This window comes from Pyrus communis, chromosome 1 (assembly GCF_963583255.1).
Source record: "Pyrus communis chromosome 1, drPyrComm1.1, whole genome shotgun sequence".
Classification (NCBI taxonomy): Eukaryota; Viridiplantae; Streptophyta; class Magnoliopsida; order Rosales; family Rosaceae; genus Pyrus; species Pyrus communis.
The window spans coordinates 13,761,905-13,832,578 of NC_084803.1; the positions used below are offsets into that span (position 1 = coordinate 13,761,905).

The following is a 70,674-nucleotide window of genomic DNA, read 5'->3' on the forward strand; positions in this document are numbered from 1 at the left end:
TCTGAAATATCATATACTTTGGAGTACCATTGAGATTTTGTTAGGCAATAGTACCACTACACTTATTTTTTGAAAAAGCAAACGCTGAGTATTAATAGTAGTAAGGGTTGTTCAATATTTGGTCATTAAATAGAAAATTCATGTGAAGGAGAACTAACCTTCATCAGCATTGTTAAAAATGATCGATAACATATTAATAGGTTTTGTTATTGGAAATGATATTTGAAGTTCACAGCAATAATGCTTTCTTCAATAGAAAATGAATGCGCATTCCATAGTTAGACCCTCATATTCAAAGCAGACATTGTTGGAGCTACTGTTTGTTTCAGAATGACTAAAAGTGTTTTGTGGATTAACAATCATTTTGGACATGATTTTAATCGAAAACTTTAAATGATCATTTTGTATACATTTCGATTTCAGTTTTATACTTTAAAAAAAAAAAAAAAAAGGAAAAAAAAGCTAAATTGAAAACATATTTTGGTAATATAATTAGTTTTCAGTTTAAAAAAGAAAAAAACAAAAAGATATTTGTTTAACAAATGATATTATTTATATTAAGATCTACTCTAATCTTTGGAAAAAAAAAACTCAAATTTTAGGTTTTAAACTTACCCCAACTTCCTCCAACCCTTGGGGAAAATATGAATTTTAACCAAAACTCATTTCTGGGGCAAAATTAGCCCAAGATTCCCCTAGGTTAGTGGGGCTGATCCACTATATATATGTATTTTTTTTAGTTATATGTTTATAAATTCGTTGAATCCAATAGCTAAGATATAATATGATCAAATCCAACGGTAAAAAACAGATCTAATGGTTCAAATTTAAATCTAATGGCTAAAGTAATTATAAAAAAAAAATTTATTTTATGTGTTTCATAATCTTTCGTAGTGTTCCATGAGTTTCATGGTGTGTGTTTAGTGATTTTTCAATATTTATCGAAATCTAAACATTTTTAGGTTAAAATGTTCGTAAAATTAAATTAGGATAGTCTACATAAACTTTTTTTTTTTTTAAAAAGTTACTTTAAGAAAAAAAATTATCCTAAATTCATTTTTTAATAATCTCGTGCTACAAATTTAACTCAGAAGGGTTGGAGGAAAAAAACGGTTACTGGGTTAAAACCTAAATTGTTTGGTCTAAGGGGGTGGGGGAATAAGCCAAACCTCACAATAGGCTGTCGATAATGTGATTCAAATTCACCTTTGACTAGAATTGAACCTAAGACCTCTCATTTACAAGTGAAGAAGAATAACACTAGACCGTCGTATTAAGTGTGACACGCCCTGATCCCGATGTCCAGGGGACATCGGGATGGCCACGTGTTGGCTGACACCCTCGGGTGACACAAGCCATTTAATGAATGCATTTGCTGAGAACATGTGAAACATGCATGTAAATTTCGTGCGAACTACGCAATGTTATATCCAACATAAACCTTATAAAATAATATAATAATATTCAACTGTCAACAATGATAATGATAGTGATAATGCATGACCTGTTCAGAGCATACATCTAATTCAGAATACAAGCGGAAGATGCTATTACAATGATGTCAAAGCAGAAAGGATGGCACGATGTCACTGGTATGGGAATGCCTCATAGCTCAGATCGTAAGCCTCGTTCCTATGTCTTGAGGGGGCGCAAAACAAACATGAGTGGACCAAGTTGATATATAAGTAGTACAAACATAGTTATTCAATAACGTACTATCCCCCAAAGTTTATGAAAACTAATAGCATAATATGTGATAGGATTTCCGAAAACCCAAGCATGCTATAAAACCTTTCATAAAACATATATCATATATTGTGTGCTAACTAGTGGTATGATAATCGCCCGAAGGTTCTCCATCACGCACCCGTATGCAGAACATACGCCACGTGCCCGTAGGTAGAACAATCGCCCATAGGTAGGACATACGCCTGTAGGTAAGACAATCGCCCGTGGGCAAGACATACGCTCGTCGTCGATGAACCATGTGAAATAAGAAGGATGAAATCACCGGAAATAGTCGCATCTAAGCACATAAAGGGTTCAATTAATAAAACTCTATCATAACAATTGAATTTTAGGAAACGGACGTCATAAACGGATTCAGGACATCGAAAAACATAAGGAGGACCTCAAGTACCCCCACATGTCGCCGCACATGCCCTCACCTGCCGCCATGGGTTGCCGGAAAGTTGGCTTGAAAAGTCGCCGGAGCCATCGTTGGTGCTTGTGCTCCACGCGCTGGCATCAGCTCGGCCTCACGCGTGCCCACGCACAGGGTCACGCGTGGCTGGGCTCAGGGTTTGGGCCTGAGGGTTTTGGGCTTGACTTAGTGGGCTGGGCTTGACATATTGGGCTTCTGGGCTTCTCAAATGGGTTGGTTCCATGGCCCAATGGTCGGGGTTCCCTTGGGTTTCAGGTTAAGGGTTGAGCTGGGTTTCAAAGGGTTTTAGGCTTGGGTTCTAAGGGTTTGGGCCGGGGGTTTAATGGGCCAAAGGCCCGAGTCATTACGGCCCAAAGGCTTTGTTTCAATTAGGTTTTGGGCCTGAAAGCCCGTCCCAAGGCTTGGGTTTGGGTCTTGACCTAGTTTTGTGAGGAAGAGGGCCAGAGATTTGGGCGGGAATCTCCTTGACTCCGTTTTGGGGTCAAATTTCAACCAAATTTCATCATACAAAAGCCAAAATGAAGATAAAATAGTAGGGATTCGAGTTGTACCAAGATAGGTTGGAGTTGACGTCGGAGACGACAGGAAAAAGGCCTAAAACCTACGGTCTTTCACCATAAAATTGAAAAATGCTTCCCCAAGTTGTTTTTGTGCTTAAACCTTCACCAAATTCATTTTCCATTCAATAACCAAGTAGTCTAGACTATGAAGGAAGGAGATCAAAAGGTGATTTCGACTTACCTTCGTCGGAAAATGCTTGTACTGTGACTGTAACGGTGTCGGGAAAGAGAGAGGAAAAGTTGGGTGTTTGGTCGAGGGCGAGGGTTGTTGTCACTACCAACAGGTGGTGATGATGGTGTGTGTGTGGATCGGGGAAAGGGAGAAAGTGTGTGAGAGAGATAAGAGTGAGGGTTGAGAGATAGAGAGATTCGAGAGTGAGAGTGGGCTCGGGGAGAAGGAGAGAATGAGAGAGAAAAGAGATGGGGATGGGGGTGGTGCCACGTGGCAAGCAAAGAGAGGGGAAGAATTTGGAGAAAGTCCAAAAAGGAAATCGGATTGGGTAAGTGATAAGGGGCAAACTGGTCATTTCATAACTCTGTTAATATGACAAAATACATAATTCGGGATCGGATTTCACAAAGTGGTACTAAAAGACATGTTTTAAAAACTCAAGAAAATAGTTTTTGTTTAGGTTTAAACTTTTTTGTTCACTGAGCTTATACCTAAAGTCTATTTTGGTCATTATGTTTTTAATTTAACCAATTTGATTGGTATGTTTTACCAAGTTTACAGTGTGAATCACTTTCGATTCTTCAAGAAACGCTCAAATGTTTATGAAACTTATGATAAGCTTTCACTGAAAGCAATTTTTTGAAAAAATTACGAGATAAGTGCTTTCTATAAAAGCACTCGCATACAAACCGTGGGTTCTAAACGTGCTTGCTATAAGAATAGTATAGAATGCTCTCACGTACGGCGTGTTGGGACAATCCCGCACGTGAACCTGTCTGCGTCTTCCGAGTCCCTTTAAAAGCAATGCTCCCCACGTGTACCTCTGTGCTCTCTTACCGTCAGCTCCAAATGTGCAGCTTTCACTCGGCCGTTAAAACAAACAAACAAACAAACCGAAGGCAAAAACACCAGACGCCTTTTCCCGCGTGCCGGTAAAACCAACCAATTTCTGACAAAAATATCCGACCCAGAATTGGGCCTCGGTTTAAAGCCCACGAATCCCTCAAGGCCCAAAAGTGCAATTACAGAAAACCCATTGGGCCTTGGAAAAACTTAGATTTACAATAAGCGTGCCAAAATAACGATCGTGCGGGGCCCACCACTCGAGAGTTGCCGCGTGCAAGGTGTCGTCGACGCTGCTGATTGCATTCCTTAACCACTACACCAAAACACCGCGTGAGGGGAAAACTCGACGAATCGGAAGCTTTCAAAAGCCGACGAATTCAATCCTTTTTTGGAAAAATCTAATCGAAAGCGCAGCGCGCAGAGACGATCCGATCCGATCCAGGCCAAACCTGAGAAGTTTCAGATCGATTTTCGACCGTTCGATCCGTCGCCATGAGTTTCCTCTTCGGCAAGCGGAAGACGCCCGCAGGTTCGTAGATTGATCAATTTGGTTGAGTTTTATGTTGTTTTAGGGTTTTGGTTTGTTGAATTTCTATGATTTTTTATTTTCCTGATGTAAAATTTTGTATTGTGTTTCAGTAGATTTTGAAATTGTAGAGAGACTAATTGGAGCAATACCGAGAAATTTAAACAATTTATTTGTTAATCAGATAATCAAATAAATGAGGTTTTTGTTTCCCCAATTTTTTATGGCTGTGTAGTTACTTGTGAATAGGAAGCTGAATTGGAGGGGATATAAGATTTAATCCATTAGAAGTCAATCTAGTTTGTCAATGCTTTTCGCCAGTTCTTTGTTTTGCAATCTATGTGTATGCGTATGCGTATGGGACATCGTTAGGGTTTGGACCAGAAATTCCACCCAATATCCGGAATTGAACCCGTAGCGGTGTGATGTGTAATTTTCAGTTGGATTATGTGAATACAAAATGAAAAAAATCTAACTACTTGAAGTAGAAGGATATCTATACAATTGCGAACCTTTCATTTGTACACTATACGCTGCTATTTGCATATTGATATCTAAGTTTCATTGCTCAATTGGTAATTCGGTTGTTTGCTTCTTAAAGTTTGTGTACATTTTTGTGTTCTATCTGACGGTAGACTTGATTTATGTCTTGATTCTTGTCTTGGGGCATGTAACACTAATTTGTATTCGTATCATTGTTTTGTGAGAATTACTGTTTTATAAGCTGAAATTGTATATTTGGGTCTGAATTTGTGATTTTAGAACTTTTGCGGGAAAACAAGAGGATGCTGGACAAATCTATTCGAGAGATAGAGAGGGAGAGAGGAGCTCTCCAAGGACAAGAGAAGAAACTAATTCTAGAGATTAAGAAAAGTGCCAAGCAAGGGCAGATGGTGTGTTATTTTCTCTCTGCTATTTGCTGTTTTGCTTTATTTTTCGTGAGGCTCGATTTCAGTATCTTCCTCTGTTTGTGCTTTGTGGCTGAGCTACTCTTGACCGCAGACCTAAACTCCCTTGGCTCATTGTTGCCTAATTATCTGTCTCTGAGTTTTAGTTATGAAGTTGGTGTTATACATACATAGAACATTTTCCGCTTTTACCTTGTAGCGTATAGACTTTGGTTTGATGGTCGCATAGCCTAACTGTGCTTTTTATCTGTCCAACTTTGTTTCAGGGAGCTGTTAAAGTTATGGCGAAAGACCTTGTTCGAACACGACATCAGATTGAAAAGTTCTACAAGCTCAAATCTCAACTCCAGGGTGTATCTCTTAGAATTCAGGTATATCTACATTCTGTGATTTATGCCTTTTAATCCATGTGAACGAAAGGTAGCTCTGTCATTATTTGGGTATCCTATTGGATGAGTTGTATTCTTAGAATTACTTTTTTCTTTCAGACGTTGAAATCCACACAAGCTATGGGAGAGGCAATGAAAGGAGTGACGAAGGCAATGGGCCAGATGAACAGGCAGATGAACTTGCCATCACTGCAGAAAATTATGCAAGAATTTGAGAGGCAGAATGAGAAGATGGAATTGACAACTGAGGTGATGGGTGATGCTATTGATGATGCGCTGGAAGGAGATGAGGAAGAGGAGGAAACCGACGAACTAGTGAGCCAAGTTCTTGATGAAATTGGAATTAACGTCAACCAAGAGGTACTTACATCAGTCGAGAACTCGTACATTTTTCCTCTCCGCTGTGGTTGACGAATTTAAAGTTTCTGAGCAGCGATAACATTTCTATTGTTTTCTTATTCTCTGCAGCTTGTTAATGCACCATCGGCTGCTGTTGCTGCACCAGCTGCGAAGAACAAAGTTCCGCAAGTGGAAACAGCAGCAGCTGGAGCTGATGACGGTGGGATAGATAGTGATTTACAGGCGAGGCTAGACAATTTAAGAAGGATGTAGATTTCAATTTCTTGTATATTATTGGCAGTGTGAGAGGTGAGAGGTCTTTTGTGCATTGTAATATATGTGAAAAATTTATGCCGGAATTTATCGAATCAAGATTTGACACGCGGATATTTTAATAAAATTACATTCGGTAAATTTGTACACAACAAACATGCTATGAATATGAGGAGATGCACATGCTTTGTAATGGTGAGATCGAGCTAGAGAACCCAACTTTCAAAAGGGTAAGCCTAAACTACGGGAGAGATTTAAACTTGGGTGCAGAAAGCAAGTTGTAAACTCGAAACACATTGACGGTCTGAGAGTTGTGAACACGGTGACGGGATTCAAAATTTTATCTCGTGGAGGCGAACCTAATAACGCTACAATACTAGAATCTTTTCTACAAGAAAAAACCCTCAAAATTTTGAAAATGGAGTTATGATGTTTTCATTGAATACAGTTGCAAGCGTATGATACATTGTCTTTGCAGAAATCACATGAACTCACTGCAAACTGTTCAAGTTGTTGATTTTTTTTGGCATTTTCGAATATTTTGATGACGGAAGGAAATCGTGATCACAAGTTGCAAGCGTAAGAACCAACAAAAATTTCAGTATCATATACAATACAGTGCCAGTTTAAATTTGGATCCAACTGTGGCGAAATATTTTTACAATGTTTATCTAATCGGGCAATTTTCATTGTACTTGAATACGACAAAGTAACGTTACTATTTTACTTAAATTACAATAAGTAAATTTGTTTTGTATTAATATACTCTAAAAAAATGTATTAAAACTATTGTTTAGCTTATTATAACATGTAAAATTATACATTAGAGTAACTTGTATTCCTGATAATTTGGTAAAAAATTCTCCACCTAATCCTTGTTTTCTACCATGCACTCCTTGATACCATCGTCCCACTTTACAAACCAACAAACTCCCAAAAAAAAAAAAAAAAAAAAAAAAAAGCCTTAAAAAAAAAAGGGAAATTTCAAGTTTTTCTTTCTTTCTGTAAATGGAAAAAAAAAAAAAAATGAAGGAAAAAAAAGAAATTAAAAAAAAAAAAAAAAAACCCTAGAAAGCTCAGACTAGCAGGCCTTCTCTGGAATTGTCCTCCGGCGTGGTCGTCAACTGCGGATGACACCATGAGCTGACGGGCACGGGCGTGCGACAGAGCGGGCACTCAGAGTGAGAGTAGAGCCACATGTCTATGCAAGGAGCATGAAAAGAGTGCTTGCAAGTAGGCAGCTTTCTTATATCTTCTCCATCCTCAAAAACTGACAAACAAACAGCACATTCAACAGAATTTTCATCTTTTGCGTTTGATCCCTCTTTCTTCTGGTACCTGAAGCTGCCCAAGTTCTCAAAGCTCCTACTCCTCCTTGTTCTTGAGAGATCAACCAAACTGTTTGATGGTCTTGACGCCGGAGACTGGCCATGGCGCCTCGAAGTCCATTTGATGAAGATAAGGTTGTACATGGCTAGGATTATGCCGGCTGTTCCGAAGACTATGAGGCCATAATACAGCATGGGTAAGTTGGTTTTCGGTGACGGAGGAGGCGGTGGCGGCTGTGAAATGGGGCTTTGTATTGCGTAGAGCTTGTAACCCATTGTTTTGGGTTTTTGGTGAAAGTGGCAAGAGGATTTGGAGAGGAGGAGGAGGGGCCTTAAATTAGTACTAGCTAGTTGTTTTAATTTCACAAAGAAGATTCTCCACTCTAGGCCATGTTATTATTAAATAGGTTTAAATTAAAATAAATTAACAATAATACTATTTAGACACACAAATTGAACACGCTTGATAATACATATTCTTCAGCACAATTAAGCGATTTTATCTGTATCGAGACAATCAACTTTAAAATAAGAAGTCGTTAGTCGAAAAGCCGTGGTCGTTATGTAGTTGTGGAAATAATGAACTTTGTTTATGATCTTTGGGGGTAAAGAATGATTGAAAGAAGACAAAGGAATGCACAATCACAGGACACTAAGCAAGGGTGGAGGAGAGTGACTTCAACTTGTAGATAAGAATTATTTCTCTCTCTCTCAGTCTGCCTTATTCTTGGCTAAGAGAACAATTAAATAGATATATTATTGTTCGATATGGTCGTATGAACGACCTGCAATCAACAAAATAAATTAAAATATTATCCGGCAGTTGTTTTATTCACTAATCTTGTGTAACTATTTATCCTTTAATTGGTAAACCGTGGCTTTACAATTAAAAATTGTTAGGTATGAGCAAATCAAATTGAGTTGAAATTTACTTGAGGTTTAGAAATTTACACACATAATGATACTTTAGGAGTCAAAGTAACGGCAACCCCATATTTTATAGGAGAATATAATTACGGGATGTGTAAATGTGAAGACTCTAAGCCTTATAAATATTAGTTTTTTAGTGTTAAAACTTAAAAGAGAATTGAAACATTAAAAGAATTAACTGTTAAATACGGGATGTGTAAATGTCTAGACTCGGATGCTTTCCTTAACCATATAGCGCAATAATCGGTTTCAATAGCAGATATGTCCACACTTTTTTCCTTCAATGGTTGTGACTAAAATAGATTTTTGGAGGACTTAATCATGAAGAAACCAAAAGAACCAAAACCATGTCGACTCTTGGAACCTAATTTTTATGGACCTTGCCTCTGGTCATGCATCCCTTCTCAGATACGTGCAAGTATTAGTAAGGGGCGTTTTGATACAGATGCCTAGCTCTTGAAATTTTAAGATTAAACATCCATGTCTTTTAGAATTTTGATTAAACATATTCCTACAATTTAGGCGCCACATAATACAAGATTATATGATTTCTCATTATATGTAGTGTACCAAATTAACTATAAAATCTCTAGTGGTTATGATTCAGTATTCAATTTCAACATAATTCTATTACAATTTTAAGGAACAACTTGATATTTGCTTCTATTTCTTACGTACCTTTTTCTTCCAACTCCACACCGTATTGGAGCACACACCAACTCTTCCAATCGATGTGTATATCGTACCACCGTTTAAGTTAATTTAATGACTGTTCTCCACCAACTTTGATGGTGGTATGATATATCACACCTTCAAATTTGAATATTGATACCATAGGGTAAGTGTCACATCCTGGCCCGGGCCCCCACCACAACCCGGGCTCGACTCCACCGTAGTACGATATTGTTCGCTTTGGGCCCTACCATACCCTCACGGTTTTGTTTCTGGGAACTCACACGAGAACTTCTCAGTGGGTCACCCATCCTGGGATTGCTCTCGTGCAAACTTGCTTAACTTCAGAGTTCCGATGAACTCCAAAGCTAGTGAGCTCCCAAAAAGCCTCGTGCTAGGTAGAGATGAGAATATACACATAAGGCTTACATGATCCACTCCCCTGGGCGATGTGGGATGTTACAATAAGCCTTTTGTTTTACCGCACTTTGTATCCATGTTTTCATAATTTTCACGTACCATGGTACATTTGGAAAGTTAACTTCGATTGGCACAATGCCTTCTAGATATTATAGTGGGTACATGTCACTTTAACATGAGGTACGTTTCAAGTTGCATGGTACATTTGGAAATTTAACTTCGATTGGCGCATTGCCTTCTAGATATTATAGTGGATACGTTTCACTTTAACATGAGGTACGTTTCAAGTTGCTTGGTACGTTTTAATTCAACATTGGTACGTTTTAATTCGATACTGGTATGTTTTAATTTGACTTTGGTACGTTTCAATTTGACATTGGTACGTTTCTATTTGAAAAATAAATTGTAATCATCCATGTCAAGAGATATAAGATACAATGTGTGTATACTCAATAATGGTGGATATAAAGATCGCAGAACATTCGTAAGCCAATAAAATAGATCATTGTTTATGAACGCCTAATTTCTCTATCTCCCCTAACAAATTTCAGCTTATTTTCAATAGCTATTTTATCTCTCCCTCTTTCTCTTTCTCTCTCCCTTGCAAAATTTCTCACGACCGTATCTCTCTTTTGATGAACTGGGTGAGAGACACAAAAAAGTAGAAAACTGTTCTCTGATTTTTAGGGAGATAATTAAAAATTAGTAATAGATATTAAAGGATAAACTGGAAATGAGTATATATCATTTTACATTAATAATAGATAATGAATTAAATAAGAAAATGCTGATGTGGACATACATTAATTTTAATTTCTAGGAAGAGGACATGCGATTAACTTCTTCTAACTCTCATAAATTCAACTGCTAAACACATTCTCCCTTTGTTATAAATTATCTGTCTACCTCGGGAGTATTTCAAGCAATTGCTTTGGCCCCAAGTCTCCAGCATCATATCAAACGAATCGTCAATAAATTGCAGGGATCCAAGATCTTGTCCACTGCATTGTACTAACTAACAACACATCACACACAATGGATAAGATGGACGCCAAAAAGATCAGTGGAGAACCCGAATCCGAATCCAAATCCCATTCAGTCGCTTTAATGGCCTCGTCATCACTACCATCCCTTCCTTCAGAAATATGGTTTGATCAGATTCTAACACGAACATCGCTCGAAAGTCTAGGCCGGTGTAGGCTGGTTTCAAAGGAGTGGAATCACATCACGTATGACTCAAGGTTCTGGCAACTTCTTTGCGAGAGAAGTGGCACAGTTTCGGGGTTTCTAGTCGAGAATCGGGTCAAATATGGGAAAACTTTACAAACGTTCGTGTCTGTTGATAATAAGGCAAACAAGAATTTGACACACTCAGTTATGGACTTCATGCCTGTCCCAGTGCGCATTGAAGCTGTGAGTCGTCAAGGTCTAGTGTTTTGTATGAGCGAAAATAATTACCAACTTTTTGTCTGCAAACCTACCACTAGGCAATGGGAAAAGTTACCGAATCCAAGGAACAGGTATTTCACTTCGACGACTGCCATAGTTGTGTTAAGTTCAAAGCCTCTAAGGTACAAGATTATTCAGATTTCAAGAGCCCGGTATCCCTTCTTCAAGGTCAAGTCAACACAGTACTTAAAGTGGAGATTTGAGGTGTTTGATTCAAACACTTGGGCGTGGAGGCAGTTGAAGGATGTAAGCTTACCTTATTCTATTTGCTTATACGGCTTTAACCGGCGCTACATATCAGTATGTGGTGGATTCTATTGGCGATTAGCGGACAACAAAATATTTGCTTTTCATTATGAAGATGATAAAGAGAGTTGGGAACGATTTGATTTACCACAGCCGGTGAGGGATTGTGAGGATTTAAGTTACAATCGACTCGTGGAGTACCAAGGCCGGCTTGGATTGATTTGCATCTATAGGGAGTCCATGGACCTGTGGGTTATGGAAGATCATGAAAAAAAAGTATGGAGAAAGATACGGAGATTGAGCATGGAAGGGCTTAAAGAAGTGGAGGGCTATTGTCCTCCCCCTGTTGCATTTTACAGCAGTGATATTGCACTTGTGAAAGGGCACGAAAAACTCATATTTTACAATTTTCGAGATTCTAGTTCTAATGTAGTGAGATTAGGGTTTGATCCTAGTGAAGTTTTCAAGCTGCAATCGGATTCTGAGAGAGTTAATTTGAGGGGTACCTGTCCGTAGATGGAGCTGGCAAGATTTTAGTTTCACTTCTCTATAAGTTTATATTTACATTTAGTTTGTTTTGTTATTTGTGTTGTTATTTCATAGGTTTATAAACTTCTTGTTGAATGCTTTATCAATAGAACTTTGTTGTCAATGTTAATTTTGTTCATATTTTTTACTTACACACTAAGCCCCTGAAAGCCTAATCTCAAAGAGAAATTATATAGAAACTGAGATTCTCTCTGTAAAGATTGATTTTCATTGATTGAATAATTATGACAGTACAAGAAGATATATATAGCCACAAGCTTATTACACTAGTACCTTTAACTTCTACAACTAATTACACAATTACCACAACTAACTGTTTACTATTATAACAAACTAGTGGCTAGTTTCGATGATTTAGCATCTATCTTAATACACCCCCTCAAGCAGAGCTTGGGATCAACTATTGAACCAAGAGGAAGCTTGGACTTGAGATAGCTAAATCGACTTTTAGATAGAGATTTAATATGAATGTCAGCCAATTGATCTTGACTACAAACAAATTGAACTTTGATGAGATAAGCCAATATCAACTCCCTGATATAATGGTAGTCGATTTCAACGTGTTTGGTTTTAACATGAAACACCGGATTGGAAGCAACAAAGATGGCTGAAATGTTGTCACACCATAGGGTAGGAACCTGAGAGAGTGGGAAACCAATGTCACAAATTTTTTTACAAATCCAAGTAAGTTCAGCAGTTGTGTGTCCTAAAGAATGATATTAAGGTTCAGTGGATGATCGTGCAACATTGGATTGTTTCTTGGCACTTCAACTGATAAGATTAGATCCCAAAAAGACACAATAACCACTGGTGGAACGTCGATCAAAGGTACATCTGACCCAGTCAGCATAAAAAAAGGTAGTGAGCTTGGTAGCGCCATTTTTAAACCAAAGTCCTTCAAAAACATCGCCTTTGAGATATCGAATAACCTTTTTTGCAGCCTGCATATGTTGTTCTCGAGGAGCATGCATGAACTGGCAGATTTGAATAACTACAAAGGAAAGATTTGGGCGTGTCCATGTTAAATATTGTAAACCACCAACAATGGACCTGTACTCGGTTGGATTGGACAAAAGAGGGCCTGTGTGATCAAGTTTCTGAGAGCCAAATGGAGTATAACAAGGCTTGGCACCATCCATATTGGTTTTCCTAAGAAGATCTAGTAAGTACTTTGTTTAATGAAGGAAGATGCCTGCAGAAGACCATTGAACTTCTAATCCCAACAAGTAGTGCAATGGACCCAAATCTTTGACTGGAAAAATAACACTAAGCTTTTGGATGAACATAGTGCATAAAGAAGGATTAGGGCCAGTGACCAATATGTCATCAACATAGATATGGAGCCAAAAATAATCAAGAGGCGACACGTGGATTTTTAGTCAAAAAGGATAAAATTACCCTTGAGGAGCATCAAAATTCCTACTCGCGAACAGTGGACAAACATTTCACAATCAAGTCAAAAGTTCCCAAATAGATATTTATTTTTAAACCTATTTCATCCATCCTCATCAAATCCTCTCCACAAGGTAACCCCCAAAACATTTCTTTTAAATTATGTTAATTGGCTAATTAATGGATTTATTACCTAATTAATCTAATAATGGCCGATTAAACCACCAATTACACCCAAAAAATACACAAAAGGCCAATCACCTTCTCTCCCAAAGGGACCGGCCATGCACTATATATTCAACCTTATTTCTTCTAAAAACCTAGGTCTTGACTCTTGCTAAACAATCAAAAATTCCCTAAACACTTTTCTCTTAAAATTCTAACTTTGGCATCGGAGGTTCTTCTGCCAAAGCCCCCCCATTCATCGTGGGTGCGTGAGGCTCTTGGCCTTGACCAAATGTGTTATTTGTTTTGTAGGTGCAATTTTGTCCAAGATCAAGGAGGAAGAAATTTGCATCCACAATAGACTAGTACCATGACTGGAGATGGACCTTTGAAAACAAACAATAGGGCATCTGAGGAAGACTACACAAATCCAAATTGAAGAAAAGCTTGAAAGAGTTTGTCAAACCAAGCTCGTGGTGCTTGTTTAAGACCATATAGAGATTTCCTTAATTTGCAGACATAATTTGGCATACTGGGATCAGTGAAACCCAGGGGTTACTGCATATACACATCTTCTTTTAAATCCCCATGAAGAAAAGCATTACTTATGTCTAATTGGATTAAAAACCATTAAACTACATTGTAAGTGATTAAAGTAGTCTAATGGTGACTGGTTTAGAAACAAGACTGAAATTCCCTTGACAATCAATGCCTTCTTGCTGGTGATAACGCTTTGCTACCAAACGAGCTTTAAATCTCTCAACAGTACCATCTGACCTTTTTTTTATTCTGAAGACCCACTTGCAACCAATAACATTTTGGGAAGAAGATAGAGGAACTAAGGTCCAAGTACCTGTTGATTGCAAGACATTAAATTCATCTTGCATGGCAGATATCCAGTGAGCATGTTTAGATGCTTGCAAGTATGTGGTTGGTACAAAATCAATGTCTAATGGAAATGGATGCTTGGTAGATACATACACTTTGGGCTTATGTATTCCAGCTTTGGAACGAGTGATCATGCAATGTGTATTACCATAAGGCATTGTTATAGATGTTGTCACTTGAGAAGAGTGGTGTTATGATGGTCATAGAACCTGAATGTGGTACAGAACTTGTAGAATCAAAACTTTGACTATTCTCAATAAGAGAACTTGAAGAGGTAGACCCAGAATTTGATCTTAAAATGGGAACAGAGAATTGAAGTTCGATGGCAGATGAAGTTGATTATGGATGTGAAACAGTGCCTTTAGTAAATGATTGAAAAGGATATGTAGTTTCATCAAACTGCACATGGCTTGAAATATAGATTATGTTAGTTATTGGGTTAAGACATCTATAACCCTTGTGTTGTAAACTATATCCCAAAAAGACACAACTTTTGCTTTTTGCATCCAACTTTGAATGAACATAGGGCTTGAGTCATGGGAATACTATGATTATGAAGCAAAGACTTGAACATAGTACCAATGAATTCACCCTCTGAATCTGAACGCACAATCTTGATTTTATTGCCAAGTAAATTTTCTACATAATGTTTGAATACAACAAAAGTAGAATAGGCATCAAACTTTGCCTTTAATGGAAATTGCCAACTATATCTACTGTAATCATCAACTAACAACAAGTAGTATTTGAAACCACTAGGTGAAGTAATGGAGGCAAGACCCCAAAGATCACAGTGAAGCAATTGTAAGCTGTGAGTAGTTGTAGAGCTAGCAAATCCAAATGGAAGCTTATGGTTTTTAGCTGGAGCACAATTTGGACAACAAAAATTCAATAGTAGCCTTGCCTTGCACTGCAAGTTTATTGCTGGAAATAACCTTTCGAAAGAGAGAAGAAGATGGATGACCCAATCTTCGATGCCAAACCTTCACATGAGCTTTGACACTTATTAGAGATGATGGTGATGAAGTAGTATGGTGATTGGATCCTTGAAGTGGATAAAATCCATCTTTAACTCGTGCTCGCAAAAACGTCTTCCCCAAAACACGATCCTTTACAGTGGATCCATTAGGGTCAAGTGTCAAGTAACAATTATTGTCTTTGAAAAATTGATAAGCAGACAATAACTTGTGTTTCATATGAGGGACATGCAATACATTGCTTAACTTAAAGGGAGTATGAGATGTAGAAGAGGAACCAATATTATGGATAGACATACCTTTATCATCTCCTATGTAGACTTTGTCTTCACCAGTATAGGGAGATGAGATTGAAAGATTTGCAATGTCATTTGTGATATGTGAGGTAGCTCTAGAGTCCAATAGCCAAGATAGAGAGGGTTTGGATGAGTAATTAGCACACAAAGCAGCAAGTTTGGCTGGTGGTACAATTCCAGATATCTCAGGATTCATCCTGTCAAAGCAGTCAATGGCTTCATGGCTAGTAGAACCACAAATTTGACATGTATTCAGATGAAGATGAAGAACCTTGATAGTTAGACCTGGAGCCTTGATAAGTAGAACGATTCTAACTTCCACGATATTGTCCATTGAAATTGCCACGATTGGTACAGCTGTAATTGCGATTCCTTCTGTTAAAATTGCGATTATGACTCCCTCTATTAGAATTATAACGAAAGGAAAACTGAAATGGCTGATTGTACGCAGCAAAGTCCTGTGGAGGAGGCGTTGGCGATAACGATGCCTGAGACTGAACAGAACAGGCCTGAAATGGCTCAGTGGCAAAGGAAGAAGTTGTGTGCATACAACGAGCCATGGAAATTTCTTTGGTGAGCAACAGACCATGCAATTCCTCAAGAGAAGTAGAAGATAATCGAAGCATAATTAAGTCAATAAACGACTCGAATTCATCAGGTAAACCATGAAGTGTTGTTGCAATTAGGTCACGATTTAAAATGGCTGCACCAGCAACGGTGAAAGAATCTGAAATTTCCTTAATGTGTTGAAAATATTCCGAGATTGATTAAGAGCCTTTCTGAATTAACTGAAGATGAGAACGAAGTTGATGAATATAAGTATTAGAGACTCCACCAAAACGTTGTTCAAGTTTCTACCATAGTTCTCGAGATGGGATACAGCAACTGTGAAAGGAATTAGGTCTTCAGAGAACGTCAAATTCTGCCAGTTAAAAGCTGGATTCAGAGATCGATCAGGGAGAAGTGGAGCCGGACATGGCTCGGTGCCATCAACAAGGCCAAGAAGCTTGTATTTGCGCAAGATTGGAGCAAACAATGCACGCCATGGTAGATAATTGGTGTGCTTGAGTTTGATTGGCACCATCTGGCCAATGTTCTGGATCGTAAGAGACATATACGAATTCTGAGGTTGAGAATTTCCAAAGGAATTAGGGTTTGGTAATGGCGGTGAGTTCATCGAAGATGATGATTCAGATGGGGAGGCCATGACATACAGAGGCAAGATTCGAGATAAGAGAAGAAGAAGAAGAATCACGAATTGGAGACAAAATTCGATCAAGAAATGAAGAAATCGATCAAGAACTGGAGGCGGTAAGCGGAAGAGGATCAACGCCTTGAGGTAGATGGCGTGATACCATATAGAAACTGAGATTCTCTATGTAAAGATTGATTTTCATTGATTGAATAATTATGACAATACAAGAAGACATATATATATATAGCCACAAGCTTATTACACTAGGACCCTTAACTTTTACAACTAATTACATAATTACCACAAGCTTATGATATCATTATTTAGTAGAATTTTTTTAAAAAGCTCAACAAATTAACCTTCTAACAATTGAATCCAGTTCTCACGGTGCTCACAGACCGGCTGGCTTGCCAGTAGTAGTCGGACTTCTCCCATTCCCTGGTCAAATAATTATTTCACCGATTGGAATTGTAGTCCAAACCCCAACCGGAAATTAAACCAAAAGCTTGAAGTAAAACCAAAAGCCAAAAGCTAAGTTTTCCTATCTGGCTAGGGCAAAACCAAAAGTTTGAAGTAAAAGAAACCTAATAAGGAAAGGATTAATTCCTCTCCACTCGAGGACTTATCTATATAAGAGAATAAAATCAGAGGAGGAAGAAGGCTAATTTTTTCAAAGATTTCATTGTATTGAATCTCCTTATAAATATAAAGGATTAAGTCACTTAAACCTCCCAACTTTTAGTGTCATTTCAAATTGATCTCAATCTTTTTAAACATTCAAAACAAGTGCCTAACCTATTAAAAATGTCACATCCGTTAAACTCCAATTATTTTTTCTGTTAAATGTACATGTGACAACAATAGGTCCCACTTTTTAGTTTATATGAACACTAAAATAATAATAAAAATAACTTCTAAAAAGACATGAAGATTGAAAAATAAATAAACAAATTCACAAATAAAATGGAAAACAAATATGAAGATCGGAAAATATCAAGCCCCCGCCACCTCCAAACTCAACCTATGACCACCAAAACCCCATCGCAACCTTTATATTCAAAACCCACCAACTAGGGCCACTTAGTACTATGATTCAGTGATATTCTTCTTCACTTGTAGATGAGAGGTTTTAGGTTCGAATCTCGCCAAAGGTGAGTTTGAACCACATGATTTCTAGCCCATTGTGAGGCAAAGCCCACCCCCTCCCTATTAGTGTAGATAATTTCGTTTGTTCAAAAAAAAAAAAAATCCACCAACTGGTATATCACGTTCAACATTAATATTAGTTGCCTTAAAATCTAAACTTCAAACATAGATTATATAATATGGAACATAATGATCAAACAGGAATTCAATAATTGAAAATGGACCCAAATTTAAATTACATCAGGAGGGCAATTTTCTAAAGAAGAGGGTTAAGAATTCAAATAGAGTTTCAAGGAGAGCTTGTTTCTGCTCATGTGATCTCCTCATTTGTCGATTATCGGCTCGTAAAGTTTCCAGTTCTTCTTTGTAGGTGGTGAAAATGGTGGTGGTTGCATCCTAGCAGTCCATACCACGTCAGCAACCTTCATGACCTTTTCCTCGATGTTGGCGGCTTTAGTTGTAGGGTGGAGTTGGTATTGTGCATTGAGTTTGGAGGTGATGGCTTGATGGGGTGGTGGTGAACATTAGTTGGTAGAGATCATGCTTCCATGACCTTCTAATGATTTTGAACACAAAGTAAGCCTTAGTTAATTTAAATGAAATTTAACTGGGGCTTAACAAATGTGACATTTTCATTAGGTTAGATACTTGTTTGGAATGTTTAAAAAGGTTGAGACCAATTTGGAATAACACTAAGGGGTTGAGGGATTTTAGGTATTTAATCCAAGAATATATAAGAGGATTAATTTTTAACTATAGACTTTTGAAGTCTTTTTACATAAGGTAAATTTAGTATTAAAATTTTCGTTAAAAACGGGGTGAGGAAATAAAACTATATAGTGGGCATATAGCACTCTTTTTTTATTCCCAAATCTATGTACAAAAAGTACTCCTTTCAAGTTTTCAATTTCAACTATGAACGACGGCTTCCGCCGATTTGTAGTGATAAAGAGCGGGGTGAGTAAATCAATTTGAATTGAAATTTACTTGAAATTTCTACATTATGGTATATAGTCAAATAAGTCATAGCACCACTGCAGATTCTAGTTCAAAACCGAACTGGAAACCAATTCTTGCTGTTATTGATTTCCCATCTGCATAGGGACTCGATGAAGCAATTATTAGTCCAACGTTAATTATTACAAGCCATGGGAAGCTTGAAATACAAGAAACCTAATACGGATGGGATATGATAAGATTAATTGGTCTCCAAGATTCCTCTAGTGCATCGTGCTATTTAAACCTCTTGACCTCATAATGTGAAGAGAAAAAAAAAAACCTCGAAGGTGATCCTGACTTCATATGTCCGAAGAGTATCCCATTGTATTTGGTATCGTCTTTCTTTAACGAGCTCTAATGGCCTCACCACCATCTCTTCCTTCTGAAATATTGTTTGATCAGATTTTAACGCGAATCAAATCACTCTATAGTCTAGGCCGTTGTAGGCTGGTTTCGAAGGACTGGAATCACATCACATATGACTCATGGTTCTGGCATTTGTTTTGTAAGAGGAGTGGCACAGTTTCTGGGCTTTTAATTCCGAACAAATATTCATCAACCTTGGCGTCTATTGATAGTACGTCCAACAAGACTTTGATACTTTCATCGCTACTAAACTTCTTGCCTGTTCCTGTCAAGATCAAAGCTGTTAGTAGTACTCATGGCCTAGTGTTTTGCGTGAGCCAAAACCCTAGAAGCTCCTCCGTGGCACCTGATTATTTTGTGTGCAAGCCGACTACTCTACAATATGAGACATTACCCAATCCAAAAACTAGGTACTTCAACAGAATAACTGCCATGGTTGTGTTGAGCTCGAAACCCTTAAGGTACAAGATTATTCGGTTCTCAGATCCCAAAACTCCAATCTCCGTCTACAAGCCTCATCATAAACTAAAAAGCTACAACAACCTAATGTGCGAGGTGTTTGATTCAAACACTTGGGCATGGAAGAAACTGAAGGATGTTACTAGTTTACCCTATTGTGTTTTCTTCGGTTTTCACCGGCCTTGTGTAACAGCATGCGGCGCATGCTACTGGCTTCTAACAAACAACCAAGTATTCGCTTTTTATTACGGAGATAACGAAGATAGATGGGAAATATTTGATTTACCGCAGCCGGTACGTGATAGTGACTGTTTCAATTGCAACCAACTCGTGGAGTACCAAGGTCATCTTGGTTTGATTTATTTTGATAGAAGAGAGACGTTCATGAAGTTGTGGGTAATGGAAGATCATGATAAAAAAGTATGGAGCAAGAGACAAGCATTGAACATTGATCTTGAAGTTCTTGAAGATTTGGAGGGCTATTGTGCTCCTCCTTTTCCTGCAGCACTTTACAACAGTGATATTGCACTGATGAAAGGGTTCTACAAAGTTATCTTTTACAAATTTCAGGATTCTAGCTGTAAGGTGGCTTGGCTACGGGATCAACCTTATGAGATTTTCAAGCTGCAGTCGGATTTTGAGAAAGTTAATTTGAGGGGTCCGTGGAGATGGCAAGACTTCAGTTTCATCTTCTTCTTGTTTGCGTTTGCTCTGTTTAGTTATGGTTTATGTTTTGTGTTAGGTTTATAAGTATTGCCCTTGTATTTTAGTTAATTAATTTCTTCTCATTGGATTTACCTTTGATCTCTTTTGATTTTTTGATTTTTTGATTTTTTTTGGATTTTTTGTTGTTGTTGTTGTACACAAAGACAATGTCATCTGTAAAAAGGTATCCCATCTGGATCCATATTGTGGGGATCCTCACATCTTAGTCATTCATCGTATATTGTGCGATCAGAAATCATTTGATTTTTTTTATTTAAAATTAAACACAAATAGTACCTGACGAAAATTGGCCGTACGATGTACGATGTATGATGAATGATAAGGATGTGAGGATCCCTAGAATCCCCACGAAGAGAATCCGGAGAGGATCCTCGTCCTACAAGATTATCATTGTTATTAATTTCCATTTCTACGTAGGACTTGTTTCTTTGGCCCCAAGCTTCCAACATCAAGTCAAACGCAAAAACCAAAAAAAAATTTGGCCATGTTATTCCTAGAGTGCAATGAGGAATAAAAAGTGAAATCGGAAGCTTAGATTACAAGAAATCCTATTGTTGTGCCGTAAAGGGGCGATTCGAATGTCGGATTTTTTTTTTTTTTTAAAGAAATACAACTAAACTATAATATATAGCTAATTGATAAATTGTGTTAATCAAAACCACATCACGTTTAATAAGTTCAACACCCCCAAATAATGTTATCACCACCATTTCTTCCTTTAGAATTATGGTTTGATCATATTCTAACCCAAAACGACACCAGACTAATCTCTTGATTAGTTATACATGACCTCAATTTAATGAATTCTTTTTAAGAAAAACTAATGATAAAGGCTTAAAAATTTTGGATTTCAACCAAAAATAAAGTAATAAGTTTATTTAACCCATTTAAAGGAAAACTAATGAAAATGACTTGAAAACTTTGAGTTTTAATGATAAGGACAAAATAAAGAGTAAAGTGAATAGTATTATGATTGATTTTTTAATGTAAAAATATGATTTTTTTATTAAAGTGAACAGTACCGAAATATTTTCGTTAAAGCTCTGTTTGTTTAATGGTTAGGACAAAGCCCAACACTAAACTAGTCCAATTAAAATGGCCCAAATAATGAATTTCCAATTTTGCCCCTGACTGCAAGCCTTTGTCTGTTTAATATCTCCGTGCTATCCTCGGTCTCCCCCATTTCTTCCTGACATTAGAAACCTTCCATTTTTTCTTTCCAATTTCGCAATGCAGCTCTGTCACTAATGCAAAAACCACATACCCGACTCCCCAACTTGATTTTGAGCCGTCTACATTTCCGTCAAAATCGTAAGCGATCTCCGACATGCAAAACTGTATGATTTTGTCCATCTGCTTCCTTTGTTTTTCTTGTTCAATATTAGGACTAAACGAGAAAGACCTGGAATTCCTTATGCTTGTGGTTCAGGTTCCAATAGGAGACGATGATGACGAAAAAGAGAGAGAGATGCAACCACCTAGCACAAACCCGAAGGGAAAACATGGCTGAAATCTCGAGATAATCAGATCCAAAAACAATGGTACAAAACCTAGCCATAGCCTCCATAACCTCAAATCCGTCATCTCCTTCCATCTTTCTCTCGTATCCCCAAGATAATTGTGCTCCCCTACCCTTTTGATTAATTTTGATCCTCCCCTCCCCTGATTGATTGATCTCAACCAATCAATTCTTGAATTACCAGTATGTGCGTGTGCGTGTGTGTAATATATGTTATGATTATTTTCTTGTTTGAAATTTTGCAGAGAAAGAGCCCAAGTGGGAGTTTTTCCATGGCAGAAAGCTTCGGCGCATGCCCTCATGAAGAATCTAAGGCTGATGGTCTGCTTCTTTGTGTTTGTGTTTATTTTTGAGGCTGGTTACTGCTTACTGTTTAGTTTATGAGAAAATATTTTGGTTGTGTGATCTTTTTTGCATGTTTGATTCTTCAACCCTTCAAGAATTGAAGGCTGCTTTCACATCCGCATCCTTTTCACTTAGTACTTTTACTAATACGTGACTATTTTTATTGGTTTAGGTATCATCTTTTTACCACTCTTTACTTTTAAAATCTTCTTCTTTTTCTTCTTCTATAGACTAGTGCAGTGCTTTCTTTAATTTTCGTAATTAAATGACTCAAGGTTGAAAGCAATTGAACTAAACTTTTTCGTGCCCTTTTATTATTATTTTTTTTTACCTTATTTGATATATACTTCATTTAATTAGTAGCAAACAAAATAGTCTGCTGGTAAACCATTAAAATTTTGAAGGGTCATTTGCCAATGGAAATTGGTTCCCATGAAAAGTGCTCTGCACTCAGAACAGTAATTGGTTTTGGAGGTGTAACTGGAGATTAAAAACTTGAACGATTATAACCTGATTTGTTAAGTGTATTTCCTTACATCAACTTTTTTTCTATAGTATTTTTTATGTGTACCTTTTTATACAATGGCGTATGGACATTTCGTAAAACTGACTGGGGCAACAAAATCAAGTATTGAAATCTATTGAAAAACAAATGTTGTATTTTTCCAGTGCAGGGTAAATGGAAGAACACTAATAGATGGAACACTATTTTGGATCCTTTAAATGGGGAGCCATTCCTTAGAGTTTCCCAAGTTGATGAAACAAGAATTAAGGTATGCTTGCAGCTTGTATAATACAAGTATCCTTTTCGTTTTTTTTTATTGACAAATCTATCATTTCCTTTGTAGAGTGCATATATATTAAGCAACTGAGCACCCATCTTGGTTAATACAAGTATCTTGTTCTATGTCAGTGTATGTGTACCGTAACGAATGTTTTTGGATTGCTGGATTGCTATTGCAGCCATTTGTAGAGAGCTTGTCCAAGTGCCCATGGTCTTCACAATCCGTTCAAAGCACCAGAGATGTTTGTGTTTATTACCATTCTATTTCTATGTCCTCATTTATCTTTAGGCATCATTTGTTCTCTAGATTACTTGCATAGATTCATGTAATGGTAGAGGACATCAAGATTTTCATTAACTCTCAGTGATATTTTGCAACAACATAAATTAGCGAAACTCATCACCCAAACATTTTTCGTTGTTCCATCTGCAACAATGAAAATAGTTAAGACACTATTTTTTGAACTACAACAAAATAACGCACAACTTATACTATTTATGAAATGAACAAAAAAAAAAAAAACCACAATGTGTCTAGAAGGTAACAAAATAAACACTACTTATGAAGCTATAGCAAAATAACCAACATTATTTCTGGAAGTGAACCAAAATAACTCATACTATTTCTAGAACTACAACAAAATAACCAACACTATTTCTGAAAGTGAACCAAATTAACTCATACTATTTCTAGAACTGCAGCAAAATAACCAGCACTATTTTTGAAAGTAAACCAAAATAACTCATATTATTTCTAGAACTACAGCAAAATAACCAGCACTATTTCTGAAAGTGAACCAAAATAACTCATACTATTTCTGGAGCTACAACAAAAAAGTCACACTATTTATGAATCCGAACTCAAATAACTCATATTGTTTATGAAAGAGAGCAAAATAAACACTATTTCTTGAACTATAACAAAACCACTATTTCTTAAATTACAACAAACTAACCTATATTATTTCTAAAAGTGAATCAAAATAACCTACATTATTTCTGGAATTACAGTATAATCACCCACATTATTTCTGAAAGTGAACAAAAATAACCTAGATTATTTCTAGAACTACAACAGAATAATCCACACTATCTCTAGATCTACAGCATAGTAACTCACGCTATTTCTAAAAGTGAACAAAAATAACCCACACTATTTTTGAAACTACAGCATAATAACCCACATTATTTCTGAAGGTGAACCAAAATAACCCACACTATTTCTAGAACTACATCATTATACCCACATTATTTCTGAGCATGAACCAAACTAAACCACACTATTTCTAGAACAACAGTATAAATAACCCACATTATTTATGAAATGTAACAAAATAAACACTATTTATGGAACTAGAATAAAATAACTCACACTAATTCTGGATTTGAACAAAAAATAATGCATACCACGTCGTTTAGTGGTGTGATACGCCTATCGACATCTGGGAAGTTCATCTGGCTATTTTCCCTTCTTATCGAAGATGGGTTTCTTGAGGCAGTCGAGAATCGTCTTATGGGATGCTTTGGCCTGCCCATTGCCTTGAGGATATTTCAGCATGGAAATGTGCTGCTAGATGCCATACTTTTGAAAGAACTTTGCCAAATCTTTGCCTACGAATTGCGGGGCGTTGTCTGTGACGATGGATTAAGGGATGCCAAATTGGCAAATGATGTTCCTTCATATGAAGCGCTCTATATCCGTCTGTGTAGTCATGTGCTCTGCTTCTACCCATTTGGTGAAGTAATCGGTTGTCACAATCGTTATGCCTTTGCCCTCAGTAGCAGGCGGCATTGGCCCTATCAGGTCGATTGCACATTGCATGAACGGCAAAAGACTCGTCTGCGGGTGTAATTTGCTAGTAGGCAGTGCTGGTACCAGCTTGTAGCGTTGGTAGCGGTCACACTTTTGTATTAACCCATTAGCGTCTTGGTGCATGGTAGGCCAGTAATAGCCTTCGTTTAGAGCCCTCTAGGCTAAGGATCGGCCTTCGAAGTGATTTCCACAACCATATTCGTGGATTGAGCTTAGAACCTTTTGGTCGTCAAGAAGCGCTAAACAACGGAGATGTGGTCTAGTGTAGGATTTTCGGACGAGAATGTCATTCCACATGTAGTAGCGTGCTGCCTTTATTTGGAGTTTTCTATATTCAAATCTTTCCATGGGGAGTGTGTCATTAACCAGATGACTTATAATAGAATCTTGCCAGTTTGGAGTTGTTCTAACCTGTGACACATTGGCTGTTGGCTACGCTTTTATGCTTGGTTTGTCTAGATACTATACCGGAATAAAGCATTTGAGTTGGTGGTCGAGGGCGGAGCCTTGGCTAGCTAGTGCGTCCACGTTAGAGTTGTTTGCCCACAGAACTTGAGTGAGGGTGTAAGTCTGAATCGCCTCAAGTAGTCTGGTTAGTGATTAGCTGGGAATCAGAATGAATTGCGACATTTTTCACTGCCAAGTCTTTTTCCATTCAGAGACCTGCTAGTAGGCCTCGTACTCTGCTTCGTTATTGGATGTTTTGAAGCCTAGAATGATCGTCTGTTCAGGCATCGAACCATATGGGGTGACAAGGACCACGCCTGTTCCTGAACCTTTATAGTTGGATACGCCGTCAACATGCAAATACCAGAAGTCTCCATCAAGTGGAGCAGGCACCGCTAGATCGTGCTCGGCTACCTCTGGGGCGTCGTTGTGCTGCACTATTGCATCGCCTAGGCTAGGCGTAAAGGCACAGTAGGGAGCCGTGGACTCGTCGTTGGGTTACCCTGTTGCGTTGTGAATGTATAGTAGGGAGACGTGGAGTTGGGGCCATATTACTCGTAGCAGGATATGCTCAACCGCCGGTATTGGGCCACTTTAAAGTTGAATTATATATTAAGGGTCAGCTGGGGCCGTGTGACACGTAGCAGGAGGTGGTGTTCAACTGCCCGTACATGTTGCTTCTATGTAGAATATTTTGGGGTGATGAAGACAAAACTTGCTACCGAGTGTGTCCTTCTAGTGTTTGTTTGCCCTTGGCACACCTTTTGGGCCAAGTTGTTGCATTTGTCAGAAAACTTTGCATCCGCTAGTGTCTACGCCTTTATCGTCGCGTGTCTGGATTGAGCAGAATAGTGCGTCATGATGATAACTACGTGCGTCTGAAGGTAAAACTTGAGCTTTCGGGTTGCAACAACTATCGCCAAAGTTAGCTTTTGAATTTCTGGTAGCATCAATGAGAGTTTTTGAACTGTGGAAAATAGGTAATCGGGCCCCCAGTTATTCTTGTATGATGGTAGAGCTTATTGCTACTTCAGATACCATCAAACATACGAATAGGTCATTCGCTGCTTTCGGTTTGGAGAGTAGGGAGGTAATCTCAGGTTCTCTTTCAAGTCCTTGCATCTGGATCGGCAAGCTTCATCCCAAATGCATGTTTCTTTGTCAAAGCGAAAGAGTCTACCAAGAGTTAGATCTTCTTTCATGATCAATTTTTCGAATAGCGGATGGTCTGCTAGAAGTCATTTTTGGAAAGCTGCTATCGTTGCATCCAACTATCTTTGTCTTCTCTGTTTTGAACCTTTCCACATAGTCGTGAAGCGACTCCTTTAGGTTCTTTTTAACGTTGAACAAGTGGTCGGACTTTTTCTTAATCGAGCGATAAGATGAATATTCTTTGGTAAAAACCAAAGAAAATTTGTTGAAACTCCGAATGGATTGTGGCGGCAGGGTGTAGAACTAATCTTGCGCCTCGCCTTGTAAAGTGATGGTGAATATCTTGCACATGAGATCGTCGTTGTTTCAATGGAGGATCAATGCACTTCGGTAGTGCTTTAAGTGTCTCTCCAGGTCTTTATCCCCTTTAAAGGATGTGAAATGTGGCATGCTGAACTTGCATAAAGGCTTTGCCTGCTCGATCTCGTCCATGAAGGGTGACCTGCTTATGTTGGTCATGTCCTATCGTAGTGTCTCGTTAGTGACCTTGTTGCGTTGGAAATCGCTCAATCACTCAGTCAAGAACATTTCTACTTCTTCCTGAATTTACCTTTATTGGGGGTAACGAAGATCTCAGCTACCCCTAATCGTGACCTACTCGTCTAGGCTACTCTTCTACGTGTTCAGCTTGTTTATGCCACGACTGCAATGCATGTGGTTCGTTCCTAGCAGGCGAGGGAATTCTTCACAGGCTACTGGTTAAGCTTAAGCCGAACTGAGTAACTGCTTCTCTCCGTCCTTCGTGTTACCTACTCCGATGTGAGGTAGATGATACTCTTTGTGAGCTTAGCCGTAAATGAACACTTCGCTTGGAAGGTTGCTCATGTTGACTATCGGAGTGTAGCCCCAACCGTGAATGTATGCTCGTCCATGGGCCTAGTCGAGCATGCACGCTCCTCTGTACGCTAAGATGGGAGTATAGTTATCTCGGGGGCCTAATCGGGAGTGTACATTGCCCGAACGCTCGGTTCATGGCTAGTCGAGTGGCTGCTTACCAAGACGCTGCTGGAAAGGTTCTTCGGATGCTCTTGTCCTACTTCGAGACACCTCATCTGGGGCACGTTGCATCTCGATGCGCTGAAAGAGTTGATTCACCAAGGTCGTCTCATGTGCGAGGGCCCTTGTCAATTCTATGACTTGTCGAGACAAGTGTTGTTCTCCATTTGGGTTGGAAGAGGTTGGAAGAAATGTGTCTCCTTGAGCAATAGAAGTGTGGTAGACTCCGGGAGCGAGATTTGAGTTGAGAAATGTTAAATCCGAGGAGAAATATGGTGAAAATGCCCCTGATTCGATCGTAGGCCCATAAATTTGAAGCCGAGACGATTGAACTAATCTTGGACTGATTTGGGCTACTTGGAAGGCCACGAGAGCAAGCTGGGCCACGTGAGTGGGCTGCTCGGTATGTGGCGCACCTAGGTGCAAGGCTAGGGCTCGGCTTGGCAACGAGTTGGGATCGCATTGGGTTTGGGCGGCTCGGGTCGACTCGGCTAGGGCTTGGGCCCTTGAATGTTGAAGTGGCATGGCTTGGGTCGTGGCCTTGGTACCGTGGGTTTTGCCAAGGGTGGCCTCCATGGTGGTTGCCACGGTGGTGCCCTGTGGGGGTGGTGCCGTTCCACTCATCATTGTGTTGAGGCTTGTAAATTGCCGTTGTCTTAATTATTAAACGTTGAAATTTTCGTTCGTTGAGATTTTCGAATCTTTTGCCATTGTACTTTTCTTTTACGTTTTATCGAAGAATTTTTAGAAATAAAAATTCTAAGAAAAAGAACTTACGAAAAATCTACAAATAAACAAAAAACGAAAAACCTTGGATGCGAGAGTCTTCTACGAGCATATGACTCAACTCTCAATGAAAGCACCAATTTGTGGATGCAAATTTCTTCCTCCTTGTTCTTGGACAAAATTGCACCTACAAAACAAATAACACCTTTGGTCAAGACCAAGAGCCTCAAGCGCACAAGATGAATGGGGGGGCTTTGGTCGAAGAACCTCTGATGCCAAAGTTAGAATTTTGAAGGAAAAGTGTTTGGAGAATTTTGAGAATTTTGCAAGAGTGTAAAACCTAGGTTTTGGAGAGAATGAGAGTGTTTATATAGGGGTGTGGCTGGCCCCTTTGGGAGGAGAGGAACCGGCCACTAGGATGGCTTTTTGGGTTAGGTTCTTGATTTGTAGCTAATTAGTAAATTAATTGAATAATAAATCAATTAATTAGCTAGTTAATATAATTTCAAAGGAAGATTTGGGGGTTACCTTGTGGAGAATATTTGATGAGGATGGATAAAATAGGTTTTAAATAAACACCTATTTTGGGCACTTTTAACTTGATTGAGGGATGGTTGTCCACTACTCGTGCGTAGGAGTTTTGATGTTCCTCGAGAGTAGTTTTGTCCTTTTTACCCTAGAATCCATGTGTCAACTCCATATTTTTCTTGATTATTTTTTGCTCCACAACCTTGTTTATAACCGACATTACACGTCTCTTAAGATGTTTTGAACTTGTTTAAAAATAGAAAAAAAAAATATTTAATAAACAACTGATTGAATCACATTATTGCTAGCCTATTGTGAGGCTAATGTTAATCCCACCCCATCTCCCTTAGTGTAGATAATATCGTTTGTTAAAAAAAAAAAAAAACAATCATTTGACAACTTATTTAATCACATTATTATCTGCGTGCGAAAGACCTTTTTTATAACCGGCATTACACGCCTCTTAAGATGTTTTGAACATATTTAAAAATAGAGAAATTGAATCACAATATTGCTAGCCTATTGTGAGGTACTAATTATAAAAAGTAATTAAAAACTGGACCAAAAAATTAACTATTACAAAAATAATGTGATTAAATTAGTTGTCAAATTATTATTATTTTTTTAACAAACGATATTATCTACACTAAGGAGGAGGAGGTGGGCTTAGCCTCATAATGGGCTAGCAATAATGTGATTCAATCAATTGCTTATTAAATATTATTTTCTTTATTCTTAATGCAAAATTCTATAGTGACCAAGGTTCTAAAAAACGCTAGGCGCTAGTCGGGCGGCGGGCCGGCGCCTAGCGCCTAGACAGATTTAGGTAAATTTCTTGTATATCTTGTAAATAAGTGCATATTAACACTTACAATAAATTAAACTTGTATGAAATCCATGGATAAGATAATAAAAGAATAATAAAATGCAAAAAGAGTATCCAACAAGTCCAAAATTTAAAAACACATTAAGCATTTATGTCATAGAACCATAGTGATGAGTATTGTAGGATGACACATGTACAATAAGTTCCCAATTTTAAACCACACAAAATGCAAAATAGGAGGAAAATAAGGAAATACAGTAATGTAGATAGGATTTTTTTTTTAATTTCAAAAAAAAAAAAAAAAATCTCCTAGCCTCCTAGTTGCCTAACACCGCCTAGCCTGCCTAGGGCCGCCTCACCCGCCTAGCGCCTAGCCCGCCTATACCCCAACCAATTTGCAAGAAAACGCCTCGGGTCACCACCGCCTAGCGCCTAGGCCGTTTTTTAGAACATTGATAGAGACTGATTTTGTTATGTGAGTTCAGGTACATTAATTAGTTTATGAGGGGTTTCTTCTAGCATGATCTAAGATTATTCATTTACTTCAAATATTTGACTTTTTCTTTTGTCAATTTACGCATATAAATACGTTTAAAACTTGTAAGTCGTGCGTAGCATGCCGTAATTCAAAAAATACCTTATGCACGTGCATGTGCATGAAGGCTAGTTTGATGTAAACGGATATAACATTTAGATATAATTCCAACATAGCCTTCCTTTGCATTAAAGAACCAACTTACTATTTCCTCTTTCTCTCTAACGGAGGCAAAATTCTCAACATTTATCTGTAAAATCATATCAAAGGAGATTAAATATTACATTATGCCCAATGTTTATTTTACTTCATCCCTTGCCTTGATTTGTTTTTTGCATACGGATAATAATGCAGAAGGTATTTTTTGAATCTCAACGTGTTACGCGCGACTTACACGTTTTAAATATATTTATATGCATAAATTAACAAAAAAAAGGTTAAGTATTTTAATTAGTTTATGTCCCAGGAACGATGCATAAGGCAAATATTTATGTCCCATGATGTTGATCGTGTAGACTGAAGACACAAAGGACCAAATTGTGGTGAAAAAGTGTTGAGGGTTAGGCTGGTCAACTCAAGAAATCCTAAATGGCTAAACCAGACTGGTCAATACCCTAAACCTAAATTCCTAGTAAAAAGTAGGGCTGGGCACGGGCCGGGCCGGGCCCAATTTTGAAGGAACCGGACCGGACCTAAGTTCAAAGGGAACGGGGCGGGCCGGGCCGGGGATTACATTTTTTAATATAAGAACCGGACATTACCCGGCCCGGTTGAAACGGGCCGGGTCCACGGGTCCCTTTTTTTTTTTTTTGGTTGTTTGAAAGAAAAAAAAAATTGTACAGAACTACAGATTCACAGATTGCAAACTGCACAGATTGCAATCTGCACAAAACTGCACAGATGCACAGATTGCAATCTGCACAAAACTGCACAGATTGCAAACTGCACAGATTTGCACAGATTGCAAACTGCACAGATTTGCACAGATTGCAATCTGCACAAAACTGCACAGATTGCAAACTGCACAGATTTGCACAGATTGCAATCTGCACAAAACTGCACAGATTGCAAACTGCACAGATTTGCACAGATTGCAAACTGCACAGATTTGAACAGTTTGCAATCTGAAACAGGCTAAGTATATCTATTGGCAATAGGTCCGGATGAGGGCAGCCATACAAATCCATTGAGATACTTTCCAGGTTAGCTAAGGTTGTGTCCTTTAGTTTATCTTAGCCAAAACAAAAACAATCTAGAGGGTGACAGGCTAATTAATATCTGTGATCATGCTCAGTTCTTGTCATGAGATAAAATATACTAAGCCTCCTGTAGTATTAAATTCAGTATATTTCTGCTTAATGTAAACCATTCCGTCACAAAATACAGCACAGGTGTAAAATTGCTAATTTTGGCTCATTCATTTCTTCCTAGGAGGTTTCCTTTGAGTCACCTGATAATGAAGATGCTCCATCTTCTCCAATTAAAAAACAGAAATGTCATAATGCATGATTTTAGAGGTGTACTAAATCACCGATGTGGTTATTACTGTTTACAGTAAGGTCTTCTATGATAACGCTGCTTCAAAGGCCATGAAAAAAAAGCTATGGAGGCAGACCTTCGTGCTCAAAATGCAAATATAATATTTCTGCAGCCCTAACATATATATAAGAAAAAATCCAAGACAGTAGCATTTTATCTCTATCAAGTATGCAAATGGTATTGCCATGGCAGAAACGTAGTGTACCTCCTGCTTCTATCTTCCTTTCCTTGCTTCGTCTTCGAGATCTTCCTGCCCTCCATCTGGATTGATAACCTCCAGCCCCTCATAACCCATTATGCTGCACATCGGAATAACACGGATTGTCACAATCTGATTCGTCATAACATACAAAACTAGTTTATCAACACACATCCAAAACTAGTTTCTAATCATCCATTTTGAATTTAGTAAAATGGGTATGAATTTCCAATCTATTGCATCTGGGGCAACCACATAACATAAAACCTCTATTCGGCAAACATTAGATTCAAACTAGGCATTACCACAAGTAATTAAGCACCAAGTAAACCCCAAATCCAGCTAACTAGACCTCCAATTATCACAAATCACTTAAACTAATCTAAAAATTAATAGAAATCCCAAATTAGTAAAAAATTGAATCATATTTGAAGCTCATAGTAACAGTTAACACTACCAGAGCTAAAATTGAACACCAAGAAAGCGTAATTCAACGAAAAAATCCAAATCCCAATGCCCAAAAGCTCCAAAAGAATCCAATCAGCTCGAAAGATGAAATGAAAGAGGGATTTGAGTTATACCCGTTGACGGATTTGGTCATGGCGCTACCGAGATTGGTCAAAGTGGAAGCCATCGAGGCGAAGAAACCTCCGCTTTGCTTCGGATCCTTGGGATTGGGAGCCATCGCCGATGTAAATCAATATGCTTGGAAATACTTCAGATTCTTCAGAATATATGTGAAATACAAGGACTTCTACTCAACATTTGGATGTGAAAACAAGCTAAAAAATCAAAAAAATCCACCAAATCAGCAAGAACAAACATGAACATCCCAATATATTGAGCACAGAACAGATTACATACATCAGATCAGAGGTTAAAGAACCTATTAAAAAAAATAATAATAAAAAAAAAAAAAAAAAAAAAAAAAAAAAAGAGGTTAAAGAATTCACCTGAACTGGCAATGGCGATGGAGTGTCGCGACGGCGGTGATGTCGTCGGGAAAGAGTGAACAAGAATCGGGAAGATGGGTTGTGCGGGTGCCTGGGTCTAGGATGAGATGTCGAGGAGAACAATCAAGAAGAAGATCGAGGTCGAGGTCGAGAGAGAGTAAAGACGGAGAGGTCGAGGTCGAGGTGAGGTCGGACTTCAGAGACGGAGAGGTCGAGGAGAACAATCAAGAAGAAAGACTCTCACATCAGAGACGGACTTCAGAGTTCAGATCAGAGTTCAGAGACGGAGAGGTCGAGGTCAGAGACGGAGAGGTCGAGGTTGATCGAGAGACAGCAAAGACTCTCACTCACATCTCACTGAATCAATTAGGGTAAAACCAACGGTCATGATTGGAAGGTATGTTTATTTTCAATCTGGGCCGTCCATTTCAATTACAAACGGGCCGGTTCGGGACCCCGTTTTTCTATAAATCTGGAACCGGCCCGACCCTAGAATGCCATTACCTAGGCCCGCCCCGCCCCGTTTCCCCTATTTAAAAATAGGACCCGCCCCGTACCCGCCCCGACCCGCCTATACCCGCCCCTACTCGCGGGCCCAGGACCCGTTTGCCCAACCCTAGTAAAAAGTACCAAGTACCGTGTACTTACATTTGAGGCTTTGAGGGTCGCGGATCATTTTCCTAGGAATTCTATGATTGTGATCGTTCATCGTATATTCTACGGTTAGTTTTCATTAGGTACTATTTATATTTAATTTTAAATTTTAAATTTCAAATAATTTCTAACCGCGCGATATACGATGAACGATTACGATCACGAGATTTCCGAAATCTTCACGAGGATCCTTTTCCTTGAGTGTCTTGACTCTTGTCCCCTAGTTATAAAGCCAAAAGTAATCACAACCCTAAATTCCCAATTATATATCATTTGCATGATCTTCCTGTGATCTTCTCTTAAGAGGCAATCAAGGAAACAATCTCAAAGTAAGGCAGATGACTCACTCCGAGAACCCAATCTTTAATCTAAAGTCTCCAACACTCCCACGCACGATTTAAATGTAAACCCAATCCAAAATTTGGGTATTCGACTTACTTAACATCTGTACTTTTCTTTATCAGTCATGTACTTTATTTATTATTTTTGTCACTATGCAATATTGCATGATAGTCAAAACTGTTTACTTTCAACTTTATTCTACAATACTTCATGAAAGAAAACAATAACATGGATTCTATAGAGACTGATTTTATTATGTGAATTATGCTGCTTTAATTAGTTTATGAGGGGTTTCTTCTACCATGATCTAAGATTATTCATTTACTTCAAATTTTTGACTTTCTTTTTGTCAATTTACGCATATAAATACATTTAAAACGTGTAAGTCGCGCGTAGCATGCCGTGCGCGTGCATGAAGGCTAGTTTGATGTAAACAGATATAACATTTTTCATTCAAATTTTAAAATTATTATAATATAATAATTATTATTAGATATAATTTGCATTAAAGAACCAACTTACTATTTCCTCTTTCTCCCTAACGGAGGCAAAATTCTCAAGTTTTATCTTTAAAATCATATCAAAGGAGATTAAATATTACATGATACCCAATGTTTATTTTACTTCATCTCTTACCTTGATTTGTTTTTCGCACACGGATAATAATGCAGAAGGTCTTTTGCACACGGATAATAATGCATAAGGTATTTTTTGAATACCGGCGTGCTACGCGCGACTAATTACACGTTTTAAATTTATTTATATGCGTAAATTGACAAAAAGAAAGTCAAATATTTCACTTATTTTATGTCTAAAGAACGATGCATAAGAGTAGTTCCACCAAGGAACCCTTAGGCCGGCACCCAGCCAATCCACTCCAGCCGAGCATATAGACTAACACCCTGCCCAAGTTGGTCTCTAGGCCGGCTAAGAATGTCCTAAGCCATTGCCCTACCTACATGAAGCCAGGCGATACTGTGAAATCCCGTTCCCGAATTTCACTGTTATAATCTACGTATTTATATTATTGAGATTTTATATTAATTTATTTGAAATTAGATTTCAATTAAACTAGTAACAAGGAGTGAAGTTTGGAAAATTATTATTTACTTGTTGACCTTTTGAAGTCACAAGTAACGTTTTCGAATAGATCTCAAACCCATGAACGCATAGGCGAAAGCCGTTTGCAAGTCTGAATTATAACGATATAGTTACAGACGTTTGAAATTGTGAACTATAGATTGTGGGTTAAAGGTTAAGTTAGTTTAATAAAAAGGGAACCAATCAAATTTTTAAAAAGGGAGAAACAACCAATCAGAGGAGAGCAAGGAGGGGGAAGGGAAAGAGACCCGAGTTGGGTCATTTTTGACCCGCGAAACTCCAATTTTGACCCGGCTATATCTCTTTCATCTGAACTCCGTTTTGGGTAATCTTGGTGTCCATGGAAAGCCCTTGATGATCCCTACATCTTTATAGTGTTATATTTCCCAATTTCTTTCCCATTTTTCCAGTTCGAAGCCACAAACCCACAGGTGTTCCGACGACTTTATCCTTTTTCCCGGTGGCTTCGACAAGTTTCACCGTCCATGACCACTACCAAAAGATTCCCCTCAACCCCAGGAACACATTCCAAGCGGTGTTGGAGGCGTCGAAGTTCGATTGGAAGCCGAATTCGAAGCACACCCACCTTATGGTTCCGGCAGCTCGTGGCTAGTTTGGGGTATTTTCCGGCCAAATTGGCCTTGGCCGCAGGTATAAAGTTTACTCTACTCATTGAGATCGTCATTCCTGTAAATTTTGGTAATTTTTGGAAATAGTTGGATTTTTCCTGCGAGTCGGGGCGGCCGACCGCCACCCATGGCAGCGCGTGGTCAGGGGGCCGTCGATGTCATTCTTAGGCTAAATTAGATGCCTTGAGCTCATTTTTGGTAATTGTATGATATAAGTTGATGGGTGGAACCTAAATTCTCTACGATACGTTAATTAGTAAAAGTGCGAATCGACGATCCGACCGTTGGAACGTCACCAAACTTTAACATATGCGATATGGTTATTATCTTAATTTCTTATATTAGTATCATTTGCATATATGAATTGGTATTATAATTATGATTTCTATTGAAATGTGAACTTTATATATTTAGCCATAGACCTATGCTAATTAACTATGATTTGGCTTGTGTATTGATGTTGTGATGTATATATGTGTTTGATTAACTTTTTAATAATGTGAATGATAATTATGATGAATGTTATGACAATTATGGGATCTAAATATTGTTTGATAATTATTTGGATATGCTTGCTAACTGAATACCTATGTGAACTTGGCATTACTACCTAGCATGAGATGAAGATGGAAGTCAGGAGATGAGTTGGGTACTTTATTAGATTTTTAGTAGAATTAGTAATTAAGGGAATTCCTTGTGTTGTGCTCCATATAGTTGGATGCTGGTTGATATGTGGAATCAATAGCAGGTATGTGTATAATTATGTTTAATGTGTGATGATGAGATTGCACCACGTAGTTATGGTACATGGATGGTCCTGCTTGGTATATCGGTGATGGGGGACCATATGTATTCAAGGCTGATCATGCTTGGTATATCCGTTATAGGTGATCACTGCCTGCACGACGAGTTTATGCCTATGGTCTTGCTTGGTATATCCGTGATGGGGGACCATACGCATTCTAGAGGTGATGATGATTGGTTGCACATGGTACATTTTTAGGCGATCATATTTGGTTTGGTTCCGTTGAGTGGTCCGGAACCCGAGGTTGTTGAATTTCGTGGAGTGGCCAAAAATTTCATTGTTTGGAGAAGTAGGCTTGGCCTAACTATGTAACTCTAGCCTTAGTTATATTTATATTTGTGTCAATGGTTTTGAGAGTCTTGTGAATTGAGTTAAAAGATGTTGGACGTCTGAGTGACTCCTTCGGGATTTCTATGATTCGATTATGATTTCATAAGGTATGAATCTAGAAGATATGGGAATGATTGTTATTACTTTCATCAAATTAATTAATTAATGCGTCTAGATAATGGTTTTGTGTTTCGTCGGCTCTTAAATATGATGTGTGTTGTGAATTGCGATATCATGATGAGACATAATGATTTATATGTTGGATGGGAGAGAAATCATGTTTTTATGGGGATTGGTTATGTAAAACGATGAGTCCAGGAATTACATGTTGTCAAGTTATATTGAATGATGGAGGAATACTAAGCTTTTCTGTTTGAATTTAGTGGAATAAACATCTGATTTTGTGTTAGTGAACTACGAATGGCTTGATCCCTATTGAGGATACGTAGGCAGTCTAACGAGGAGGTTAGATGTAGCCATAAGGTAAACGAAAAATTTCTTTGCAATTTGATTCTCGAATTGTGATTTGCCATATCCCAGAGACGGGGTATGTGAGATATACGAGTATTTGGTGACGTCACGTGTCGATCCTGGACCAATGTCGGGATCGGGGTGTGACAGATACGGCCACGCCTCCCTGAGCTGAATTCGAAGCCCTTTGCTTTCCTTCCACCACCACCCCAACTCGAGCTTCCATATCCAAAACCCTCCCTCTCTATCTTTATCTCTTTCTGCTTCTAGAAAGCTTCAATCTTTCCCTTGTCTTTGAATTCGGGTTGGGCCGAACTTGGCTGATCTCACATGGGTTTTGGCGGTTTGAAGAGAAGAAAAAGTGGTGAAACTGTGCTTGAGCACACAGTTGGAAAATCAAGGAAGAAAAAGAAGAAGGGAGTCCAGAGAGACCCTTTTGAGAAAAGTGAGAAGAAGAAAAAGAAGGGATCATGTCAGAAATTAAAAATCAAATTATTATTTTATAATAAAAATTAATAATATTTTAATAAAATTGACTAGACTATTTAGTTTTAGGGGTAGAGATGCATTTGGCCTATTACTGTTCACTGTGATCTATCATTGTTCACTGAGTGGATTAAATAGGCTGGATGCTAGCGTATTTTTTTTGGGGGGAAATTCTCTAAGGCAGAAATTTATGTCCCATGCTGTTGATTGTGGAGGCAGAATACACAAAAGGACCAAATTATGGTGAAAAAAGACTAAAAGCGTTTGAGGGTTAGGCTGGTTAACTCAAGAACTCCAAATTGGCTGATAAAATAAGTTTCATGTAATCAGATTTGGATATGCTACGAAAATAATAGGACCAAAATCGTGCCACATGTCCATTAGGTAGGCCAAATGCAATCACAAACCAGACTGGTCAATACCCTAAACCTAAATTCCTAGTAAAAAGTACGGAGCACCGTCTACTTACATTTGAGGCTTGAGTGTGGCGGATCCTTTTTCTGGGAATTTTGTCATCGTAATCGTTTATCGTATATAATACGGTCAGTTTTCATTAAGTACTATTTATATTTAATTTTAAATTTTAAATTTCAAATCATTTTTAACCGCACGATAAATGATTACGATCACGAGATTTCCGAAATCCCTAGGAAAAAGATCCGGCGAGAATCCTTTTCCTTGAGTGTCTTGACTCTTGTCGCCTAGTTATAAAGCCAAATGTAATCACAACCCTAAATTCCCAATTATATATCATTTGCATGATCTTCTATAAGTACCACGTGTATTATGAGGCAATCAAGGAAACAATGTCCAATGTAAGGCAGATGACTCACTCGTAGAACCCCAATCTTTAATCTAAAGTCTCCAACACTCCCACGCACGATTTAAATGTAGGAGTAGGATTCTTTTCCTCTTTTTTTTCCTTCATTTTCCTCCCCTCCTATTTGAACGGTCACGGTTAAGTCACGTCAACATCTTATATTAATTTTTTATAGCAAGAGAAAAACAAAATAAGAGAATGTGAGAGGAGGAGATAGAAAGGGATGGAAAAAGAAGGGGAGAGAATCCTAATCCTTAAATGTAAACCCAATCCATAATTTGGGTATTCGACCTACCTATCATTTGTACTTTTCTGTATCAATCATGTACTTTCTTTATTATTATTTTTCATTATGGAATATTGCATGATAGTCAAAACCGTTTATTTTCAACGTTATTATACAATACTTCATGAAAAAAAAAAAATAACATGAATTCTATATAGATCGATTTTATTATGTGAATTCAGCTGCTTTAATAGTTTATGAGAGGTTTATTCTAGCATGACCTAAGATTATTCATTTACTTCAAATATTTGACTTTCCTTTTGTCAATTTACGCATTAAATACATTTAAAACATGTAAGTCGCGCGTAGCATGCCGTAATTCAAAAAATGTCTTCTGCACGCGCGTAAGCGCATGCATGAAGGCTAGTTTGCTGTAAACAGATAAAACATTTTTCATTCAAAATTTTAAATTATTATAATATAATAATTATTATTAGATATAATTCCAACATAGCCTTCCTTTGCTTAAAGAACCAACTTATTATTAGATATAATTCCAAAATAACTTCTGCATGTGAAGGCTAATTTGATGTAAATGGATATAACATTTAGATATAATTCCAACATAGCCTTCCTTTGCATTAAAGAACCAACTTACTTTTGCATTAAAGAACCAACTTACTATTTCCTCATTTCCTCTCTCTCTAACGGAGGCAAAATTCTCAACATTTATCTTTAAAATCATATCAAAGGAGATTAAATATTACATGATGCCCAATATTTATTTTACTTCATCACTTGCCTTGATTTGTTTTTCGCACGCGGATAATAATGCAGAAGGTCTTTTACGCGCATACGGCCAGCTTGCAGAATCACTATTCATCTTTTCCATTGACTTTATATAAGACACTACAGTCTGTAGTCTTTTTGGGAAAGATGAGCGGCCATTGTCAACTTCTGTTGAATTCCATATTCGCCAAAGAATTTGATCAAACAACACGTACAGCTTTGACTTGGACAAAACAAAAAATTGAATAGAGAGAGTTGATCCAGAAGGCAAATGAGATTTGTTAACCCCTAAACCTAACTCCAAACGTGAGATAACTGGGTAGCATAAAAAACATGTTACGTATTTATATCATGTTGGATAATTTGATTTGAAGTCGACCATTTCCTTGACAGGTTGCACCGTCCACATGCCCGCCCATCCCATGCAACGCAAAAGCTGAATAGTAAACTCACGCGTCAAAAAGTTTCGATAATTTTGCAAATATTTGAGTGCTCCGTCTATTTACTTGATAAGTTTGAATGATTAAACATTTTTTCTATTTGAATAATTTTTTAGTAAAGATGACATTTAAATGAAGATTAAAAAAATAAACGATCTGATTATGACGTTTATACGATAAAAGTACATTATTCACCAAAAGTAAAATATGTGCATTTCCCAATGCGGTGAACGTGAGTATTATTCATCATATAATAACCTAACAATTACTAGAAAAGGAAAACTAAAAAAAAAACATACAAGTATTTGCTAAAGTAACAAATCATCAGTTGTTATATTAATTTCTCTATAAATGCGATTAATTGTATAATTGAGAATAATGATGTATGCTCGATTGTGTTTATAAAGTTTTATTATAAAAAATAATTTTCACACTCTCAATATGTTTCTTTAGTTTTCAAGTTGAATAAATCAAATATTTTTACTTTTTTTTTTTTGTCTACTATAAATAATGATGTCCAAATTGGATAATTCTAGAAAGACTAAATTTGTAAACAAAATTTTGAAAAACTAAACGACACAGAAGTTGATGATTGGTTATTACTTAACCATTGATAAATGTGTTCATTCTTATTGGCAACACATTATTTAGTCTATAAATTTTGCCTCCAAATTTAATCTCGCTAGCATTATTCTTTCTCATTAGTTCGGTAAAACTCACTATATTTTTTTATGTTATTTTTTTTATTTGGACGCGGTTGGATTTGTTTAAATTCGTTAATATTTCCCGGCTTAAATGGTATCACCCGGGAAATTAATAACAACCACAAAATGCAAGCCTCCTCCACTCTCTGTCAGTTGGTCAATAATTTCCAGAGACGAAACAATTTTGTATATTGATAAGGAAACGTTAAAATTTGTCACACAATCCTTTTCCATAGAATCCTACTAAATCTCTCTCTCTCTCTCTCTCTATAAAACTCACATTGCACAGCACTGTGCTGCAAGTTTGCTTCGAGCTGTGTCTCTCTCCGGACAACATTGCAAAGATTCCCGAGAAAGTTCAAAACTTTCCCGGAAAATTCAAAGGGTATTTTCATATTTTTCTCACTGCCCAAATAAGTATCAAAGCTTGAATCAGTGGCGGAGAAAAGTGACAATGGAAGGTGGAAAAGGCGTGGGGGAGAAGAACGGAACAAACGATGTTGTTTTGCAGATTTTGGCCGGCGAAGAGCCCACAAGTTACAACAATGAAACCAGAGACTTGAATCTTCACCTGACGGAGCTTCAGAGCCTCAGAGTCTCCGGCTCTTCTTCGCCAGAAATCCCAAGGCTGAGTCGTACGCCGCCGCCGGGGAAGCCGCCGAAAATCCCAACCGAACCCAGTTCCCTGCAAGCTCCGTTTTCGCGGTCGGTCTTCTCGAAGCCCAAGTCGAGGTTCATGGAGCCGTTTCCCCAGTTGAAGTCAATTGCTAATTCCTCCAATGTGGAATCGCCAAGCTCCAAAATCGCAGGCACAAAACCGAGAGACGCTCTGAGGTCCGCCTCGATAACCCCACGAACACCGTTGGTCGACGGTGGCGAGGAGGACGATGATGAGGAGGTTTATAAGACTGCAAAGCTAAAGGTGTGTGCGAAGTCCGGTAAGAAGATAAAAAAGTTGGCATTGATTGAGTTGGTTGCATTTGTTTGCATTGTTTTGTTTTTGATTGCTGGCATAACTGTACCCACGTTGGAAAATAAGATGTATTTGGGGTTGGAATTGTGGAAATGGTGTGTCTTGGTGTTGGTTGTTTTGTGTGGTAGGTTGGTCACAGAATGGTTTATCAATGTTCTGGTTTTCGTGATTGAGTTGAACTTTTTGCTTAAGAAGAATGTTTTGTATTTTGTGTACGGGTTGAAGAGAAGTGTACAGATTTTTATTTGGTTGGGTTTGGTTCTTCTGGCTTGGGGTTTGTTGTTCGACAACGGAGGGAAGAGGTCAAGCAAAACCTCTAGGATCCTAGGTTATGTTACACGGGGTCTAGCTTCATGCCTAATTGGAGCGGCCATATGGCTGGTGAAGAATTTGTTTGTCAAAGTAGTAGCTTCTTCATTCCAATGCAATAGATTCTTTGATCGGATTCAAGAATCAATCTTTCATCAGTATGTTCTCCGCACCCTTTCCGGGCCTCCACTGATGGAAATGGCAGAAAGAATCGGGAGGGCCCCAAGTAGCGGTCGGTTGAGTTTCAAAATTTTGAAGGGAGGGAAAAAGGAGGGGAATGAAGGGGCCAAAGAGGAGGTGATTGATGTAGAAAAGCTCAAAAAGATGAACCAAGAGAAAATTTCTGCTTGGACCTTGAAAGGGTTGATTAATGTCGTAAGGAGTACGGGGTTATCTACCATCTCCGACTCACTTGAGAGTCTTGACGACGAGGAGAGTGAGCAGAAAGGTAAGGAGATTACTAGTGAGTGGGAAGCAAGGGCTGCGGCTTATGATATTTTCCTGAATGTCGCCAAGAGTAACAAGTAAGAATTTCATTTTTTATTTTTCAAAACGTTCATCCAAACCTTAGATGACTTCTTTATCTTTAATTTCTCACTATTTTTTAATGGTAATGGACTAGGTACATTGAGGAAGATGACCTCTTGCGCTTCATGAAAAAGGAGGAGGTCGACATTGTTTTACCTCTGTTTGAAGGGGCAGCAGAAACTGGCAAGATCAAGAGAAAAGCTTTGAAGAACTGGCTGGTAAATTCTAATTGGTTCTTTTTTTATCTTAAACTTTTTATTCTTTGATGCTATGCACCCATCTGCGCAAAAGTTGCAGGTTGAGTTTACATGACACTTCTGCACTGAGAAATCTACAATGTATAATGCTACCTCAAACTACACTCTGCATACTTCTCGTGATATCCCGCTGTCACACATAGTTATAAGTCTTCAAAACTACCGTTGATAGGATCTTAATTCTACATGTTGTAACTGTTGGATTTCAATTTTCAAGTCTTTTTCAGCCAGCAACGTTCGATTTAAAATGAAGGGCTCTTAAAATTATTATTATTTTCAGGTGAATGTTTACCTTGAGCGCAAATCACTGGCGCATTCCTTAAATGACACTAAAACAGCAATAGAGGAGCTGAATAAGCTTGCCTCAGGGTTTTTGCTTCTGGTGATCATTATCGTGTGGCTACTTGTGATGGGATTTTTCACGACAAACATGCTGGTCTTTATAGCATCTCAGTTTTTAACGCTGGCGTTTGTATTTGGTAATACTGCTAGAACTGTGTTTGAAGCGATCATATTCGTCTTTGTGATGCACCCTTTTGATGTAGGGGACCGTTGTGTCGTTGATGGAGTACAGGTAACTTCGAAATCCTCATTCTTCAAATAACTTTTTACTTCTACTAAAAGAACTTTACTTGACGTATTGAAACTTGACAGCTTATTGTTGAAGAGATGAACATATTGACAACGGTCTTCTTAAGATCTGACAACGAGAAAGTTTTCTATCCAAATTCAGTACTGGCTAGTAAACCCATCAGCAACTTCTATAGGAGCCCGGAGATGGGTGATTCTGTTGATTTTACCATTGACGTTTCTACGAAGGTTGAGACCATTGTGGCTCTAAAAGCCAGAATAAAAGAGTATGTTGACTTCAACTTGTTATACTGCTAGCTAGGATTCTCGATTGGATTCGTATAAAATTATTCTGTTTGGGTAATTCTGCTATCCTAGCATAACTTTTTATTCATCTGTCTTGTATCTTTTGGTGGATATATAGCTCCTTTTTTTCGTTTTGCTTCTCTTTTGGTACGGGAATTGTTTACTTGTGATTTTGCACTCCTGTTAAGATTTCTGGTTTCCTGTCATATGTTCTCTATACATGAACATCCACTGGCATAAGCGCGCCTCTGATCGCTAGAAATGAGTTGAAGAAAATTGAATATTTTCAGGTACTTGGACAGCAAGACTCAGCACTGGCGTCCTGCCCATAGCGTGGTGGTTAAGGATATTGAGGACGTTAACAAAATGAAAATGGCTCTTTACGTTACACATACCATAAACTTTCAGAACTATGGCGACAAGACCAGTCGGAGATCAGATTTGATCTTCGAGCTGAAGAAAATATTTGAAGATCTTGGTATAAAATATCATCTCCTGCCTCAAGAAGTTCATCTCCGCTATGTCGGATCATCCGCTGCAGAACTTCCACCCACATGGCGGTGATTGTTTCTGTGTATGCTCACTGTTCTAAAAACCCCCGCCTAGCGCCCGTTAGGCAGTTGGCCACTGCCCTGATTAATGCTTAGGTGTTTGAAAATTAAGAAAGGGCGCCTAGACTTACTGAGGCGCCCGCCTAAACCATCTAGGCACCCGCCTAGCCCGCTTAGACCCACCTAGACACTTGTCTAGGTTGCGACTCACTTAGACAGAAAATAGATAACTTTCATTTTATTTTTTATTTTTTCAATAAATTGGAAGAGACTTGTTGAATACTTAAAGGAACATTCATTTTATACTTGTTCCCTATGTTTTCATTATGTTCCAATAGCTCATATATATGTAATTCTATTTTGTAGTTTATGATGAAATCATATATATTTTAAGTATAAACAGACACTTATTTATACGAAATATAATAGATTTAATTAAATCTGCCTAGTTCGCCTAGGCGCATGACTAGACCTTGCCTAGCCACCTAGGCGCTAGGCCCCATCCTAATATCCGATTAGCGCTTAACGTCTTTTCAAACTTTGTGTATGCTGCAAATACGCATCTTCTGACTCATGTCATTAACTTGAAATTTTCGTCGCATTTGCTATGGGAAGGTGCGAATGAAGTTGCCACAAATCTCATCAGAACAAAAATAAAAATGTAGGAAACGTTGAGATACTGAGATTTATGATAGCTGGTGGAGACACGATGTCGTACTTTTAGAAATGTTTATACAATTTTTTAATGTATTTATGTTAATTGTAAAATTGACTAATTTCAATGCATGAACTCAGAGTTTTCTTCCTCTCTACCCTTTTCAATTCCTTTGATGAGAAGCAATATGTACATTGAGGGCCGAGTTTCAATATTAAAACATGAGATTAAAGTGATTAGTTGTTGCGTTTAGCTTATAACTGAGCATGATGTTAAAAGTATTGACCAAGTTGAAACAAGAGCTAAAGTGGTTTAGTGTTGGTGAATAAGTTGAGAGCGTGAGTGATTTATTATATCACCTTTTATTGGTGTCAGATTAAAAGCATGCCTAAGCTCTCGGATTTTGTAAAGCACACTCTAGCCCATTATAGGCTAGTAGCAAATGAAAATTGAACAACCTCAAAAATAATACAACTTATACTTTCTGGTCAATAATTTAGAGCCATTCCCCTGTATTCGGCTTCTGCTGACGACCTTGCCACCACATTCTGTTTCTTACTTCTCCAAGTAATCAGATTACCAGCTATGAACATAAAATATCCTGATGTAGGCCGTCTATCAGTAATATACTCAGCCCAATCAACATCAATATATCCTACGACCTCCATGTGTCCATGCTTTTTGTACTTAAGACCTTTTCCCATTGCTCCCTTTAAATAACTCAAGATCCGCATTACCCCTGACATTTGATCCTCACTTAGTGCATGCATAAATTGACTCACCACGCTTACTACATAAGCAATGTATGGCCTAGTGAGTGACAAATAAATCAATTTTCCCACTAACCTTTGATACCTCTCCTTATTTATTGGGACTTGATCTTGATAGATTGCAAGACGATGATTCTGCACAATTGGAGTATCCACTGATTTACATGCCAACCAACATGCCAGTTTCGGATAGCAAATCCAACATGTATTTTCGTTGTGACAAGTATATCTCTTCTCGAGACCTAGCAACTTCAATAACTAAAAAAATACTTCTAAGTTCCCCTAGATCTTTCATTTTAAACTCGGAGGCCAAGTACCTCTATAGCCGTTCAATTTCCTTCGTATCATCATCTATGACAATCATACCATCCACATATATAATGAGCAAAGTAACTTTACCATCATTGTGTTTGATGAATAAAGTATGATCCGAGTTCCCCTATCGGTAGCCGTACTTTTTCATGGCCTAAGTGAATCTCCCAAACCATGCTCTAGGTGACTGCTTGAGACCATGCAGTGCCTTTTGGAATCTACACACTTTCCCACTAGAGTTTGCAGCTTTGTATACTGGTGGAAAATGCATGGACCTCCTCTTTTAAATCCCCATGCAGAAATGCATTTTTTCCATTAAATTGTCATGGAGGTCAATCAAAACTAGCAGCAAAAGATAGCAAAACTCTAATGGTATTCATTTTTGCAACTGGAGCAAAGGTTTCTTGATAGTCAACACCAAAAGTTTGTGCATACCCTTTGACCACTAACCTAACTTTGTACCTATCAATTGTTTCGTCAGCCTTATGTTTGATAGTATACACCCATTTATATCCCGCTGACTTTTTTCCTTTGGGAAGAGTAACTACAATCCATGTATTATTCTTCTGTAATGCTTCCATCTCCATTTGCATTGCCTCTATCCATTTCGGATCTTTCAAGGTTTCTTCCATTCTTGTAGGTATTTTTTGACAGTGTCCATATGTTGAACAATTGCACAATATTTTAACAAGAGTCGATGAGTGGAGATATATTTTGCAATAGAGCTCTTTTGGAGAGTACATGTCTGACAATTTTCCTCAATTCTGTCTAGAAGGTAACACATAAAGTGATTACTAATTTATGGGTGAGTAATTACCTTAAAGATATCCGTTAAATCATTGACCGGTACTGAAGGAGTGTGAGGGGGATTGTCATTTGAGCCCATTTGGGCAGGCGGCAGGAGGGAGAAGCCCACGAGGGCTGTCAGCATCAGACGGTCTCAATTCAGCATGCCCACTGTCTTCCACATGCACAGGAGGCCCACTTTCCGATGTATCAATTTCTAACAAATGTGTTTTTGTTTTGTTTAAAGGAGATTCCTTAATATTTGGCGGGTGAGAACAAACACAACGGAAGTCTCTTCTTCTCTGAGACTTCTCTCTCCCACTGTCAGCCGGAGTCTGTCAATATTTTCCAGCGCCAAAACAACTCTACACATTCATAAAAAAAACGTCAGGATTTGTCTTCTGGATTGGTAAGAAGATGAAAAGGTTGGCATTAATTGAGTTGATTGCATTTGTTTACATTGTTGTGTTTTTTATTGCTTGTTTGACTGCTCCTAAGTTGAAAAAAAAAAGATGTATTGGGGGTTGGAATTGTGGAAATGGTCTATCTTGGTGGTGTTGGTTGTTTTGTGTGGTAGATTGGTCACAGAATGGTTTATCAATGTTCTGGTTTTCGTGATTGAGTTGAACTTTTTGCTTAAGAAGAATGTTTTGTATTTTGTTTACGGGTTGAAGAGAAGTGTACAGATTTTTATTTGGTTGGGTTTGGTTCTTCTGGCATGGAGTTTGTTGTTTGACCGCGGAGTGAAGAGGTCAAGAAAAGCCTGGATCCTAGGTTATTTTGCACAAGGTCTGGCTTCGGGCCTGATTGGAGCCGCCATATGGCTGGTGAAGAATTTGTCTGTCAAAGTAGTAGCTTCTTCATTCCAATGCAATAGATTCTTTGATCGCATTCAAGAATCGATATTTCACTGATGGAAATGGCAGAAAGAGTTGGGAGGATCCCAAGTAGCGGTCAGTTGAGTTTCAAACGTTTGAAGGGAGGGAAAAAGGAGGGGAAGGAAGGGGCCAAAGAGGAGGTGATTAATGTAGAAAAGCTCAAAAAGATGAACCAAAAGAAAATTTCTGCTTGGACCCTGAAAGGGTTGATTAATGTAGTAAGGAGATCCGGGTTATCTACCATCTCCAACACACTTGATAGTCTTGTGATGAGGAGAGTGAGCAGAAAGGTGAGGAGATTACTAGTGAGTGGAAGCAAAGGCTGTGGCTTATGATATTTTCCTGAATGTCACCAACCGTAGCAACAACTAAGAATTTCATTTTTTTATTTTTCGAAAAGTTTGATGACTTATTTGTCTTTAATTTCTCACTATTTTCATGGTTAAATGGACTAGGTACATTGAGGAAGATGACCTCTTGCGCTTCATGAAAAAGGCGGAGGTCGATATTGTTTTAACCCTGTTTGAAGGGGTAGCAGAAACTGGCAAGATCAAGAGAAAAGCTTTGAAGAACTGACTGGTAAATTCTAATTGTTTTGTTTTGTCTGAAATTTTTTATTCTTTCATTCTATGCACTTCTCACTGAGAAAGCTATAATGTATAAGCTACCACAAACTACACTTTGCATACTTCTTGTGATATGCCGCTGTCACACGTATAAGTCTTCAAAACTACCGTTGATAGGATCTTAATTCTACATGTTGTAACCGTTGGATTTCAATTTTCAAGTCTTTTTCAGCAACATTCGATTTAAAATGAAGGGCTCTTAACATTATTGTTGTTTTCAGGTGAATGTTTACCTTGAACGCAAATCGCTGGCACGTTCCTTAAATGACACTAAAACAGCAATAGAGAAGCTGAATAGGCTTGCCTCAGGGGTTTTGCTTCTGGTGATCATTGTCGTGTGGCTACTTCTAGTGGGATTTTTTACGACAAACATACTGGTTTTTATATCATCTCAGATTTTACTAGTGGTGTTTGTATTTGGTAATACTGCTAAAACCGTGTTTGAAGCGATCATATTCGTCTTTGTGAGGCACCCTTTTGATGTAGGGGACCGTTGTGTTGTTGAGGGAGTACGGGTAACTTGGAAATCCTCATTCTTCAATTAACTTTTTACTTCTACTAAAACAACTTTACTTGACATATTGAAACCTGACAGCTCATTGTTGAAGAGTATGTTGACTTCAACTTGTTCTACTTCTCAATTATTTATTGGATTCAAATTGCATCTATATATAGAGGCTCTCTCAGCTAACAAAACCAACTTATAAAGGCATGTTGCGTTGTCAGCGGAATTTAGCAAATTATTTGAACCTGGTGGCGCTATTGCTCACATTAGCATGACATGCAATATTAGAGTTTAGGATCCTTGGAACAGATAGAGTTTAAAAGCTGCTAGCTAGGATTCTCGATTGGATTCGTTGATAAAAATGTTCTGTTTGGGTGATTCTGGTATCCTAGTGTAACTATTTATTTATCTGTTTTGCATCTTATGGTGGTTATATAGCTTCTTGTTTTCGTTTTGCTTCTCTTTTGATACGGGAACTGTTTGCCTGTGATTTTGCATTGCTGTTACATGAACATCCACTGGCATAAGCGCACCTCTGATCGATAGAAATGAGTTGTTGAAGAGAATTGAATATTTCAGGTACTTGGACAGCAAGACAGCACTGGCGTCCTGGCCATATCGTGGTGGTTAAGGATATTGAGGACTCGAACAAAATGAAAATGGCTCTTTATGTTACACATACCATGAACTTTCAAAACTATGGTGACAAGAATCCGATTCGGTCTTAGAGCTGAAGAAAATGTTCAAAGATCTTGGTATAAAATATCACCTGCTGCCTCAAGAAGTTCATCTCCGCTATGTCAGATCATCCCCTGCAGAACTTCCACCCACGTGGCGGTGATTGTTTCTGTGTAAGCTGCAAGTACACATCTTATGGCTCATGGCATTAACTTGAAATTTTCATCGCATTTGATGGCGGGAGGTGTAAATGAAGTAGCCACAAATCTCATCAGAACAAAAATAAAAATGTAGGATGTGTTAGAATTCATCTCGGGGAAGTTTTCGATTGTTCGATTGAACTGCACTTGGTATGGATGAGTTCGATGAAGAATGCTCAGTGGAAGAAGCCTCCACGCTGAGAGATACTGAGATTTGAGAGAGCTGGTGGAAACACGATGTTGTACTTTTAGAAATGTTTATACAAATTTTAAACGTATTTATGTTAATTGTAAAAATTGATTTATGCATAAACTCAGAGTTTTCTTCCTCTCTACCCTTTTCAATTCCTTCGATTACAAGTAATATGTACATTGAGGACTGAGTTAAAACATGAGATTAATGTGAATGGTTGTTACGTTTAGCTTGTAATCAGCGTGATGTTAAAATATTGACCAAATTAAAGCATGAGATTAAAGTGATTTATTATCACCTTTTATTGGTGTCAAATTAAAAGCACGTCTGAGCTCTCGGATTTTGTTGACCCCATTCCACCTTTAATAGGCTAGTAGCAAATAAAAAATTATCAACCTTAAGACTAATACAGGTTATATCAAACGGACATGATTTAGTGGCCTTTTGTCCGATCAATGTTTTAGTGCTTTTTAATTACCTATTTAGAGGGATACTGACGAGGGGCTGGACGAGATGATTCAAACAGCAAAATTAGGTTAGTTGCGGAGAATGGTGTTTTCTAAATTTTTGGTGTTCGATTTGAGTGCACGATACTTTTTCAAAATGAGAACAACGAGACAGTGCAACTCACAGCTTCATCGTGACATAAGACGGACTTTAGCATTTTAACAACGTTTGAAGGATTAAAAACAGCTAAACAGAGAATAAGCTATATATAAATCACGATTAAGTATCCTTTTGCAGTCACTAATATAGTGGTAGGTTTGATACCATTAGACTATTCGAATGAGAAGGGTGGTTCAAATTTCAGAACCAACCCAAATCCCCAATAGGATAAGATAACCTTATCCACCAATCCCAATTGGGAACCTGCCACGTCGGACAAAGATAAATGGCAATCTTCCCACCCCTCATTAATCAGCTCCTTCCTCTACCTCTATCACTCTATCTACCAAGAAGCAGCTCAATCTGACACAAAAATTTCACGAAGAAAAAAACGGCTGCTTTTAGAGAGAGAAAACCAAGCTAGAGAGAGAAAATGGCATCAACCACAGCAGTTACAATGGCCATGCCATTGACCAATGCAACCCAAAAGAGGATCCAGTCCTCCGCTGGGTGCTTCTTCAAGCCACTGCCACTAAGGCCTTCAAAGGCACTGGCACCCGCGGCGTCAAAATCGAGCGGGAGGCTCCTAGTCAGGGCTTCGTTGAAGGAGAAGGCGGTGACTGGAATCACGGCGGCCGCGCTCACCGCCTCAATGGTGATCCCGGAGGTGGCCGAAGCGGCCTCGGGAGTTTCTCCTTCTCTGAAGAACTTCTTGCTCAGTATTGCGGCCGGTGGCGTTGTAGCTGTTGTGATCATCGGTGCTGTAGTTGGTGTGTCCAATTTCGACCCTGTTAAGAGAGGCTGAGGATATTGATGATTTTTCTATCTTATTGTATCTGTTATGTAATGTTTATGTCTGTTTTCCATGTGTGTAATATGTGACTCTTATTCGACTCGTAATTTGGCTGAAAAACTGTGAATTCTGATATCTCGTCTTTCGTTTTTCGACTTTTGTGCAACAATTCGAAACACAATGCAATCACAGAAGAAGGAAATCATAGAGGGCAACGGAAAACGAACAAAGAACGAAAACACCATGAACTCAATGCAGAAATTTATATTGTCCCCGGGGAATACACCTACGTTTTACAGTGCCTACTATATAAATGCTAATCTGCTTCACAGTCGCTAGATAATAATCTCAATTTCTGTGTAAACTTGCCGAATAGAAATGTAACCACTCCAAACATTGCAATCAGTGGCAACTGAGCTACATCCGTTAAAATTTAACTCGATCGTGTACATTACCTAGAATATTTCGAAATCATATCAAGCATGTATCTGCTGTCTGAAGAATAGTTCACCTTATCCGCCTTCACTATGGTGATCTTCACCCTCTGCTCATCGCCATACGTCTCCTCTTTGATTTTAAGCTTGAACAGAAACTGGTTAAAGATACTGCTCCGGACTATGTCTCCAAATCTTGAATCATCCTGCTCTTCGTACTTCAACAAGTACAGCTCCTTTGCTGAGCAACCCAAGATCTCTTCCCCAGTTTCCTGAAAAGCCGTCGCCCAAGTCAATCCTGTATGGTCTTGAATTTGGGCCTGAAGAAGATACCGATAATCACACTCCTCGAATTCTTGATTGCACCTGTCACACTGCCATCCTCTGTTTCCTGACCTCGACACCTTTTTATTGCACTGCCTATCTCCAATCATCAAGGGACAGGCTGTGTAACAGAAAGAATCTGTCTTAATGAAAGATATTGTCGCCATCACAGTGACCCAGTCTGGCTTATCTGATCTTCCAAGACCTTCATCCTTAATCTGAGAAATGGTTTTGCGTATCTCATTCTTAGTTCCTCCTGGAACAAAGTCTTTAGAAATGGAGACAGAAGCAGTATCCTTGCCCCCTCGGTCAAACCAGTCTCTCAAGGTAAGAGCATCAGAAATTTCTGGGTTTATAAATAGTTGTGTAGAATGAATTGTTCCAACGGACTTCCCACTGAAATCATTAATCTTCCCAGCTTTAACAGCTAAAACTGGGGAAAACCCAGAAGCCAACATCTCTTCAAGCTTTTGACCTTCCCTGTTGCAGACATCCCCCCAAAGGGTTAGCTCAACGCTCTTGCCCGACCAATCCTTTAGATTCAGAATTCTTCTCTGAGTTTCCATACCATTCTTCCTCATGATAGGAACAGAAGGATTGACAGATATCACAATACCAATAACATCAACAATAGAATTACTTTCAGCATTTTCAATTTCACTAATCGGCCTGAAGTCGAAGTTTTGCGTTGGTATGGAACCATCTTCATCAGGGCAGAGGTCCACAGTTGAACTTGCATCCAAAGTTATCTCCCAGTCATTCTTCAGATGGTTGAAATTCTTCTGTGCAGGTTTCAAGCTTCCCTTTGAAATCAAGTAAACTCTGCCAACCTCAATAATATCATAGAAGCGGTCAAGAACAGCATTGAAGCAGGTAACTCTTATTTCCCCTCCTTCAGAGTCAAGCAGGTCGAAAGAGAAAACTTTACCGTCGCCTTTAGCATTATTATACCGACGGGGGTCCCCTTTTGCTGTGACCCTTGCCTTGATAGCCCATCTTCCCTGATAAGGATTCAGAGCGTTAATGGGAATGATCCGTGCTGGTGCCTCATTCTTCATGATTGGACCACGATTTTTGTAATGTGGAGGTGGTTGGTAAGGAGGTTGAACAGTAGTTCGAATATTTGGCGCATTGTGTGCAGAGCTTTCAGGATGAAGACGAGGTCTGACATTCGGCCTCTCGGAATGAAAAGTAGGTCTGATATTCTGCCCATTGTGAATAGGATTTTGCAAAGTCATATGATTACTGGCTGACTGCTGAAAACTGCCATTAGGCAATGCATTTGGAGCATCTGAATTAGGTGCACCATATGGTTTTGGATTCCCAATAATGTCACAGTTCAGTATGATAGTTTCCATGTTCAGCACAACAATAACCCTGTACAAAGAGTACAATGTCAAAACTTGCTGCAAACTTCAAAACAGGAAACCGTAAAAAATAATGAAACGGAGATGTAGAAGTTCTTGTATCAAAATGTGCCGACTCTATACATTCATTTTGCAACTTACGTCGATTTTAAGCTCCAGTTAGATAATTTTAAGTTCTCTTTTATCCAATACAAATGAACCTCATTTCTCGAGTTGGATGAACATCAAGCACGGAGTTCCACATAACAGCTAACTAGCACAAATCCGCACAAACAAAATAAACTACTCAATTATCAGATACAAGCCACAAACTGCCAGTCCAACAAAACCAGGACATTTCATTACACACAATTTATGTGAGCTCATAAATTGATTTAATCAAATTTCGAAAACTAGATTTCCCGAAACGAAAATCGCATCTGATCATAGCTCAATCAGCCACAGTATAATCAGCTCAGATGCAGACTCTATAGCATTCAGTTGATTCCAAAATCTCAATTCAACTACTTGAATCAGCATCGTAATGTTATCACTATCACATTCTAATCACAAGCAAAATCTCATTTAACAATCAAAATTAATGTAAATTAATCAAAAATTGAAAATGATATATATATATATAAAGAGAGAGAGAGAGAGGGAGAGGGAGAGAGAGAGAGAGAGAGAGAGAGAGAGACTGACTGGCGGTTCTGGAGGACGGTGCAAATGTACTCGGTGAGCTGGACGACGGAACCTATCTGGACACGGTTGGTCTTGATTCGGTCGTTGAGCTGCGAAGAGATCATGGCATGCTGAGACGAAACGCCGTCGGAGACCATGAATCGGTACCTCTCCTGCGTGCCGATGAGCTTAATATCGACCACCTGCAACAACGGCTTCAAATTCAAGTCGCCGCCTATCACCGCCGCGATGGCGTTCGGCGTCAGGTTCACGGGCATTTTCAGAAACCCTAGGGATAGGCGTGTGTCTTTCGGGAAGGAGGACGACGGCGAGGGAAGGGTAGATTGGAAATTTGACGAGAGATTGACGACGGAGTGAGAGGCGGTTGTGGAATTGGCGGGGCGTTTGGAGGAAATAACCGAGTGAGAGAGGGATTTTGATTTTTCGAATCGGGTATTTAGGGGTTTATATAGATAGGCGCTTTGGGTATGTGAAATTACAGTTTTGTCACCACCCTTCCAATTTTTCGTCTTCATACCTACGTTTGGGATATTGAAGAACTTTTTACACAAGAAGGCGCATTTGGAAATTGGAATGTTATGTGATTGCTTTAAACAAATCTAAACTGCGAGAAAATGATTTGAATTCATATATATATATATATATATATATATATACACGTTTGGGATATTGAAGAACATTTTACACAAGAAGGCGCATTTGGAAATTGGAATGTTGTGTGATTGCTCTAAACAAATCTAAACTGCGAGAAAATGATTTGAATTCATATATATATATATATATATATATATATATATATATATAGGTCAAATAGGATAAATGATTCATGTGGTCATAAGGTATTCGGAAGATAACCTCTGTGGATTCAAACTCATGGGATGTACTCTGTTAGCAAATTTATGGGGTGTATTAAATTGGAATTTTGAGGGATTTTAATTCTTTTAATGAATCCAAGGGTATTCAATATGGATTTTAAGTGATTCTTTGAACTTCAATGTGTATTTAATTAAGATTTTAAGATAATTTATTAAAATATTTAAAAATCTGGATGTATTCAATTAGAACTTTAAAGTAGTTTATAACATTTCAGGTGTATTCAATTAGAATTAGCATTTAAAGAATTTGGAAAAATTGAGAAATTAGAGGGAATTGGAGAGATTTTGTAGTCTATTTTAAGCATTCACAAATCTCACATCTTCCCATCAGATTTCAATGGAATTGAATCAAAATTTTATATGGAATCTCTACAAATCAGTGAAACTTCATAAAAATCTATGAATTTATAAATCCATTAAAATCTTTCAAATTTTCTATTGAATACACCCTCCTTAATCCAAAAGTGATTTTTCAGTTAACTATCTATTAGTATAGGAGTAAAATTGTACTTTGACATGTGCATTCTTATTCGACACAGCTGTCGCATTCATCAGCCTTAGACCTGGTTTGGTACTGAGGTGATTCTGAAAAAAACTGCTATCAAAAAAAGCTGGGAGCTGTTTTCGTGTTTGGTAAACACTCAGCTTCAGCTTTTTTTCACAGTTTTGGATGAAAAAAAAGCCAAAAACAAGAAGCTGCAAAACCTAGCTTTGAAAAACCGGCTTTTTTTCACATCTGTTTTAGATAAAAGTTTACCAAACACTCTAATACTGCTTTTTTTTTCCAAAAGCACTTTTACAAAAAAGTTTACCAAACACTCTGCTGCTTTATTTCATAGCTGCTTATTCTCACAGCACAGCAGAAACAGTTTTTTTTCAAAGCACAGCAATACCAAATCAGCCCTTAGACTGTGACCCACCCAAAAAACCTACCTCTCCTCCTCGCTCCCTCCCTCCTCTCAAAGGAATTTCCCGGCATCGATTTCTTCGCAGCGCCCCAATCATCAACCTCATCCGCTAGGTTCATCTCGATTCGATTCCTTCCCAAACCCACCCACCTTCCTTCCTCTGACCCCACTTCGAATCCGTTGACTCGTCACCATTGGAATACCTGCTGTTTCCCTGACCGCCCCAATAAGTCTTGAACCCGCCGCCGAGCCGATTCGAACAAGCTCCTCGGCGGTTCGTTCAAGTCAATCAATATTCAAGGAGCACCTTCAAAGCTTCCCCGACAAGCTCTGTGTTGCTTTGGCGCCCCTAAAACGCTTTTTAAAATACCAATTCCCTCCACCTTCCCCATCATCTCTGCTCTTTCTCCTTCTGCGTCTTCGCGTCAGTACACATCGTCGTCTTTGTCGTCGCAGAGCTACAATCAGCAGGGCAATGGAGCAGCAGAGCAATCAAAAGACTGCCCAACAACAAGGCGAACTCGAAGAAATCCGGCCGAATTTCTGTGAATTGTTTAGATTCTTTGTTCCCTTCGAAATTTAAGAAATGGGTTTTCATTTTCTATGAAATTAGGTTCGAATTTCTGTGAATTGTTGTTAAAGATATATTTCATATGGGTTTTGCGATTTACTGTAAATTATTGTTGGGTTTTGTTCTTTACCCACTATGAGAAAACCTATCCAGCAACAGACCTGGTTTTGGCTACCAATTTCATATGGGTTTGGTCATTTTGGTTATTTACAGATTGGTTGTTCCTAGCTTGGAAGAAATTGAGAATCTGGATTACGTACTTTCACTTTGTAATGATAAATTTTGATCAAAGCAGCAATCATTTTTAGTTGCTGATTTTAATGTTTTTGGATTCAAGGTGTCTGGCATAGCTTCCATTGATGTAAAGAAACTTAAAGATGCGGGTCTTTGCACGGTCGAAGCCGTTGCTTACTCTCCCAGGAAGGATCTTCTGCAAATCAAAGGAATCAGTGAAGCTAAAGTTGATAAGATCATTGAAGCGGGTTTGTCATTCGTTTTTATTTACTTTATTCATTATCCATACTTCTCGGACATGTCGTTGTGAAAGTACAAATTACAGACCTTGTTCTTATACATTGGACAGTAGAAAGACGAGGAAGAAGAAGGTGTACAAAAGTACAATTTTACTTATGTATTAACAGACAGATAACAGAAAAATCATTTTTGAACTAAATTTGCTAACGGAGTACACCACAAGAGTTTAAATCCGAGTTTTTCTACTACATGAGCTATCTTCCGAATACCTTATAATCATAGGGATTATTTATCCAATTTGGCCATATATATATGGAAGCACATTCGTTTTAGTTAAAGTGACTATTTATACTGTTCACATTTGAAATGTATTGATTAGAGTGATTCATGTTTACTTATTTGAAATTATATCAATTGTAAATTTTATCTAGTTCAAATGTGAGATAAACGAACTACCCATTTGATAATATTAAGAGCGCTTTTATTAATCCATAATCAAATTTAGAGGAATTGAATTAAGGAGAAATTGAATTGAAGAGGAATTGGAATGAGGTAGAAGCAGAATCAGATTCACGTAGAAGTTGTTTACTAAAATTGTCTGGAATCGAAGAGGAATGATGTTGATTCCATATAAGTTATTTACTAATTCACTGGAATCGAAATTAAAACTAGCTTGATTACTAAATTACCCTTATATAAATAAATTATATTTATACTAATTAATCAAACTAATTTATTGTTCAAAAAAAAAAAATTAATCAAACTAATTTTATATACCAAAATTTATCTATATAAAAATAATTAAAGAGTATTTAACTTATTTCCATTTGCTTCTTCCCCACCACAAAAAACCCATTGTTTGTCTTCCCCGCACCACCCCTCTCATCCTTTTCCCAGCCGCAACAGCCCTCCCCAATCCCCGCCTTTCCTTGCCCTCCACCCCACTTACCCCCATAGCCACCACCCATAGATCGGCAAGTCATGGTCCAGTGCGGAGCGGTCTCGTCGGCAAATCATGGTCTAGCGCGGATCGATTACAAAGCTAGTTCGAAATGATTGGAGATTATGTTAGGCAAAATGGACGAATTGAGGCCTTATAACTTCTTGTTGAGGTTGGATTTAGTGAAAGGATTGTGAAAGACAACAGAGAGATGCTTCATAAGGCTGCTGGAGAGGATGGCGGAGGACAACCATAAGATGGAAGGGTATTTTGGAAAGAAATATTTGATTCCGGATGAAGGCTTCTCCCTAGAATCCAAATACTAGCTCCATCTCGATAATTCAATTCCAGGTAATTCCGGAATTCAGTTCCGGATTTTAGGTGGACCCCACGCTTTTTTTTATTCCCTATGTGTTAGTAAACGTCGGAATCCTTCCAAAGGAGTGCAATTTTGTTCCCCCTACTCCTCTCCCGTTTTGTAAACACACCGTAAGAGATGGAATGACTTCTTTACCTTGCGCCCATTACTAATAAGTAAAATGTGCAATTAGTGCCTCTTTAGGGGCTAATTACAAAGAAATCATTGTTGTTCGCAAGTGCTTTTATCTAAAAGGGCTTTTATATATGCATGTAAAAAAATTTCCTAAGCGTCCAAGTAATCGCTAAAAAAACATGTTTCTTCAACAAGTGCTTTTCTGGTATTTTCTAAAAAAATTGTCTCACTTTCGACGGTGTAAAATGCATTTTCAGTCATTTTTTATAGCAATCTCGAACAAGTCTTTAATTTTTTTTATTTTAATACATGATCTATTTTACACCAAAGAGTGGAAGAATAAATTGATTGTAAACTCGTCATTCCAAAATTCAAACATAAAACCTCTCACTTACATAAGTCACTTAGTACTACAGTCTAATGGTATTCCTCTTCTCTAGTAAGTGAGAGGTCTTTGTTTCGATTCGATTCTCGTTAATGGCGAATTTGAACCACATTATTGCTAGCCAATTGTGAGGCTAAACCTATAGAAACTCAAGGCTTTCTCTGAAAACTTTTGTTAGACACTAAGAAAAGTATCATTCTCATTAATTCAACAAATGAAGAATGCAACCACTAATATATAGTCTTTGACTATTTACACTATAACTAACCAAAATAGAATACATTACAACAAACTAATAACTGCCTTTGTTATGACATGTCATCTTCATCTTTACACTCCCTTAAGTCGAACTTGGAAGAAGGGAGAGTTCTAAGTGAGAACTTGGATTATTGAAACTGAAACCTGTTTTTGGACAATGACTTTGTATGAATGTCAGCAATCTGATCTTGGCTACACACATATTGAACCTTGATTAAATTGGCAAGAACCAATTCCCAGATATAGTGATAATCAATTTCAACATGTTTAGTGTGAGCATGAAAAATAGGATTAGAAGCAAGAGATATGGCTGAAATGTTATCACACCAGAGAGTGGGTTTTGCAGACGTAGGAAAACCAAAATATCTCAGTACTTTGCATATCCAAGTAATTTCTGCAGCAGTTTGAGCCAAAGACCTATATTTTGTCTCAATGGATGAACGAGCCACTGTTGTTTGTTTCTTTGCACACCAGCTAATCAAGTTAGAACCCAAAAATACACAAAAAATATTAGTAGATCTTCGATCAAATGTGCAGCCAGCCTAATCTGTATTTGAGTAGGCAGAAAGATTGAAAGGACCTTGTTTAAACACAAGATCATGAGATATAGTACCCATTAGAAATCTTAAAATTCATTTTGCTGCTTGCATATGAGTAACTGTGGGTGCATGCATAAACTGACACACCTGATTTACAGCAAATGAAATATCAGGTTTAGTCCAGGTAAGGTATTGGAGGCCACCAACTATAGAGTTATATTTAGAGGGATTAGATAACATTTCACCATTGTGATCTAATTTTGTAGAACTGCGAAGTGTACAACAGGGTTTAGCTCCAGTCATATTGGTCTTTTGCAAAAGATCAAGTAAATACTTGCCTTGGTGTAATAAAAGACTATCTTTGGTTCTGTGAACTTCCAAACCCAAAAAATAGTGCAAGGGTCTTAAGTCTTTAACTGGAAATAGGGTACTCAACTGTTGAATGAAGTGTTGGCAGAGTGAAGCATTGGGACCACCGATGAGTATATCATCCACATAAACCAGTACAATGACCAAGGATGGAACTTTAAGAACAAACAAAGAAGCATCTGAAGATGATTGAGTAAAGCCAAGAGATTTAAGAGCCTGAAACAACTTATCAAACCAGGCCCTAAGGGCTTGTTTAAGACCATATAAAGATTTATTGAGCTTACACACATGATTGGGAAGAGATGGATCTTAAAACCCAGAAGGTTGTACTATGAACACTTCTTCTTTCAAATCCCCATAAAGAAAAGCATTGCTAATGTCTAGCTGATTAAGAAACCAGTTGAACTGAACAGCAAAAGTTAACAAGATTTTGATGGTGACAAGTTTAGCTACAGAGCTGAAAGTCTCTTGATAATCCAAACCTTCTTTTTGATGAAAGCATTTGGCAACAAGTCTGGCTTTGTATCTTTCAATCGAACCATCAGGGTTCTTCTTAAGTCGGAATACCCATTTACACCCAACTGAGAATATGTAGGAGAGACAATAACCCAGGTACCTATGGATTGAAGTGCATTGAACTCATTTTGCATTACCAATCTCTAATTTGCTAATTTTGAAGCTTGTAGATATGTAGTAGGAATCACCTCAATGGAAAGATGAAGAGGGTGTTTAGTTGCACTGAATGCCTTTGGTTTACAAATACCATTCTTAGACCTTGTGATCATAGGATGTACATTCTTAACTTGTTGCATATATGTAATATGCTGCTTAAAGAAGTGATTGGAGTCTGTGGTGGCACTTGGCAAAATTAAAGCAGATGAGGGAGATGCAGGACAAACTGCAGGAGTGGGTGAAGTGCAAGTTTGAGCAGGAAAGGAAATAGGTGAGGGTAGAGAAAACTCCAAATCAAAATTCTGAGATGAAGAAGATGGAACAGAAGACACAAAGTGAAGAGTACCATGAAAAGGGAATGTTGTCTCATTAAAAAGTACATGTCTTGAAATATAAACCCTTTGTGTTTCTAGATGTAGACATTTATATCCCTTATGCTGTAAGCTATATCCTAAGAAAACACAACTTTTACTTTTGCCATCAAGCTTGGATAACACATAAGGCTTTAACCATGGAAAACACAAACAACCAAAGACATTGAGCTTGGAGTAATCTAGAATATTATGAAATAATAACTCCCAAGGTGATTTTGTAATCCCAGAGATAGGTAATCTGTTGATAAGATGCACTGCAGTAGTGAAAGCTTCAACCCTGTATTGATGAAGAACATGTGATTGCACCAATAGAGTTCTAGATGTCTCAACTAGATGGCGATGTTTCCTTTCTACACAACCATTTTGTTCTGGTGTGTGTGGACAACTCAATTGATGAAAAATTCCATGAGCATAAAGATAAGATTTAAAAGATGAACTGGTAAACTCACCCCTTGAATCAAAACGTACAGTTTTGATTTTATTGCTAGTTGTGTTTTCTACATAGTTTTTGAAGATTACAAATGTAGAATACACTTGAGATTTGACCTTTAAAAGAAAGAGCCAATTATACTTACTAAAATCATTAACTATAAGTAGATAGTACTTAAATCCACTCACTGAAGATACATGAGCAAGGCCCCACAAATCACAGTGTAACAATTCTAAGCTATGAGTAGTTGGTGAAGTGGAAGAACCAAACGGTAACTTGTGATTTTTTGCTATAGCACAGTTAGAGCAAAAGAAATCCACAGATGATGGTCATTTGACTGCAAGTTTATTAGTAGATAATAGTCTGCGAAATATAGAAGAAGAGGGATGGCCTAGCATACTATGCCAGAGCCTAAGAGGAGCTTGAACATTTACAAGAGCATGAGAGGAGCTGGAAGAAGATAAACTAAGGGGAGAATAGCTTTGCAAAGGATAAAAATCATCCTTAACTGGACCCTAGAAAAACGTCTTCCCCGTAGAACGATCCTTTACAATGGACCCATCAAAATTAAGAGTCAATGCACAGTGATTATCTTTAAGAAACTGATAAGTAGACAACAAATTATGCTTCATTTTTGGAACATGAAGAACATTGCTCAATTTAAAAGCAACATGAGAAGTATGCAATGAAGAATAACCAGTATGGTGTATGGACAGACCTTTACCATCACCAACATAGACTTTGTCATCTCCAGTGTATGGTGTTGGTAAGTTGATGTTGGCAATGCCATTTGTGATGTGAGAAGTGGGGCCAGAATCAATGAGCCAAGAGGGAGACGATTTGGAGCTATAATGAGCACACATGGCCTCAAGTTTTACAGGTAGAATTCTTCTAGAAATGTCAGGATTCATGCGATCAAAGCAATCAATGGCTTTATGATTGGTTAAGCCACAAATCTGACAGATGATAGAATTTCCAGAGAAATGAGAACCACGAAACCCTTGATGCTTCCTTGATTTGAAGAATTTCCACAAAAATTGCCACGATAACCATGATTGTGATGGAAACGATTGTTATTGTTGAATTGATATCCTCGATTGCTGTTTCTTCCACGATTAGAGTGAAATCGAGAAGAATTTGGTTATGAATGTTGATTATGAGCGGCAAATGCTTGAGGCAGTGGAGTGGGAAACAGAGGTGCTTATGACTGCACAAAGAATGCCTGAAACGATTCAGTATTGGATGAGATCTTCTTGCGACGAGACATGGAGAGTTCTTTGGTGAAAAGAAGTCCATGGAGTTCGTCCAAAGAGGCAGATGAAATGCGAAGTATGAGTGAATCAATGAACGATTCGAACTCATCAGACCAGCTAATGTTGCCGCCATTAAATCACGATCAAAGATCGATGCTCCGGCAGCAGAGAGAGAATCAAAGATTCATTTCAACTGTTACAGATAATCTGACATAGATTGAGAGCATTTATGCATATCTTGGAGACGAGATCGAAGCTGGTGAATATGAGCATCAGAAACACCACCAAAGCATTGCTCAAGCTTGATCCAAAGATCTCAAGAAGAAGATACACCAACAGTAAATGGAATTACATCCTTAGACAGTGTTGAATTCAACCAGATCAGAAGATTATGATCTTTCTCATACCAAATCTCAAAAGCAGGATTGATGGAGCGATATGGGAGAAAATGCGGTGGACACAACTCGGTGCCATCAACGATTCCAAGAAGCTTGTAACGGCGGAGAATCAGTGCAAACAGTGCATGCCATGGAAGATAGTTGGATCGTTTGAGCTTGATCGGAACCATGCTTCCAATGTTCTGAATCGTAAAAGATGCATACAAATTCGACGAATTAGTGAAATTAGGGTTTGGAAATGAGGAATTTGGTACTGGATTTTGAAGTGATTCATTCTGAGATGATGAATCGGAGGGAGAAGCCATGACAGCGGAGATGAAATCCTTGAAAACAAGCACGAAATCAGAAATGCGAAGCAAAGACGATGAGGATCGAGAAGGCCGGAAGGCAAGAGGCGGTTGATACCATATAGAAACTCAAGGCTTTCTCTGAAAGCTTTTCTTAGACACTAAAAAAAGTATAATTCACATTAATTCAACAAATGAAGAATACAACCATTAATATATAGTCTTTGACTATTTACACTATAACTAACCAAAACAAAATACATTACAACAAACCTATAACAAACTAATAACTACGTTTGCTATGACACGGCATCTTCATCTTTAAAACCTACCCCCCTCCCTTTTAGCGTGAATAATATCGTTTATTTAAAATAAAAAAAATAAAAAATAAAAAATAAAAAAACCCTCACTTACAAGACAGGAGAATAACTACATTGTAGTATAAGCGGCAGCCCTTAATCTTTTCTTAAATTTTAATTTCGACGGAGTCAGAAATGCAAATTGAATAATTGCTGCCTTAAAACTGGGAGGAAGATAGCAAAAGAAACGTCTCAAACAAAACACAAAGGAGGGATGAGCGAGAAGTTGGAGACAGTAACAACTACGAAATTAGATAAATTTTAAATAAAAATCATCTGTAGTAAGATAAAATTTGAGAACCGACTCCGCCCATATTTTGGTACGCAAAAATTGACACAGGAAACCAATATTTAAAAAAGTCAAACACTGAAGTTACAAAAGAAGAAAATGGATGACTATCTCGGAACATATGTAATGAAGAACTTCAAGCCACAATCGGGACCGGGGACTCGATCACAGATGGGGCCAAAAAATCCTCTGCTACAGGGGCTGCTACTACCGGCCTGATATATTCGTCCTCCTTCGGTTGGTGAATTGTAACAAGGTCGGGTAAGGGGGTCTTGGGGCCTTGCTTGCCCTTGGGATCCCAATCGAGCATAATCTTGACCTTAATACCAAGCACACCCTGTACGCAAACATATGAAGTGATCAGTTGATTTATAACAGTGAATGATTTGGACAGAACAAAAAACCCAACCCTTGGAGCACAATGGGAAGAAGAAGAAACAGGTGAGTGGGACAAACCTGTCTAAGGAGGACATGCCTCACAGCAGCATCGATGTATTCGTTGACTGGCTGACCAGAAGAAATCATGTATCCGTCTTTGAATTTCATGGACTTGGCTCGTGCAGCCCTTAGCTTTCCACTAATAATCACCTGTTAACATACCAATATCAACTGTTAATGTACCAGTAACATCTAACATCAAATTAAAATTGCTGCAGGAAAATCATAGCTGAAAACTGCTAATGACCAACCTCACAACCCTTTGCTCCACTTTCCATGACAAATCTCAAAACACCGTAGCAAGCCCTGAAAGGAACACATCCATAGGCAGATTAGTTACTAAACAAGCATTTAACATGCAAATATACATACCAATGTGGAGTCCATTCATAAACATAATCTGAGAGCATTGGCAATGCCACTATTTAGATAAACTTAGAATATCGCTCGCCCTCGTCAATTCAAAGATGCATAGATTTCAGAGCCACTGATTAAAAGAAAGCCTGATTACTAGAAATTACAATTCAAATGAGCATAGTGCCTTTGTTTATTGTTCAAAATGAGTGTCAGAAATCCCAGGCCTACCTAACAGTAATAGTGCATTTCGAACACATGTTCCCTCCCCAAGGTTACCCATGAAAACAAGGACGTTTCACGAGGAATATCTCATGGAGGATGTCAATCAATTTTGTCAACTTCCGACACAAATGTGGTATGAGAACACCAATATGCTTTGTAGATGACATGACACAGAGCCATTAATCCCAAAAGAATGAGCCTGATTTCTAGAGATTACAATTTCACCGAAACCCAAGGTGAACCTAATAGTAATGGTCCACGGTAAACATGTACCCTCCCTAAGGTTACTGCATGAACACAACATTTCACGAAGATTATCTCACGGAGGATGTCAATCAATTTTGTCAACTTCCGACACAAATTTGGTACAAAAACACCAATATGCTTTGTAGATGACATAAGACCACATATCATAAATTGGAATTTAAATAGTTGCAGACATTTAACAATGTACCCTCCTTGCGGCTACTGCATGAAAGAAATAGACTTCATGAGGATGATGGCATGGAGGATATCAATCAATTTCGTCAACTTCCGACACAGAGTTCGTATGAAACCACCAATCTGCTTTGTAGATGACATCTAAAGGAAACCAAATGGCCAATGCAATGCAGTACATTCTCAACATACAAAATACACAATAAGCTTATCCCCAATCTGTCTCAACATCACAATATACTTCTATACCAACCACCAGATTCATAAAACATATTATCCTGATTCAGCATTCGATCAGTAACAAAGAAAAGTTTTGAGGTCAAATCATATACCTGCGGACGGCAAGACCACCGAGAAGCTTGTACCGGAGAGACTCAGCCTGAGCAATAGCACAAAGCCCTCTGTTGTTAACCTTCTCAGCGTAAAGTTCAACGCTGTTTTCTGGAAACTTAAACCTCTTCTGTACAACAGAAGTTAGCTCTCTAATCCTCCTCCCCTTCTCTCCTAATAATCACAACAAAATGCACACATAACAATCAATTAATTAACATAAACACTTAATTAATTCACAAAAAAATCGACTCTTTATCTAATTAAAAATGATAAACATACCTAGAACGTTTTGGGTTCGAGTGGCTCGGATGATGATCTCGGTTCGCATCGGAGTAACCCTAACTTCAACGCCGGAGTAGCCATCTTCGGCGAGCTCTCTGGTAAGAACCTCGTTCAGCTCGGCGAAGAAAACGCCGTCGGCGACGAACTGCAACCAAAAACAAAGACGAGAGCTTTAGTTGAAAATGAGATTGATTTTCTCGAGTGTTCTCGGGAAACAAACAAGGGAGGAGAAGGACTGACCTTACGCTTCTTGCTCATTTGGGTCGAGGTCGCCATGGTTGTGGATGTAAAAGTTGCAGAGATGGGATCTGAAATGTGGTGGCGGGTGCCCGGAAAACCCTAGATTTTGTTTGGCACCGGGGTTTTGGGATAAGGATTTGAGAGGGTTTATATGTATAGGTGGAGACGGATCACACGGTTAGATGGGTTTTCTAGCAATTTCTATGGACGGATGAGATTCGTCCTAGACTTCATTTTTCATTTGGAATTAAAAAAATAAAAATAACACGAACAATGTCACTTAACAGTTACAGATAACGCTTTATCGTAATGGTAAAAAGCAATCATGTTTACACACTATGGTGTGCGTTCGATCCCCACTGATTCCTCATACCCTTTAGTCCTTTACCAACCAACAATTTAACTCATTAACATTATTTTTGTACTAAAAAAAAAAAAAAAAATCATCCCTTAAAAGTTGAAAGAAGAAACATGAGTTAGGATGCACACTAAACTCTTCTTTGTTTGAGGATGCCGTGACTTTGTTCTCATGGATTTTGCTTTCATTATGTTATAAGAAGGTCCTAACTTTGAATTTCATGGATGATAGTCGTTGATAAGGTACCGTTTGGTACGTGGGACGGGATGGAACAGAGTGGGACGAGACGTTCTATCTCACGTTTGGTGCGTCTAAAACTGGTGGAACGAGCTGTTCCACGGGACGAATTTTGGGTGAATTTTCGTTCCGCCTCACCCCCTGGAACGACTCGTTCCACATCCGTGGAACACAAAATTATAACCTCTCCGTCTCCTTCTTCTTCTTCCTTGTTTCCATCCGAGGGCATCTTTGCTCCCGCTCCGTTCCGTTCCGTCCTGTGTCGTCCCATCCCATTCCGTTCCGTTCCGTCCCGTCTGCATTCCAAACGATACGTAAAAGGAACATTGATTAAGATTCAAGAACATATATTATTATGTTAGACTTAACAATTGTGTTAATGTTATTTTTTATTCAAGGATAGGGGAATTCAGGTTTACACTTATTTCAACGTTGAGAAAATAATTGTCAAGACTTTTAGCTAGTAACAAAATTAGTAATTTTGTTGGAACATTATTTTTTTTTAATTTATAACTAGGAAAGGGAGAGAATTCGAAACTGATACATAATTTAGAGAGTGGCAATTTCACCCAAGATGAATTGATAAAAATTCAATACTATATCCACTAAAATGCTAGACCACATACAACTTTGTTGGAAGATATGTTGCATCATTGTTTTCTTGTTGCACGGAAGTAATCAAGAAAAATGTTCTTTGTTCACTAACAGAAATGGAAGATCCAAACTTGAGACTTAATATAATTAGACCGAAAGCTTGTTTGTTGCAAATCTTATTTAGACATGGAGTGTGAATTTGTGTGAAGCCACTCAATACCTCGTCACAATAACAAGATATAAAACTTGTCATTCAAATAAATTGCGCTTGGAATCTTACAAATAAAGAAAAATGTCACTGCAGCACAGTTGGTGAGACGTATGCCGCCTTATGCATCAATGGTTGTAACTTGTGTGTCGGAAAAGATGACCTAAAGAAACTCAATATGTTATCCATGGACCTAAAGCCCAAATATCCAGAATCTAAGCCCAAAATTATAGTTTTTTTGGGTTATCAGCTTGTGGTAAAATTATAATGGACTCCATCAGTCCATGTCTACAAGACTTGGGTTGTATAAGTACAAGTTAACTGTGTGTCTGAAGTCCTTCCATTATGTTCTTAGCTAAATATAGAGAAATTTGAAGCCAACATTTGGTACTAATTGTTTATACGTGGGGTAGAACAGTTCGTAAGCAAATCCAACTTATATAGAACGAGTTCATTATCACTAATTCACTATAGTGTTCTGGTTTAATATAAGTTTTTTTTTTCTTCATATAACAATGTATTATTAAATCAGAATGTCACATAAAGATGAACACGTTGCATGTAAATTTTTTCTCAATGTGTGCAGGTCCCTTTGTTCTCAAATTCAAATCCTTCATTAAAAAAAAAATAGAATATTGTTTGTCAAAAAGTAAAATGTTTATATTTTTTAAATCCTTCTTCTTGGTATGAGCCGTTTGATTAAATTCAACAGTTATATAAGCATCAACGATTAATAAATATAAATAATCATGAAAACTCGTAAAAAATTACGTCTCACACACTTTTATGCGACGAACACAACACTATGAAAAAAAGAGAAATGATGAGTGCACTTCCTCAAAAATGGGATTCTCCATAGAATCTCTGACACCTCATGTTTTTTGCATAATATTTTGGAATATTAGCACGGAATTTGATTTAAATTGTGATGTGGTAGAAAATCCATGAAGAGTCCTACTACATGAAAATCCCCTTAGTATTTCTTAAGGAAGAAAAAAATACAAAGTATTTATCCCATAATTAAAATATTAAGGTTGTTCACATGATTTTTGTTAATTTCCAAATTCTTCGGGGCTCGATAAATATGTCTACCCACCACCAAAGCTCTTTCCTTAGGGATAAAGAAACTAATTAATTGGACTAACATCATCATTGTCGGCATTATCATTAGGGCATAAGTAGGTCTTTTCAAGTACGGGGAGTGGATTATTATACTCTGATTACCAAATTTACACTAAATGGGGTAGGATTAAGGGAAAAGCTAAAATCACACAACCCGTTGGTCTAACGACACATAAACTCCACATAGTTAGAGGAGGTCTCATGTTCAACTCAACAACATACAAGGACATACGGCATATATTTATAGTAAGTTCGATATTAAATTGTGAGTTGTGACTCATTGCGACTTGTTAAGACTATCTCCAACCCTTGGGATAAAACCTAAAATTTTTAGTCCAGAAAATTTAGGTCTTAGCCCAGAAACAATTTTTCCTCTCCAACCCTTATGGCCTAAATTTATTAAAGAATAAATTAGGCTAATTTTTTCTTTTAAAGTAATTTTTTTTTAAATTTAAATTCCGATAAATATTGAAAAATCACTAAATTTGGATGAATTTTGAGTTAAATATTTTTTTAATTATTTTAGCAGTAGGATTTAAATTTGGGCCGTTAGATCTTTTTTTTACCTTTAGATTTGATTATATTCGATCTCAGCCGTTGGATTCAATAAATACTAGGAGACATGCCCATGTAGGTGGTCCCGCTGGTGGTGCCCACGCCATTTTCTAGGCTAAATCCTGGGAGGAAATTTGGCTTTTGTTTGCCTTTTAGCCCACACATTTAGCATGAATTAGGTTGGGTTTGAAATGGGAATAAAACCTAAAAAATAGCACTTAATCAAGGATTGGATTTGGTCTAATCAATTTAAAAGAATATAGTAAAGGTTTGCCAAAAAGGGCAAAACTAGACATTATGGGCTCCTTTCCAACCTGCAGTTTGCTGGAGATGCAAGGAACCCAACCCAAAAGAAGGGAAGGGCACAAAAGTAGATTCCCACTGCAGGACTGCACATGTTACGTGTTATAGCAATGTTTTATTTGTCTGGCCTGGCTTATTGGGGGACCACTTATTATCTCATCTTCACTTTTCTGGCCCTTCATGATTACCTTAATTTTTAGCAATTAACAAACCCTTCTATATTTGTTAATTAATTGTACGGTCATTGTTTAGCAGGATAATTGTGTTAGTTTTTATATTAAACTTGATCAAGTGGATTACTAACTTTTTTATTCGCATTGTTGGCCGGCCCATATTGGGCGCGATTTGACGGTGCGATCAAGATTATTGTGACTAATTATAATTAGCACATGTGATCGTTCTATGTTTAATGCTGTTGATTAGCTGTTGTTCTCATTGTTGACGTTTATTCTATGAAGTTTCGTTGGGCATGAGACATACCGTGTTTTGGTTACAAGGATTGTGATCTTAGGAAAATTTTAGATGAATATTTTCTAAGAATTCCGGACAATTAAGCGGATATCATATAGTAATACAACATAAGACTGTGTCAAGTTGAATATGGCAAAATTAGAGCACACAACATAATCTTGATATCTCCCTACTGAAGAAATACTTTAGAATTATTTGGCAAGGTCTATAATTAGGGACCCACTTTCCGAACACTAAAAGTTTTATGGTTCTTATACATGAAAATTATACAATAATATGAACAAATATACCGTCTTTATTGGGAAATGCCCTAATTACATAAGTATAAAATATTTCGATGCCACGCCACATAACACTATATACGAATACAACACAAAGTACGATTAGACCTAACGCATATTGATACGATCTATATCTACCCAATCAAGTGAACATATACATAATACAGAGAAGAGATCCTCTCTAGATCTCTTCCACCAAGGCCACCAGATCAAGTGATCCGGACATTTGAAATTTCATCCAACGGCCCATCTGTGTTGATCCCTTAAAAGCTATAATAATTTTCTACCGTTGGATGAAATTTTAAAAACCCTGATCACTTGTTCCGGTGGCCTTGGTGGAAGAAATTCGGAGATGATCTCTTTTCCATAATACATACCTTAAATTTATTTTTCAGCTAATCTCACCTCTCTATTGAATGGACTAGGATTCTCTTTCCTTTTTTTTCATTCCCGTCCGTCC

The 70,674-nt window shown here is 38.0% G+C and overlaps 8 protein-coding genes, 2 long non-coding RNA genes and 1 pseudogene across 10 annotated transcripts; 7 read left to right on the forward strand and 4 right to left on the reverse strand.

The window, feature by feature from the left end:
- Positions 1–4,061: 4,061 nt before the first annotated feature.
- On the forward strand, positions 4,062–6,333 carry LOC137741912 (vacuolar protein sorting-associated protein 2 homolog 1-like). Its single transcript, XM_068481614.1, has 5 exons — positions 4,062–4,271; positions 5,031–5,161; positions 5,443–5,547; positions 5,665–5,925; positions 6,034–6,333. Exons 1-5 carry the CDS (start codon positions 4,235–4,237, stop codon positions 6,175–6,177), a joined length of 678 nt encoding a protein of 225 aa, XP_068337715.1. The 5' UTR covers positions 4,062–4,234; the 3' UTR covers positions 6,178–6,333.
- Positions 6,334–7,253: 920 nt separating this feature from the next.
- LOC137749478 (RING-H2 finger protein ATL16-like) lies at positions 7,254–7,781 on the reverse strand. Its single transcript, XM_068489609.1, has one exon. It carries the CDS (start codon positions 7,779–7,781, stop codon positions 7,254–7,256), a length of 528 nt encoding a protein of 175 aa, XP_068345710.1.
- A 2,781-nt stretch (positions 7,782–10,562) lies between these two features.
- On the forward strand, positions 10,563–11,738 carry LOC137749566 (F-box protein At5g49610-like). The gene has a single exon (XM_068446294.1). The coding sequence runs from the start codon at positions 10,563–10,565 to the stop codon at positions 11,736–11,738; it is 1,176 nt and encodes a 391-aa protein (XP_068302395.1).
- A 7,448-nt stretch (positions 11,739–19,186) lies between these two features.
- On the forward strand, positions 19,187–20,404 carry LOC137707492 (F-box protein At5g49610-like). The gene has a single exon (XM_068446397.1). The coding sequence runs from the start codon at positions 19,187–19,189 to the stop codon at positions 20,402–20,404; it is 1,218 nt and encodes a 405-aa protein (XP_068302498.1).
- A 1,379-nt stretch (positions 20,405–21,783) lies between these two features.
- Positions 21,784–23,264, forward strand: LOC137732855 (uncharacterized). Its single transcript, XR_011068357.1, has 4 exons — positions 21,784–21,921; positions 22,145–22,220; positions 22,914–23,017; positions 23,208–23,264. It is a non-coding gene; the product is annotated as an uncharacterized lncRNA (long non-coding RNA).
- An 8,551-nt stretch (positions 23,265–31,815) lies between these two features.
- Positions 31,816–32,965, reverse strand: LOC137731397 (uncharacterized). The gene is made up of 3 exons (XR_011068259.1): positions 32,803–32,965; positions 32,431–32,631; positions 31,816–31,949 (listed from the first exon to the last, which is right to left on the reverse strand). It is a non-coding gene; the product is annotated as an uncharacterized lncRNA (long non-coding RNA).
- A 7,888-nt stretch (positions 32,966–40,853) lies between these two features.
- Positions 40,854–44,678, forward strand: LOC137716998 (mechanosensitive ion channel protein 10-like). The gene is made up of 5 exons (XM_068456325.1): positions 40,854–42,405; positions 42,504–42,627; positions 42,947–43,240; positions 43,321–43,523; positions 43,833–44,678. The coding sequence occupies exons 1-5, from the start codon at positions 41,054–41,056 to the stop codon at positions 44,104–44,106; spliced, it is 2,247 nt and encodes a 748-aa protein (XP_068312426.1). The 5' UTR covers positions 40,854–41,053; the 3' UTR covers positions 44,107–44,678.
- A 2,355-nt stretch (positions 44,679–47,033) lies between these two features.
- LOC137707664 (mechanosensitive ion channel protein 10-like) lies at positions 47,034–49,282 on the forward strand (annotated as a pseudogene).
- A 1,356-nt stretch (positions 49,283–50,638) lies between these two features.
- LOC137716146 (uncharacterized) lies at positions 50,639–51,230 on the forward strand. Its single transcript, XM_068455551.1, has one exon. It carries the CDS (start codon positions 50,736–50,738, stop codon positions 51,105–51,107), a length of 372 nt encoding a protein of 123 aa, XP_068311652.1. The 5' UTR covers positions 50,639–50,735; the 3' UTR covers positions 51,108–51,230.
- A 316-nt stretch (positions 51,231–51,546) lies between these two features.
- On the reverse strand, positions 51,547–54,301 carry LOC137716136 (replication protein A 70 kDa DNA-binding subunit A-like). The gene is made up of 2 exons (XM_068455539.1): positions 53,902–54,301; positions 51,547–53,230 (listed from the first exon to the last, which is right to left on the reverse strand). The coding sequence occupies exons 1-2, from the start codon at positions 54,156–54,158 to the stop codon at positions 51,547–51,549; spliced, it is 1,941 nt and encodes a 646-aa protein (XP_068311640.1). The 5' UTR covers positions 54,159–54,301.
- Positions 54,302–63,712: 9,411 nt separating this feature from the next.
- LOC137747598 (small ribosomal subunit protein uS3y-like) lies at positions 63,713–66,226 on the reverse strand. The gene is made up of 6 exons (XM_068487738.1): positions 66,086–66,226; positions 65,843–65,990; positions 65,563–65,734; positions 64,465–64,519; positions 64,232–64,363; positions 63,713–64,112 (listed from the first exon to the last, which is right to left on the reverse strand). Exons 1-6 carry the CDS (start codon positions 66,119–66,121, stop codon positions 63,912–63,914), a joined length of 744 nt encoding a protein of 247 aa, XP_068343839.1. The 5' UTR covers positions 66,122–66,226; the 3' UTR covers positions 63,713–63,911.
- Between the last annotated feature and the right edge of the window lie 4,448 nt (positions 66,227–70,674).

What these genes read in the sequence shown, in the direction of transcription:
- LOC137741912 (XM_068481614.1), top strand. Translation starts at nt 4,235, where the DNA reads ATGAGTTTCCTCTTCGGCAAGCGGAAGACGCCCGCAG. An exon ending in CAAGCGGAAGACGCCCGCAG is followed by an intron (nt 4,272 to 5,030) that starts GTTCGTAGATTG and finishes TTGTGATTTTAG; the next exon opens with AACTTTTGCGGGAAAACAAG. An exon ending in GTGTATCTCTTAGAATTCAG is followed by an intron (nt 5,548 to 5,664) that starts GTATATCTACAT and finishes TTTTTCTTTCAG; the next exon opens with ACGTTGAAATCCACACAAGC.
- LOC137749478 (XM_068489609.1), bottom strand. Translation starts at nt 7,781, where the DNA reads ATGGGTTACAAGCTCTACGCAATACAAAGCCCCATTTCACAGCCGCCA.
- LOC137749566 (XM_068446294.1), top strand. Translation starts at nt 10,563, where the DNA reads ATGGATAAGATGGACGCCAAAAAGATCAGTGGAGAACCCGAATCCGAA.
- LOC137707492 (XM_068446397.1), top strand. Translation starts at nt 19,187, where the DNA reads ATGGCCTCACCACCATCTCTTCCTTCTGAAATATTGTTTGATCAGATT.
- LOC137716998 (XM_068456325.1), top strand. Translation starts at nt 41,054, where the DNA reads ATGGAAGGTGGAAAAGGCGTGGGGGAGAAGAACGGAACAAACGATGTT. An exon ending in AAGCTTTGAAGAACTGGCTG is followed by an intron (nt 42,628 to 42,946) that starts GTAAATTCTAAT and finishes TATTATTTTCAG; the next exon opens with GTGAATGTTTACCTTGAGCG. An exon ending in GTGTCGTTGATGGAGTACAG is followed by an intron (nt 43,241 to 43,320) that starts GTAACTTCGAAA and finishes GAAACTTGACAG; the next exon opens with CTTATTGTTGAAGAGATGAA.
- LOC137716146 (XM_068455551.1), top strand. Translation starts at nt 50,736, where the DNA reads ATGGCATCAACCACAGCAGTTACAATGGCCATGCCATTGACCAATGCA.
- LOC137716136 (XM_068455539.1), bottom strand. Translation starts at nt 54,158, where the DNA reads ATGCCCGTGAACCTGACGCCGAACGCCATCGCGGCGGTGATAGGCGGC. An exon ending in ACCGTCCTCCAGAACCGCCA is followed by an intron (nt 53,231 to 53,901) that starts GTCAGTCTCTCT and finishes CTCTTTGTACAG; the next exon opens with GGTTATTGTTGTGCTGAACA.
- LOC137747598 (XM_068487738.1), bottom strand. Translation starts at nt 66,121, where the DNA reads ATGGCGACCTCGACCCAAATGAGCAAGAAGCGTAAG. An exon ending in GTGGAGCAAAGGGTTGTGAG is followed by an intron (nt 64,364 to 64,464) that starts GTTGGTCATTAG and finishes GTATGTTAACAG; the next exon opens with GTGATTATTAGTGGAAAGCT. An exon ending in GGCATGTCCTCCTTAGACAG is followed by an intron (nt 64,113 to 64,231) that starts GTTTGTCCCACT and finishes GTTTGCGTACAG; the next exon opens with GGTGTGCTTGGTATTAAGGT.